A 69,167-nucleotide genomic window follows, 5' to 3' on the forward strand; every position below is an offset into this window, starting at 1 on the left:
AAGAAGGTATCTATGCGTCACCCAAAATAGTAATGAGACCTAACACTTGTATCGTGTGTCATGGTTTTCAAAACAGTTCGGATGAACTTCCCACTTTATAGGTAAGAATACAGAAACAGCATTTAATTCAAAGTCACAGAGCCAGTAAATGGAAAAACTGGGGACTCAAATCCAGAATGTTTGACATTAAGTTCCATTCTAGTACTGCATACTGCATCTCCCATGTATATGGTCACATAGACCAAAGAAGGACCTTGGTTGAGTTTAAGCATGGAGACTCTGTGTACTCGGTGACTTGATGGGTCTTCTGATGTTCATTCACCTCTGGGTATCATTGAAGAGTCCAGCTTCCAAACTGCTTAGCATGATCACCAAGTAATACATGATTACTAAATGGCTGAATCAATGTACACTTGGAACTTGGAGTTGCATAAAGCCTATGATTGCCATCTTTTGTTGTGTACCTAGAGTTAGACAGACCCAGGGACAGAGGAACTTCTCTGAAGGCCTTCATTCTCTGGGTTTTCATGTAGAAAAATCATGGAGTTGATAGTTATAAAGACCTGGTTACAGGAAGGAAAATTCTCCTCTTCTCAGTGACTGGCTACTGTGGAGTCCTGGTGTGGTATGGGAAGGGAACAGTCAAGATATTTTGCAAACTGACAACTTTTTTTTTCTTTATTCTCTTCTTTTTTTTAAATTTCAAAGTCTTTATTGAATTTGTTGTGGTATTGCTTCTGTTGTTTACGTTCTGGCTTTTTGGCCATGAGGCATGTGGTATCTCAGCTCCTCAAGAGGGGATCAAACCCTCACCCCCTGCATTAGAAGGTGAAATCTCAACCACTGGACCACCAGGGAAGCCCTAAAACTGACAACTTTTTTGAAGCATCCTTGGTCAACTCCTTTCTGTGACAGGTTGCATGTTTCCCCACATGGCATTCATGCTCTGAAAAATCCCTTGTTGAGACTCTTCCTGGCACAGAAGAAAAAGCAAGGGGGAACACTGAGGCTAGTATTGAGGAGCCTCCGAAGTTTCTAAGCCCGTCATCTCTTCCATCAGCAGAACTGGGTGGCGAGCCTCCAGAGGCCCTAGGGGCAGCTGGCCTCCCTTGGATTGGTCCAGAGCAGGGAGCAGCATTCTGCAGAATGCCCTTTTTTTTTTTTTCCCAGACTGAGAAACTCATCCTGACCTCCTCTTTTGATGATTTTACAAAAATTAAATGGTGTCACAGATGCTCAGATAAACAGAAGTTTGCAATGAAAACAAGTTCTGGGAGGGAGCTGATTAATAGATTTTTAAATGGCTATTAGCTTGATAATCACTCACCAGGAGTAGCTTCCAGGCAGACCAAACTCTTGCATACATGGGCCCACACCCATGCACACCACCACCTAGTTGGCAGGTATAAAAGGGGACCATGACAGTCTTCCAACAGCAGCGCTGACTCTCCCATCGGAACTCCTCTCGGGAACCTGCAACTTCCCTCTCCGGGCAAAGGCATCATGAGCTGTCAGATCTCCTACCAGTCTCGAGGAAGAGGAGGAGGTGGAGGAGGATTCCGGGGCTTCAGTAGCGGCTCGGCCGTGGTCCCCGGTCGAAGCCGGCTATCAGGAACCAGCTTCTCCTGCTTGAGCCGCCATGGCGGTGGCGGCGGGGGCTTTGGCGGAGGCGGATTCGGCGGAGGTGGCTTCAGCAGTCGGAGTCTCGTTAACCTTGGAGGGTCCAGGAGCACCTCCATTAGCGTGGCTGGAGGAGGTGGAAGCTTTGGCTCCTATGGAGGATTTGGTGGCAGAGGAGGTGGCTTTGGAGGCGGCCTCGGCGTTGGAGGAGGCAGTTTTGGTGGAGGCCGCTTTGGAGGTGGTGGTGGCTTTGGAGGTTTGGGGGGTCCTGGTGGCTTTGGGGGTCCTGGTGGCTTCGGCCCTGGAGGATTCCCTGGTGGAGGTATCCACGAAGTGTCTATCAACCAGAGCCTCCTGCAGCCTCTCAATGTGAAAGTTGACCCGGAGATACAGAACGTGAAGTCTCAGGAGCGGGAGCAGATCAAAGCTCTCAACAACAAATTTGCCACTTTCATCGACAAGGTGAGTCATGAGAAGCTGGCTTCATCTAAGGCTCAGGATGCCCTGCTTCTTTCAGTGCTAACTGAAAAGCAAATGATAAAGATTCATTTTTTAATAAGCCATAGGTGCAGTCTGGAGAAGGCAATGGCACTCCACTCCAGTACTCTTGCCTGGAAAATCCCATGGACTGAGGAGCCTGGTGGGCTGTAGTCCATGGGGTTGCTAAGAGTCGGGCATGACTGAGCAACTTCACTTTCACTTTTCACTTTCATGCATTGGAGAAGGAAACGGCAACCCACTCCAGTGTTCTTGCTTATAAGAACACTGGAGAATCCCAGGGACAGGGGAGCCTGATGGGCTGCTGTCTATGGGGTCGCACAGAGTCGGACACGACTGAAGCGACTTAGCAGCAGCAGCAGCAGCAAGTGCAGTCACACTGTCCTGGGTAATTGGCAGTATCCACAGGGGAAAGATGCAAGCTTCATGGGTGCCATTTCCATAATAGTCTGCGGTTGGGAATTAATTGTGACATTGGCTTTACTGTCTCAGCCTAAACAAACAATACTAATGGAAAATTCTGAAAATCAGTAAAAACCTGACACAGACAAGAAATGGACTATTTCAAGCCAAGTGTTTTAGAGGGGGTTGGTAAAACATCTTCTGAGACTGTTCTTCCTTCCCTAGAAGTTATTGCTCTATTAAATTCTAGGAAGCTAAGCCTGAAATATCTATTTAGGAATGAATGAACTTCTGCCTTCAGGAGAAGCTTTCTTAGTTTTATAAACCACAAAGTTTTTAATTGATGTCACTTTGGAGTGTGATAGGGTTCTCTCCCATTTCAAGGCAGAGAAACCTGTCTAAAAAATTTACAAGGCTCTTAAAAATCAGATGGAGGAGCCCTGCCCTTATACTCATAGCCCTTAGGAACAGTGCCAGTGAAAGCTTGCTTTTGGTTTTCCCCAGAATTTATGGGACCTTTATTGGAAATTCAAGTAGATCAGGGAGGGAGATGGCCTGGAGTTTTGAAAGCACCTGCAAACAAAATAGTGGATGGGAAAGTAGGAAAAAGAGTGCTCTGCGTGGAGAGTGCCGGATGTAACATTTAGGAGCCTACAGAACTTTCCAAGTGTGGAGGCAGAGAGCTCAGAAGCTCTGCCCAGCATGATCCGGCATGCAGCTGGGGAGGATGAAGCCACGTGGTTTTCCCTATCTCCTGAAGGAGAATCAGAGCTGACCCTGGCCTGTCGGTCGGAAGGACAACCCAGAGCTCATGTGCTTTCCTTCTGGTCCCCGCAGGTGCGGTTCCTGGAGCAGCAGAATCAGGTGCTGCAGACCAAATGGGAACTGCTACAACAAATCAATGTGGGCACCCGTACCACCAACCTGGAACCCCTCTTCCAGGGGTACATCAGCCAACTGCAGAGTCATTTGGACAAGCTTTATTCAGAAAGAATGTTACAAGAGTCAGAGCTGAACAACATGCAGGATCTTGTTGAAGATTTTAAGAAGAAGTAAGTGGCAGAGTGAAAACTGGGTGGAGATAAACCTTGATTTGAGCCCATCCAGTCATTGCCCCAGAAAACCACTCATCTCCCAGTTGCATTTGTGGGGATAAAGGGGAGAGCCTTCTGTATCGTTGCTGATTGTTTGGGAGGAAGACATTTAGGGCTTTAGAGATCATGTTTTTGACAAGTTTGATGGTTAATTTATAGAAAAGCATCCTCATCTGGGTTCATCATTTCAATTTAGACAAAAGTATTTTTTAATAGTCCCAGGAAATGGAGTATTTTGGGTGAATCCAGTAGGAAAAGGAAAAAAAAAAAAAACGGGAAACAAACTAGTACTAATCTAACTGCAGTGTCCTTGGGTACCAACAGGTATGAGGATGAAGTCAACAAGCGCACAGCTGCTGAGAACGAGTTTGTGACACTTAAAAAGGTGAGTGAGAGAATGTCATGGTTGGGGTGGGAGTGAGGATGCATCAGAGCCCATTGTGCCCAGATGGACAAGCTGGAGCACACCTCTGAGTGAAAAAAGCACCAGCCAGGAAAGGGTGAAGCATGTCCATGGCTGGTTCTCATGGAAATAAAGGTGTCTCTGTAGTTCAAGCTTCAGGCAATTTCTGCGCTTTTGCTAGGGCATTTCCCATAATTACGTACTCAAAGACTGTATTGAGTCTTGAAAGCTATGACCATAGAAAGCACTTGATTTTTTTTCTAAAGGGCCGAGGAAGGCATGGGACTTCCTTAGATTGCCTACTTAAAGGTGTAGTCAGTTGGGCTGACAAAGGTTTGAGCCTGAAGGCAGAAGCGTGTGTTCTCAGCCTGGTTTCTGCAGAGGCTTTGGTGTGAAATCCAGAAGAGGTGGGATGGATAGATAGGATGGGAGAGTTGGGGACTGACTGTTAAAAGCCACAGAGGCTGTTATGCTTTTTGGTGGAAACACAGAGCATACCAAGCAGGAAGGAGAGAATGGTTGACAAAGCTCGGTCCCATCAGAGCTCTGATGGTCCTGGGGGAGTGTGAGCAGTGACGTGGGCATGTAGCCCCCTGCAGAGATGCACTGTGGACTTCATGCCAGATGAGGTCCTGTGGGGTTGTGGATTGTCTGCGGTGCCTGGGATTTTGGAGAGCAGCTGACAGGGACTGGGTGGAGGAGTGGCAGAGAGACCGCAGGGCAGGGCCCATACACAAAGCACTGCAAGGTGGGAATGGGGGGGCTGTGAGCTTCACCAGAGACCCTGACCTTCCCTGAAGGATGTGGACCATGCCTACACGAACAAGGTGGAGCTGCAGGCCAAGGTGGACTTGCTGAGACAGGACGTGGAGTTCACAAAAATGCTCTTTGATGCAGTAAGTAGGCTGCTCTTAAATGGACCCTTGCTACCTACCCTTCCCCTCAAAGGAAGTCCTCTCCCACTGGGAAAGGGGGCTGTGGGTGGGGTTCATGGGTGGCTGACTTCAACTGATCAATGTCTAGGCCACTGGGAGCTTCTTTGGTATAGGTCTTGGAGGAGAAGAACTTTCTCCTCTGATGTCACAGGAAGTAATGCTCTATTAGGACAAATTCCCTCACTCCAGCTCCCCTTAGGAAAAGACTCACCCTGCTTCTCTTCTTATATCCAATATATTTCAGAGGTCAAAATATAATGTACTCCCCGCTTCCCTGCCCAAGTGCACACACATGACTTCTGCAACAGGAAGTACAATTTAAGGCATTTGCCATCAACTGGCTTCTTTCTGGGGGCACTTATTAAGCTGCATAAACTAGGAGGCTCAGAAATGCAGACCCCCCCACCCCGGCCGTAATTCTCAGTACTACCTGACTGGGAATGGTGGCTATATCACTTTACACCCCACCCAGTACATAGTTAGTCTGAGATTCTGCATTTCCCTGACACCGGGGGAGGGGAATCCCTCCTCACTGCCTGTGGCTGTGGGCAGGGACGTCGTGGCCAGACCTTCCCTGTGTTGCAGGAGCTGTCCCAGATGCAACAGAGTGTCACCGACACCACCGTCATCCTGTCCATGGACAACAACCGCAGCCTGGACTTGGACAGCATTATCACTGAGGTCCGGGCCCAGTATGAGGAGATTGCCCAGAGGAGCAAGGCCGAGGCCGAGGCAGTGTACCACAGCAAGGCAAGTTCTGGGTGGGCAGGGAGAGCCGCAGCTCTTTCTAATGAGCTGTGTTCCAGCCCAGCCAGTAAGTGTACAGTAAAGTTACTGGTGGTTTTGTCTAGTGAAAATTGGGCATCATTCCCAAGAAAGAGTGTTTATAGTACCCCAAATGCCCTCAGTCAAGTATGGCACTGGTCCCCCATCTCCCACAAATGCAGACATGACATTCAGCTTGGTTGACCCTCCCTGATTAGATAACTCTCCTCCTCTTTCCGTGCAGTATGAGGAGCTCAGGATAACTGCTGGAAAGCATGGAGACAGCCTGAAGGAGGTCAAGATGGAGATCAGCGAGCTGAACCGCATGATCCAGAGGCTGCAAGGCGAGATCGCGCAAGTGAAGAAGCAGGTGGGGTGTACGCCCTAGGATGGCTGCAGTTCTCCTGGCTGAGTGCAGCTCAGGGTGGGGTGGGAGGTGGTGTGCAGGTGTGCAGGTGTGTGTGTGTGTGTGTGTGTATGTGAGAGAGAGAAAGAGAGAAATTCTAATATAGTGTATGTTGATCACAAAAACCTTGGGCTTGACATAATTAAGACTTAGAACAATTTTAGAGTGATCAAGAGACATTCTTGGGGCTTTCCTGATAGCTCAGTAGGTAAAGAATCCACCTGCAATGCAGGAGACCCCAGTTCGATTCCTGGGTTGGGAAGATCTGTTGGAGAAGGGATAGGCTACCCACTCCAGTATTCTTGGTCTTCCCTTGTGGCTCAGCAGGTAAAGAATCTGCCTGCAATGTGGAAGACCTGGGTTCAATCCCTGGGTTGGGAAGATCTGCTGGAGAATTCTATGGACTGTATAGTCCATGGGGTCACAAAGAGTAGGACAGGACTGAGCAGCTTTTGCTTTCACTTTTAAGGCTCATTCTCAAGTAGGGATTAAGTGCAGGGAAAGAATTGTGTTAACTTTTTGATTGCTTTCATGGGAGAAATGGAACAGTGGCTTACGAAGCTAGAGGTCATGGTTTACCAAAGATCACAGGCGTCACCTCCCATTTGTACCTCTTTGCACAGCTGGCTGTGTGATACAGGGGCAGGGAGTGCTGCAGGGGGTTGGCCAGGTTTGGACATTAGCTCTGGAAGAGGTAATGTGGGGCAGAGAACTGACTCCACAAGCAACAGAAGTTCTATGAAGCCATTCACATCAGTGTTTGCAGCTGCAACTGTAAAATAGGGTAATGACTCTGGTCCTAGATTGTGAGCATCAAAGGTCATGATGGGGAAAGGGTTAAGGGTCCAGTTAAAAGGGACTTGGGAAGACAGAGGCTCAGAGACAGCAGCAAGTCTTAGCAAGTTGCTTGTAACTTGCATTAACTCTCTGGTGACACACTTCCAGGGCCAGTGATTCTGGCTTCTCACACCCTGCACATCCTTGCTCCCTCCCTCTCCTCCTCTGCCAAGACAGATTGCACTTCCTGTCCCAACAGAAACCTTTTCTCCTTCTCTCCTAGTGTAAGAATGTACAAGACTCCATTGCAGATGCTGAGCAGCGGGGAGAGAATGCCCTCAAAGACGCCCAGAGCAAGCTGAATGATCTGGAAGAGGCTCTTCAAAAAGCCCGCGAGGACCTGGCCCGGCTGCTGCGTGACTACCAGGACCTGATGAACACCAAGCTGTCCCTGGATGTGGAGATTGCCACCTACCGCAAGCTGCTGGAGGGCGAGGAGTGCAGGTGAGGGGCCCCAGGAGGCCAGAGGGTACCCTGGTCTACCTTCTCCTCTCCTGGAGCCAGGGCTGGAGGTGGAGGCAGAGAAAGCAGGGGCAGGGGCAAGGCCTTCTGACAGCTGAGAGCTGACCTCCCTGGAGAGATTCAGGACATAGAGCAGCAGTGTGCAGCTGTAGGCTTATCAGTGTGGAACGACTAACAAGGCAGGTTAAATTTTAAATTAAATGAAGCAGTAAATTAATCTTTCTCTTTTCTGAAAGGGAAAACTGATGGTGTGAACAAAGATTAGTTCTCAACGATCTGAAACATCATCTCTGGGTCTGCAGGGTGTGTGGCGTCTTCTCCTTCCACCTTGTGAAGCAGCGTGGGATGTCGTGGGTTGGAAGGTGCCGCCTGGCTGGGGCATGCCCAAGGAGCAGGCACCAGATCTAGCTCTTTGCAGGTTTCTTGAGTGAACTACAGAGCCATGTGTTAACCTCCGGAAGGGAGCCTTTCCTTCCTCTGTGGTCTAAGACCCTTGTCAGTGTCCTCAGTACCCCTGGTGATTCAGTCTGGCTGAAGCAATTAGACGGCAAAAGCTCCTCGGTCCACCAGAGAGCCAGTATTACAGAGAAGGAGTGGCTTTGGCTTTGCTCGGGCTGCTGCTGGGTACCTGTCTGGAGGCCGGGCCTCCTCTCCCCAGCTTGCAAGATGATGTGGGAATGAATTCAGATGAAGCAGGGGAGGGCGGTGTGGGTGCAGGGCAGGGAGGCTGTACAGAGTCGCAGTTCTCTCTGATTTGAATGTTGACAGAACAGTCTTCATTTGAGAATTTCTGGTGTGGCTTGGATTCTGCATATCAGACTCCCTAAGATGGATTTAAATAAAACAATGGGTTCCCAGTTCAGAAGTGAATTTGCTTTCGATCAGTTTTATCAGAGCAAGAAATTGAGATGACTTGGGATGCCAGACTGTGGAAACATGGGGCCCATCCCCATCTCCATGATCCGCAGCACCAAAGAAAGTGGGCTGTGTGAGGCCGTGGTGGCTGAGTTTTGAGGCTGACATGGGTGGTTATAGGTGGAAGTTGTAAAACCACGTATGCAGAGTACCTAAGTGCTCTGCCTAGAGTTATCTTTTCTCTCTCTCTGGCAGGATGTCTGGAGACCTCAGCAGCAACGTGACTGTGTGTAAGTGCAGGGGGCGGGGGAGTGGTCCTGTCCTGGGGGTGGAGTGGGGCAGAGGCGCCGAGGCAGTTGGCACTGAGGTATAATGCTGTCTGTCTCTCTGCAGCTGTGACGAGCAGCAGCATTTCTTCAAGCGTGGCCTCCAGGGCTGGCTTTGGAGGTTATGGTTCTGGAGGTAGAGGGTCCAGTTATGGAGGAGGATTCAGCTCTGGAAGCAGCAGTTACAGCTCTGGAGGCAGACGATCTGGTTCCAGAAGTGGCGGTGGAGGGAGCTATGGCTCGGGAGGTGGCTCTCGAGGAGGCTCTAGTTCAGGAGGAGGATACAGTTCTGGAGGGAAACACAGCTCTGGAGGCGGTGCCAGAGGAGGGTCCAGCTCTGGAGGGGGTGGTTATGGCTCTGAGAGGGGTGGTTCTGGCTCTTGTGAAGGTGGCAGTTCCAGTGTGACCTTCTCATTCAGATAAGGATAGAGTCCGTCCTTGACCCTCCCCCTCCAGAATGCCTGTCTCTGTACATCTAACTGACAGCAAGTCAGATCTTGTGATCCACCTCTCACGGCATTGTGGGGCAAAGAGATGCCCATAACCAATCAACTGGAGCCAGTAACACCCTCTGTCCCAAGGGGAAGAGTCTGCATTGTTTAGGTTTGAGCTTCCAGCCCCGCCCCATTCCCTGCCCCTTCTTGCAGTTGCCCTTTCAGTGGTCCTTCTCCCAAAGGGTATTCTGTTGATCACCCCATCTGTGCCTGTGCCTTTTCCCTGGTGGTGCCCCCAGGGAAACATGCTTCTGTGTATATAACTCTCTTGTTGGCTTTGCAGCTAAAGTGTTGTGGTCTTGGTGTCTGCACAATAAACTTCATTTGCAACTCATAGCATGTGATGTGTGTTTAATGTCAAGCCTTGGCAGAAGTGAGTAGCCAGGAGCTATTAGTCATTGCTATCTGGTCAGGAAGATCCCCTGGAGAAGGAAATGGCAACCTACTCCAGTATTCTTGCTTGGAGAATCCTCTGGACAGAGGAGCCTGGTGGGCTCTATGGGGTTGCAAAGGGTCAGACAAAACTTAGCAATTGGACACACACACACACACACACACACACACACACACACTGAGTAGGATGAGCCTCGACTGGAAAAAGAATGAGAATTAAGGCAAGGATTAGATGTTCTTTTCCTTAACTAGGAAAAGCCAATGGTGGAAGGAATTTGTACTTTGGAGAGTTCTTTTCTGAAAGTAAAATAATGAAACAGGACACAGGCGAGTTTTAGGAATTTTCAGTTCTGGAGGTATTGTGAGGTTTATTGAGTACAGTTGAATCATGACTGTGGTTCACTGGTGTGTATCCATGCTCAGTCACTCTGTCCTGTTGTAATCTTTGTGATCCCATGGACTGTAGCCCACCAGGCTCCTCAGTCCATGGGCTACAGTCCATGAAGTTGCAAAGAGCCCAACACGACTTAGCTACTAAACCACCACCAAACATCTTTTGCCATACTTCCTTTTTTCCCAAAAATGAATAATAAATTTCTCAAAGTAGGAAAAGAATATTTGCTCAAACACAACGTCTTTCTAAAATTCCTAATTTATAATGCTCAACTGTCCTCCAAAAAGTAGTGACATTCTACAAGAAAGTCCTTGTCACTTTATCCTGGCCAGTACCAAATAATCAATATTTTTTAATTTGGTGGTGAAGCAATATCCCCTTGTTTGAATTAGCAATTATGTCTTATTGAAGAAACCTTTTCATATGCATATTTTTCCTTTTGCATTGCTATTCTCTTCTTAAAAGTCTTTAAAAAGGTTTTTTTTTAAGTTGGAATATTGTTGATTTACAATTTTGTGTTAACTTTAGGTGTACAACAAAGTGAATCAGTTATACATATACATATATCCACTTTTTTCAAGATTCTTTTCTCATACAGGTCATCACAGAGTATTGAGCAGAGTTTCCTGTGCTATACAATAGGTCCTTGCTAGTGATCTATTTTGTATATAGTAGTCTGTATATGTCAATCCCAGTCTCCCAATTTATCCCTCCCCACTACTCCCCCAGGTAACTGTAAGTTTGTTTTCTACATCTGTGACTATTTCTGTTTTGTAGATAAGCTCATTTGTATCACTTTTTAAGATTCCACATGTAGTGATATCATATATATATGTCTGTCTTTGTCTGACTTACTTTGCTCAGCATGACAATCTTTAGGTCCATCATGTTGCTGCAAATGGCATTATTTCATTCCTTTTTGTGGCTGAGTAATATTCCACTGCATATCTTCTGTTGATGGACATTGAGGTTGCTTCCATGTCTTGGCTATTGTAAATAGTGCTACAGTGAACACTGGGGTGCATGTATCTTTTCAAATTATAGTTTTCTCCAGATATCCATAGTCCTGCATACTGAAGATTTTCTCCAAAAGGTTTTTAGGTTTACGTTTTAAGTCTATTGTCTTATGAGTCAATTTTTGTCTAAAGTGTGAAACTTAACTTGAGGGTTTTGTTTGATAGATTGTGCTTTTGATCTCTGTTATGGGTTGAATTGTTTCCTCAAAAAAGTTATATTGAAGTCTTAACACTCAGTACTTCTGAATATGACCTCATTTGGAAATAAGTTTTTAAAAAATTTCCCTTGAGACTTCTTTTTTGACCCATGAGTTATTTAGATGTAAATTGTTTAGTTTCTAAGTGTTTGGAAAAAATTTTGTTTTTTTACAATTTTTTTTTTTTGGCCACAGTGTGCAGCTTGTAGGATCCTAGTTCCCCAACCAGGTATTGAACCTGGGCTCTCGGTTGTGAGAGCACACAGTCTTAACCACTGGACCGCCAGGGAATTCCTGAAATCTTGTTTTTTAAAAATTAAAAAAATGTTTTATTTCCGGTTTTATTCCTTGTGATCAGAGAATACACTCCATATGACTTGAATTTCTTCTTTTAGTTCTCTGAGTTTGTTTTCTTTTTTAAACTGAAGTATAGCTGATTTGCATGTTGTGTTAGTTTCAGGTGTACAGCACACAGATGCAGTTATACATGCACACATACATTCTCTTCAGATTCTTTGATCCTATAGGTTATTACAAAATATTGGGTATAGTTCCCTGTGCTACACAATAGGAATAGGTCCTTGTAGGTTATCTATTTTATATATGGTAGTGTTTACTCATTGGAAAAGACTCTGATGCTGGGAGGGATTGGGGGCAGGAGGAAAAGGGGATGACAGAGGATGAGATGGCTGGATGGCATCACCGACTTGATGGAGGTGAGTCTGAGTGAACTCCGGGAGTTGGTGATGGACAGGGAGGCCTGGTGTGCTGCGATTCATGGGGTTGCAAAGAGTTAGACATGACTGAGTGACTGAACTGATACATTAATCCCATCGTCCTTAGCTCCTGAAGCCCCTAGTTGCTGTACTTTCTTCTCTCCACCTTTAAGATCTTCCTATATTTATTATATCTGTCATGTCCAGGTTTCTAGTTGTGGTAAGTGGAGTGAGTTCACACCATTTCTCCTGCTAGAGCAGTGTCAGAAGAAAGTCTGTCTGCTCCATCTTTCTGGATAAGAAATACTTAAATATTCTTTTACAACATGATTTTAATGCTCATGAGGGTGATGAGGATTGGCTTTGTGCTTTCTTTGGGCTGATTCCTCAGAGATACATGCCCCAGAGGCTTGAGCAAAGGCTCGTGGTAGCACTGCCCCTCTGTGGGAAATGGGACTGACTTAGTAACTGCATGAAAATTAGATAAGGGTTCAGTGGACATTGATTCCCCAGGTGAGGGCAGGGCCAGGATATGAAATGCAAGGGACCCACTATTTGAAAAGCCACTTAGGAGAGATTTAAAGGTAGGTACTGAGGATCCTGTCCTTAGGAGAAATGCTTTCAAGGGTCACTGAAGCATCTCTTTGTCTCCTCCATGGCTTCCTGGGAACCCTTCCTCCACCCCAGTTCTGCGAGGTAACTAAAGAGGAGTAGAGGGAAGATGGGATTTGGATCTTGTCCTCAGGAAACTTTCTGGCTGTTTGGGAGGATTGGCACACACCTGGAACACAGGTAGAGACAGGGAGTTAGCATAGATAATCGGTACAGTTTGGGGAAGCTGGCCAGAGAGGAGTGGCTAGACTGGGATGTGATCAGAGAAGGTTTTCCAGGGTATCTCTGTGGCAGGTTCCCAAGGAGAGAAGGCCAGTGGGGGAGAGGGGAAGTCAAGGCCATGTAGGGGGACACTGCACTGCCTTCTGAGTGCGAATACTTGCTTTTAGCCCTTAGGGAATGAGCTCAAGGCCCACGACAGCAGTCTGTATTGAACAGTTTTGCTGAGACACTACGGGTCTGAATCACTGACATATGGAAAGGAATCAATTAGGGAGTGCTCCTGGCTAGGACACTCTATGTCCTCATCACAGCACAGCCTTGTTTCACGGCTGTGAAGTGCAGAGGAAAAAACCTTAGTGTCTAGGGAAAGAAGACTGAAAAGATTGCTAAGGACTATGGCTGATAGTGAAATTGAGACTGTCCAAGAAAATGATTATTCTTAAATAGAAAATAGCTTTTTTTTGTATAAAAAAGAAGAGGAGGTTGAATTTGGCAATTGCTTGGTACAATAGTTGTAGAAGCATCATACTGTTATATTATAATGCAGAGTAAGGCCAAAATCTCTGCACAGAAATGGAAAAGAGGGATTGGCAAACTGTTCATTTGAGCACTTGCCTAGTGAAACAATTGCATTTTTACAGAGGAAAGTATGTACTGTGAATGTATTTGGAATTGGGAATTGTGAAACTCTTGGGTCATATAATTTGGTAATATCAAGGATCTAATACAATTCAAATGTCTACTCTCTCCCTTAGAATTGTGAACCAGGTTTCTGTCTTATTAATTTATGACCCCAGAACCTAGTTTAAGACCTGGGACAGAGTCAACTCTCAACAGAAGTGTGTTAAATGAACAGACAGATGGATGAACAAACACATGAACGGCTGGCTGGCTGGACAAACAAATAAGGCCTGCAGAGCTTCGAACGTGGGGTCAGAAGATCAGCCAAAAGAGTTCTCAAGGCCAGGGCCTGGTGTTTGTTTCCTCTGGGACTCATACAAAGAAAGGCTCATGAAATGTGATCCTCAACTATAACAGCAAACGTATGAGTTCCTGTTTCTCCATTTGTGGAAGGTGGACCCTCACAGCTCCTCTCCAGGTCTAGTGAATTAAATGAGCTTCTGTATATGAGGAGCTATTTTAATGCTGGAAAGCGCTGCACCAGTGTGAGCCACTGTGAATGGTGACAATACCACCAGACTTCAAGGTTAAGGGTGGCAGTGATGGGATAGTCCAGAACAAAGTCAGTGTGTGTAGCGAAAGGTGTGCAGGGCAGCCTGGTTGGCACAGAGGAGCAGGAGACTAGCCTGGGAGGGCACAGAGGGCCCTGCAACCAGAGGACTGGGCCTGGATTCCTGGTGGGCTCATCTTCCATGGCCCAGGCCAGCCATGAGACTGCCTCCGGGAACCCTGGGAAGCCAGGCCGCGGAGCCTCTTTCTAACCACATAAAAGCAGCTTAGCCAGGGTCCTGGGTGCAGCCCATCTGATTCTGGTACAGTCGTGAAATCTCTCACAGATGCTGCTGTCAGTTAAAGGTCTCCCCTCTGCGCCCCCGCAGTCTGGTCCCCTCAGTCCCACGCCCTGGGGAAGGACAATTTTGAGGCTGTGACAAACTTCCCAAGATCTTTCTAGGGATAATTCAGTCAGCCTAATTATCCCATGTTAATTAGATAAGACTCAAATTACAGGAGCAAGGCTTGCAAGCCTAGCACTCTGGGAGGTTTAAGTTATTTGCCCAGTGTCTCTGATTTTGCTGGGAAAAAATGATTTGCTCCGGGCAAACTAAGCCCACAAATTAGGGCAGTGGCTCCCTCCTGAGCCCTATAAAGGAGGCATCTGAGACCGTAGGCTGGTAAGCTACATCTCACCCAAGTGTTGGCATCTCTTTCCAGCTCGCTGGCCTCCCCAGCATGAGCCGCCAATTCACCTACAAGTCGGGAGCTGCTGCCAAGGGGGCCTTCAGTGGATGCTCAGTTGTCCTCTCTGGGAGCAGCTCACCCTCCTACAGGGGAGGGAGCAAAGGGCTCAGCGGGGGCTTTGGAAGCCGGAGCCTGTACAGCCTTGGGTGTGCCCGGAGCGTCTCTTTCAACATGGCCAGCGGCAGTGGGCGGGCAGGGGCCTATGGGTTTAGCCGAGGCCGAGCCAGCGGCTTTGCCGGCAGCATGTTTGGTAGTGTGGCCCTGGGGCCCATGTGCCCATCCTTGTGCCCACCTGGGGGCATCCACCAGGTCATCGTCAACAAGAGCCTCTTGGCTCCCCTCAATGTGGAGCTGGACCCCGAGATCCAGAAAGTGTGTGCCCAGGAGCGGGAGCAGATCAAGGCTCTGAACAACAAGTTCGCCTCCTTCATCGACAAGGTGGGAATTCCTGGAGAAAGACAAGGTCTGTGGCAGCTTAGGATATCTAGAAATTCTAAGGCCCAGTTCCTCCTCTCATGGGACCCAGACCAGCTCAGACTCTGGTTGAAAGACAGACTCATAACCTATAATACACCCTAAACTATAAGGCAAGGCAGATGGGGATCAGTGGTACGCGAGAACAGCGGTTCTCAAAAGGGGTCCATGAGCCGCTATCGGTCAGCATCACCTTGGCACTTGTTGGAAATGCACATTCTCAGGCTCCACCTCATACCTACTGAACTACAAATTCTGGGAGTGGGGCCCAGAAATCTGTGTTTTAACAAGCCCCCTGGTGATGTCAAGACACTCTTACGTTTGAGGACCACTGAAGAGCAAAGGGGTAGGAGGGTTTGGGGAAATAAACATTTCCCAAGCTTAGGGGAGCAGGGGAAGCTCACCACGGGTGACGGTGAGGGAGGGCAGTGATGCATAAGTAGGAGTTTGCCGGACAGAGGTGGAGAAAGGCAACCTAAGGAGAGGGAAGAGTCACATGCAGCCTGATGGGACTTGTCTGAAGAGTGGGGAGAACTGGGGTTTGTGTGTTGGATGAATGGTGGGAGAGGCACTGGCACATTGGAAAAGCACAAGAAGGGAATTTGGGCTTGACCCTGTAGGTGATGTGGAACCACTGGAGGGTTTTGTGCAAGGGAATGGTGGAATGTTCGTAGATTGCAAATTGAAAAGGCTGGTTCTCCCCCTGGGGAAATCCTCTGAGGTCATAGGCAGCCAGAAATGAAGGCAACATGGGAGGGCTCGAGACCCCAGATCAATTGGATATCGGCCTCTGGCTGGGCTGGGAGAGGCGGTGATGGAGGAGACAGAGTAGGCAGAGCACAGGCCAGGCCACCAGAAACCCAGAGAAGGGGTCCCTAAGAGCGTGAAGGCCAGTATGGCCAGGTTACATGCCTAAGGACTCACCCAAGAAAGGTGGATCAGGCTAACCATCGACACTGGTCTGGGCAGGTAAGGACAGGTGCATAGGAGATAGATCTTGATGAGGGGCAAGCGAGGATAATGAGGCCCCTCCTGATGTCAGTGGCTGATCCCCAAAAGATAACTGCATTCAGACAAAGGACCTGGGTGGGAAGGGGTAAGAGAGTCATTTTCTGAGGGATGAGGCTACGTAACGTGAGGGAACACAGCTACTGTCCAGGAAAGAAAATTCCCTGGCTTCTTGCCATTGACTATTGGTTGGCTGGATTCCAGGTGAGGTTCCTGGAGCAGCAGAACCAGGTGCTGGGGACCAAGTGGGAGCTGCTGCAGCAGCAGGATCTGGACAACTGTAAGAACAACCTGGAGCCCATCCTCGAGGGCTACATCAGCAACCTGCGGAAGCAGCTGGAGATGCTGTCGGGGGACCGGGTGAGGCTGGACTCAGAGCTGAGGAGCATGCGTGATGTGGTGGAGGACTACAAGAAGAGGTGAGTGGAACCCTGCGCCCAGGCTGACCACCTCCTGGGCCCGGGCTCTCCCCACAGTCACTGAGATGTATGCCTCTGGCCTCAGGGGCACTGAGCTCAGGTGAGAGTGACCCATCCTGAGATCCTCTGCCCAGACAGGATCAGGGCCTTCTCTGGGTCGGCAGTGGGTTAGAGAGGGGACAGCCAGCATTTCGGGCAGTGGGGAGGCTGTCCTAGTTTGTGGCTCTCTTGCTCCCCATTCACAAGAGCCCAGGTGTACATACCATAGCCTCTCAGGTCCTAAACTTGTTCAAGTTGTCCCCAAGTTCCGAGGAACCTACCAGCTGGGCAGGGGGCTGGACTTTCCATCGGGCTTCCTTTCACTTCCCTCAGATCCTGGACATTTAGGCCATGTTCCTTCCTCCTGTCCCAGGGGACAGTCTGACTGCCTTGGGACTCACACTTGGCAATGGGGTGAAGTTATTGATAGGGGTGTCAGGCAGCTGGGGTGACACAAGAATCATGACTGAGAGAGGGGCAGTGGTGTGTTCCTGTGAATTGGACAGAGAGGGAGGAGGAAGAACCTTTTCACTCTCCAGGCTTCAGAGGAAATCTAGACCCAAGCCATCCAGTCCCCAGGTCCAAGAGGAGGTTGCTTCAAACCCTGCCCACGACACTGGCCACATAGTCCTAATGAGTTGGGCAGATTTGCAAAAATGTAAAATAATATCTATTAAAAGGTACATAACATGGGCATCGCATCTCTTCTTTCATGATGAGAACACACCCACCCACACCCACACCCACACACACCCTTCTCATCGTAATGCTTCTCCTGCAGGTATGAGGAGGAAATAAACAAGCGCACAACTGCTGAGAATGAATTTGTGGTGCTTAAGAAGGTGAGGACACGATGCATGTCCCTCGGTCCAGCAGGGTGAGGAGTGTAGGAGGTGAGGAGTGTAGGGGGTGAGGGAGGTGAATCAGAGGAAAGACTGGAGTCTCTACCCACTGCAGAAGGGCCCGGAGCTGAAGGGCACAGGAGAAGGTGGAGGGATTTGCAGCTTGGGGACACCTTGATGTTTACCCAGTGCACTTCACTTTGTTCAGGCCTATGTCTTGTGTAAATGGGCAGGAGTGCAGACGTGGACAGTCACTCCCAGGCCACGCCCATGGTGGCTTGGGGAAACATCATATGCTTTGGGAAGGGCTGCAGGTTCACCTTCCAACTCTGTCTCTGGCCACCTTCAGCTCTGACCACCGTGTGACTGACCATAGGGAGGTAGGGCTCTCTCCCATACTCTCTTTGAGACAAAGTAGGCAATAAAAAGATTCCATTCTTGGATGGGGCAAGAGGAGTTCCGGAGGCATAAGGAACCTGCTCAGGGTCTTGCAGTGAGTTCAGGTGGGGATCACTTCTTGACCCCTGTGTCTTGACTCCATTTTCTGGGGCAGCTAGTCACTGAACTGGGTGTGGGGGGCCAGCGCCTTGGAGACCCCTGTCTGGGCTTGAAGAAGGGCGATGTCAGGGGCTCTCTGGATTCCCCTAGGACGTGGATGCAGCGTACATGAGCAAGGTGGAGCTGCAGGCCAAGGTGGATGCCCTGGAGAGAGAAATCAAGTTCTTTACGTGCCTGTACGAGGGGGTAAGTCTCCCCCAGTTCCTGTACCCATCCTGGCTCCGTCGTCTGGAAGGACAGATGTGTGAATGAGTGGTTACTAACTCATCAGGAATTTTAAGAGCCCAGGGAATCTTCAGTGTTGGGATGCTGGGAGTTTTGTAGAGCAAAGCAAGTGACACCAATCTGGGTACATCCAATGATGTGTGCCATCCACTCCAGCCTGGCCACCAGCTGTCCCCTCTCACATCCTTCAGGAAGCCATGGGGCCCTAAGGGGTCCCCACTGACCCTCAGCCAAGCATATTCTCACTTCTGCTTGTCTTCTCTTTGCGGCTTGGAAATTTCCTCGGGTCTAAGCACGACTCCCCAGGGATGGAGGTGAAAGTCTCACACCCTTTCTACCGCCTCTGTGACCATCTGGTTTCAAGCCTCAGCCTGTTGGCCCATTCACGGGCTCTCAAATGTCCTTACTGTCCCTTGTGTGGTGGCCAGGCTGTCTCGCCTCCACCTTCTGCACTCCTGACCGATCTCAGGTGACAGTCATGGGGGCTGGTTTCTTCTTGGGCTACTTCAAAACCATGCGGCAGTTTTAGGTGTGGTGTTGGAACCTCTGGACCAGTGAACTCCATTCTTGGAGGTTTTGGGGACCACAACTTGCGTCTATTTGGGAGGGTCTGGGGATGGGTCTGGGGCAGGCCCATCACCTTGGCACATTCTTCTGCTCACAAAGGGCATTTCAAGCTTCCTTGTTGCCCCTGCAGGAGATTGCTCAGATGCAGTCCCACATCAGTGACACATCTGTCATCCTGTCCATGGACAACAACCGGAACCTGGACCTGAACAGCATCATTGCTGAGGTCAGGGCCCAGTATGAGGACATTGCTCTCAAGAGCAAGGCGGAGGCCGAGGCGCTGTACCAGACCAAGGTGAGCTGCACAACTCTCCAAGGTCATGTGTTCTGGGGCCTCTGGTCCATCCCATGACCCACCATGGCCTACATGCTCGCTAGGAGCACAGCATTGTCCAGGGTGCTGGGGAAGCCCCAGAGAAGGAAGAGATGGCAGCTCTGTCCTTAGGAACCATGAAGCCATCAGAGAAAACACACAGCTGAGTGCAAATGAGTGTGTCACAGAAACACGAACCTTGGGGAGACACAGGTTAGGGAACTAGGTCTGGGTGGGGCAAGTAGGGAGCCATGTCCTTAGAGGCAGAGAGTTTTGAACTAATTCTGGGAAGAAGGAAAACGTGAGTAGTTAGCATCTCAACTCCTTTGTTAATGACAATAAATTATGGAGTCTCATCTGAGATCAGGTCATTCCTATCTTTTCATTCAAGTCCAACTCCGAGGAGAAAGGGGGAGGTTTGAGTCCCTTACATCTTGACTCCTCTCCTGGGTTGTAGGCGGGGAAATGAGTCTTCAGATAATTTAGTTTCTCAGATCAAAGTGGTGACTTCCTAATTGTCCTTGAGGTTTATCAGGTTCCTTCTCAAGGGAAACCCACACTCTTGAGACCTTATCTTGCCCCTCCCCCTGCCCCCTTGCTACCTCAGGGGCAGAAAGATTTGACCTGCAAGGGTGTGAGGAAGGGAGGCTTTCATGGCCTAGAAGACAACTCAGGCCAAGGCTTCTTGATAAAGGTGCGAACTCAAGTCCCCAGTCCCCATATCCTTCTACATTCCAGCTTCCAGCCAGGATCAGGGATGGCTATGTGGCCCAATCATTCTGGATTGTCAGTGACCAGTGCTTAATCCCAGATTCCTTCTAGAAGAATTAGGCATAAACATAATGTGGGTTCATTTTTTTCTTGAGGTTACCCACACCAGGATTTCTCCAGCTCAGGGCAAGCACTCACTGAGAGGAATGGCATCAGTGTCATCCCAGAAACAGTACTGTGAATGCTTACTATTACTCCCCTCTTGAAGGTGAAGAAGTGGGGTTCAAGGAGTTTAAATAACTTTCCAAGGTCATTTAGCTGATAAGTGATGGAGCTGGGTCTGAATCTACATGTCTGATGTTCCATAGCACTTAGACAGAAAGTCAGGAGGTGACTCTGGTTGAGGAGGATTTATGAGAAGGGCTTGGGATCCCTTGGGAGCTGAATGGCAGGAGTTTAATCTCCTGTCTCAGGAGGAGATGACTTGGTGTCAGAATCAGGGACTTAGTGCCCTGGTGAGGAGAGCTACTGTGCAGAGATGCAGAAGGCCACCTGACCTGGCACCAAAGATAAAACACAGGAGCGCAGTGAGAAGTGCCCCGTACCTTCCAGGGAACTTGGCATCTTTAAGAAGAATCCTGACTCTAGGACCATGCTGGAGCCAGATATTAGACAACTGGCAAGCCCAACCCCTCGGAGACAGACAGGCAGTGCAGAGTCACTGGAGTTCTGAATGTCACATGTTCTTTGTGTTCCCCTTATGTCACTTGTCAAGGTCATTTAGCTGGTAAGTGATGGAGATTACCATATTCTGGGGTAAAAATGGAGTACTCTCTGTTGATTATTCAATGGATGACATCAAATGCAGGAATAATCCCAAACTAATAGAGGACTCCAAATTCATGACCCATGGTGATAGGATATAACCAAATCTACCCCCGCACTCCCATACACACAAAATGTGCCTCCATGTCCAGCAAGACTGCCAGTAGCCTGGAACTCAGTTGAGCTATGAAGGGGAGGAAGTCCCAGAAAAAATAGATTGGTGGCTCATCAGCTCCCTCTTTGGTTCACTTATTAACTCATTCATTCACCAACCAGACCCCTTTTCTAGCCAGACTCTGTGCTAGATACTGGGAATTCAGAAATAAAACTAAAGGTCCCTGCCACCCAGTCATTCTGAGTCTGATGGGAAAGACATTGAAATGTGTGGTCACAGTACAGAGTGGTAAGATCTACAGACTGGCATGCCAGGGACTATGGGCACAGATGGGCACCCAAGCAGGGACCAGTGAAGGCCTCCTGGAGAAAGTGAGTCTGCCCTGGCTGAGCTGGACCTGATTCGGGGAAAAGAGAGGATGAATGGGGAAGGGTTTTTTAGCAGGAGGGAGGGGCTCGTGCACAGACTCAGAGATTTAAGAGCACATGGGCTCCTTATGGAACCTGAAACTGTTTGGCAGAGGTGCGGAATCAGGTAGGTGATAGATGAGGGCAGTAAGAACTGAGCCTGAAGAGCCTAATAGAGTCAGATCTCAAGGCACCTTGATGCCAGGCTAGGAGTTGTTTGAATCTTACCTTTACTTTGAGGCGCTATCAGCAGAAGAGTATCATAATCAAAGTTGTGTGTTGCAAAGCTGCAGCGTAGAGGATGTGAGACTTTCGACTGTCCTTATGGCCAAAACCTTCAGTGAGATCATCTCTGCTGAAGGCAGATAAATCAAGTCAAAGAACAGAAGTCTGAGCGGGAGGCTGTTGATAGGCCTGTGAAGCTGGGGACCCCTACCCATTTCTACCACACTCCCCAGGCAAAGGCACGGCCCGCTAGGCTGAGCTTAGGTTCCTGTGTTGGCCCCTCTCACCCTAGTTCCAGGAGCTGCAGCTGGTGGCCGGTCGGCATGGGGATGACCTCAAACACACCAAGAATGAGATTGCAGAGCTGACCCGGCTCATCCAAAGGCTGCGCTCAGAGACTGAGAGTGTGAAGAAGCAGGTGAAGGGGCTTTGGGGTTTCCTGGCTCACTCCCAAGGGAGGGGTAAACTGTCAGTCACACATGCTTCCCCCATGTCCCTTCTTCTCAGGGTCTTCCATCTCAGAACTCCTTTCCTCAGATGGAGCCTCTGTTCTCATCCTTCCACACTTAGCTCTCACCTGAATCCTGGAATAATTGGAAAGGCCTTTTCAGAAAGCCAAGGGGCTGAGAATAACAAGCCTCTCAGTTCCAGGTTGACAGGACACTAACTCCATGGATGTGGCTTTGCTCTAGGAAGTGGGCAGGATAGAGCATGGTCCAACCACAGCAAGCACTTGGAGGGGGGCAGTGAAGGGAAGGGTACCTTAGAACACAGGGGGCAATGCCACCTCCTGGTCCTCAGTGCTCCAACCTGGAGACGGCCATCACTGACGCTGAGCAGCGGGGCCACTGTGCCCTGAAGGATGCTCAGGCCAAGCTGGATGAGCTGGAGGCTGCCCTGCTCCAGGCCAAGGAGGAGCTGGCCAGAATGATGTGTGAGTACCAGGAGCTGATGAGCACCAAGCTGGCTCTGGACATCGAGATCGCCACCTACCGCAAGCTGCTGGAGGGCGAGGAGTGCAGGTAGGTGATGGGAGGGCTCTCAGAATGTTAGGGCTGGAAGGACTTTTGGAATCCTCTGACTTAATTTCCCAGGTATGAGTGGCAGGCTGTTGGAGGGGTTGGAGATACTTTTTAGGTCACTTACAAACATAGCCTTAAACAGCATCCTGTCAGATAATAAGAGGTGATTTCCTTTATGGTTTTCTTTCCAATCTTCAGACTACAACAAGGAGAAAGCTTCAGCGTGGTGCTCTTGTATATATGACACTGACCTGACACTTGTAAATATCTCTATTAGTAAAGAGATGGTAGATCCTAGGTTCAAAGTCTCTGAGCAGACAATAACTAGCCAAAATTTTTTTGTTTTATTTATTTCCACTGCTACTGTTTTTGTCTTTTTTTGGTCCAGTGATGCTCTTTTTCTATGTACCCTGTTGATATAAAACTTCCTTTTAAGAGAAATACATTTTTTGTCATAGAAGACAGTCAATGAAAAATACTAAACATATAACAGTATGAGTTATATGTGATCATAGCAACAGTTGAAAGGGTAGTACATGAAGTGTTGACACTTGAAAATCCCCATTCTAACCTAGCATTATTTTATGAATGAGACCCAGAGAAGAGAACTTATTGGTCCTAAAGTCATAAAGTTAGTTCCTTAGTGGCAACTCCTGATGCCAGTATTTCTACACTTGTATTTATTCAGACAGTAGCCCCACAGGGATGAAGAAGTGGGCTGATGGGAAGCACAGCCGGAGGGCCCCTGGGAGGTGGTGTTACCACAGGGGATCCAGGGTTGCAAGTTCACACATCTCCTAAGGGGAGAGACCAGAGAGAGGTGCTTAGAGTCACCCAGGGCAGTTCATGCCACCTGGCCAGCTGGAGGACTTGTGGAGAACGCACTAGCCTGGCTGATGGTTGCAGGCTGGGCTGAGGGTAACTCAGATTCCATGTGATGGAGATTCACCTGTGCCTTTGTCCCCTTGCAGGATGTCTGGAGAATACACCAATTCTGTGAGCATATGTGAGTATTTCACACCCCTGAAAGAGTATTTTTAGCCTATTAATGAACACAAAGGAAGTGGTCCCCTACCACCAGGACCCCCATGGAACAGCCTGGGTTCTGCCTGCTAGAGCAACATTGTCCTAATCACCTCCTGTGCTGAGACCTGCAGCCTCTTCCTTGATGGGGTCAGCTTCCCATCACATTCTGACATTTCACACTTCCCCATTTCTGGCCCCTTCCCCAGAAACCTCACTCATAAGACTCTCAGCCCCATGCTCTTCTGCCACCCCCCATCCTGGCTTTGCTGCATGCCGGAAGCTGTGAGTAGGAAGAAGGGCACCTCTTCACCTGGAGTGAGACCCAGGTGTGCACAGAAACATCGTGCACAAGCAGTTGAGATGCTGCCCCAAAGGATTCAGCCTGGTCTCCTGAGAGAAGCCAGAAAAAACTCACCTGTATCAAGCACTCAGGAAATTCTTTGGAAAAAATTAAGAATGTCTTAAGTTAAACGCAAGATTTGCTGGTTTACATGATGCTTAGGCGTCATCTGCTCTTTGGGGGGAAGCCCCTGCTACTCCTGTTTGTTCGAAGAATGAGAAGGCATTGGGCTTGGGGGTCCTGTGGGATCTGGGCTGATTCTCCTGGTGCTCAAGCTGCTCAGGAATTGAGCATATGTCACTAAAGCCAAGTCCCCAGTTGATGTGGAGTATTACTTAGGAGGGACACATTTAATCTAGTTAGATCTGGGAGGCTGGAGAGGACTTTGGGTCAGTCCTGTCCTGGGACACACACTTATTAGTCCTCCCTCTGTCTTCCACAGCCGTCATCAGCAGCTCCATGGCCGGGACTGCAGGCACAGGAGCCGGCTTTGGGTACAGCGGCAGTGGGACCTATGGCTATCGGCCCAGCTCTGTTGGCGGGGGCTATGGCTTCCTGCTGGGGGGCTGTGTCACTGGCAGTGGGAACTGCAGCCCCCACGGGGAGGCCAAAACCAGGTTGGGGAGTACAAGTGAAATCAAGGACCTGCTGGGAAAGACCCCAGCTCTGAGCTCACCCACCAAGAAGACCCCAAGATAAAGTGAAAGACAGCTGTCCAGACAGCTTGCTTTGGTTTCTCCTGGACTCCCTTTTTCAGGGATATTCCTCCATCACATTTGTCATCACCTCCTCCTTGCTTTTATTCACCACTGTCATCTCTCTCGCAATTCTCTGCCTTAGTCTTTCTTAATGAAGAGTCAGGATGCTAGCCCATCCTTCTGCCTCCATACTTAGAGGCTTCTTAATGCAGCCTCCCCTTCCTGCAGAATTGCCAGGGATAAAGACTTGACCCTTTCCTGGCTGTAAGCCCCTCACAGATGAAGCTTTTGTCTCAAGGGCAATCCCAGTCCTCCTGCTTCCCCTTCTGTGCCCTGGTTTAGGTAGTTATTTGGCCATGTTCTCCTTGGGTACAGACAATTACAGGTCCCCTGACAGACCTGCAAGGACTGTCTCTTCTTAGATCAGCATCAGCTCTAGGGAAACCCTTGGGCATTAGCTGTATTTACCTTGCATGGTCCCTGCAGACTACAGCCAGGAGAAGCCCTGCTGACTGGCCCGTCGGTGAAGTGATTTGTGCTCTCAGCATGTGCATTCTTGTCCTCGTTCAGGCCTTTCTTCCCTGCTTCCTCATCTTACCAATAAATTTATACAACTCATGCTGTTTCTCTCTCCTAAGGGAATCTACCTCTTAGGAAAAATCTCTTCTGTAAATAGAGGTCAATGTCCTGGAACCCGAGGCCCGGTGTCTTTCAAAGAACCCCAAAGTAACCTTTGAGCTGAGTGAAAGACATCCTTGCATGGATGGCAGGACCCCACGGTCACCTTCACTGGATTTTGTAATACTGAGGATTCATCTCTGTCCCCCATCTCCAGCAGATGAACCTTTGAAGTCACGCTTTTCTCAGGTCAATGCACGGGTGAATGGAAAATCTTTGAGAACGTCTAGATTGTTGGGACAGACAGGGAGCCAAGATTTGTCTTGTGGCAAAATTTAAAACTGACCAAACAGAAAAACAGATATCGTATATTAACACATATATATGGAATCCAGAAAAATGGTACAGATAACCCTATTTGCAAAGCAGAAATAGAGATATAATCATAGAGAACAAATGACCTAGATGGAAAGGCAATCCAAAAAAAGAGAGGATATATGTATATGCATAGTGGATTCACTTTGCTGTACAGCAGAAACGAACACAACATTGTAAAGCAACTATACTCCAATAACACAACATTGTAAAGCAACTATACTCCAATTAAAAAAAATTGGCCAAGAGGCAGCAGAAGGCCAGTTCCAGAAAGCCTGGGGCTCAAGTTTTGGCTGCTCTTTGTTCTCTGGACAAAGATCAAAGGTAGATTCTGTTTTAATTAATGACCCATGTTCTCTTGATCCTTGGGGAAGTTTTACTGGGTTGAGGTGGACGTGAATGCACATGTATGTATGTATGAGTTGTGTTTAAGCGTGGGGGCCATCTCTGTTCCATGTCACTCAACTTCCAAAACACTCCTGTGCTCAGAGCTTTCTCATAGGCCCCCAGGCCAAAATCATGCTGGCAGCATGCAACAGGAAGCAAAGAGTAAGTGAGAGGCCAGCACACACTGAGACCAGGGCTCACAGGCGCATCTGAACAGGGTCCCTGTGGGTCCAGACAGAGTCCTAGAGTTCAGGTTGATAGCCTTGAATTCAGATTCAATCCCTGCAAATGGTGATCATGGGCAAAGCTTTCAACCTCTTTGAGCCTCATTTCTGTAGCTATAAAATAAGCAGAATTAACCACCAGATTGTAGTTAAGCTAAAATGAGGCAATATGAAGATGTTCTGTGCAATTTCTGGCACAAAGTTCATGCTTAGTAAATGTTAAGTGGAAACAGAATCTTGTTCTTGATCTTTGTGATTCAAACCATAATGAGCTCACTGAAAGGTGTTTCATTTCAGTTCAGTTCAGTTCAGTTCAGTCGCTCAGTCGTGTCCAACTCTCTGCGATCCCATGAATCACAACATGCCAGGCCTCGCTGTCCATTACCATCTCCCAGAGTTCACTCAAACTCACGTCTATCAAGTCAGTGATGCCATTCAGCCATCTCATCCTCTGTCATCCCCTTTTCCTCCTGCCCCCAACCTCTCCCAGCATCAGAGGGAGGGAGTTCCCAGAGTTTTCCAATGAATCAACTCTTCACATGAGGTGGCCAAAGTACTGGAGTTTCAGCTTTAGCATCATTCCTTCCAAAGAATACCCAGGGCTGATCTCCTTTAGAATGGACTGGTTGGATCTCCTTGCAGTCCAAGGGACTCTCAAGAGTCTTCTCCAACACCACAGTTCAAAAGCATCAATTCTTCGGTGCTCAGCCTTCTTCACGGTCCAACTCTCACATCCATACATGACCACTAGAAAAACCATAGCCTTGACTAGACGGACCTTTGTTGGCAAAGTAATGTCTCTGCTTTTGAATATGCTATCTAGGTTGGTCATAACTTTTCTTCCAAGGAGTAAGTGTCTTTTAATTTCATTGCTGCAGTCACCATCTGTAGTGATTTTGGAGCCCCCCAAAATAAAGTCTGACACTGTTTCCACTGTTTCCCCATCTATTTCCCATGCTGCTGGTAAAGCAATTAACAAAATCTAAACTTTAAAGAAACCATCTTATAAACTATATGCAGTTTATTGATTGCCCAAAGGAGAACTGGCTGGCTGAATAACTAGTCACAGGGAAGACACTCTTGGGGCCAGTAAAGAAAGGTGGTCAAGTCAAGGAATCTTTAGGAAGTAGCTATCACATGCCTGGCATGAGTTAGTGTTGGGGATATAGTGATATAGAAAAAGGCCCATGCTCCATTAAATAAGTCCTGGTTGCCCATTATATATAAAGTACTTTGTTATAAATGGGGGCTGTTCTCGGCAATTAAATAGGTTTTCCCTCTCCTCATGTCAAGAGAAACAAAATGAATATACATATACAGCAAAAAGGTCTATGTCAAGAACAGATAATGTCAGCAAAACAGATATATATAAATATATATATCCATTTCCATCTGTCTATCATCCTCAGTTCAGTTCAGTTGCTCAGTTGTGTCCGACTCTTTGAGACCCCATGGACTGCAGCACACCAGGCTTCCCTGTCCATCACCAACTCCTGGAGCTTGCTCAAATTCATGACCATTGAGTCGGTGATGCCATCCAACCATCTCATCCTCTCCTCTTGCCTTCAATCTTTCCCAGAATCAGGGTATTTCCCAATGAGTCAGTTCTTTGCATCTATCATTCTAGTTGTTGATTAATCTGACAAAACGAAAGGGTTGGAGAATTATAACTAGATCTCAAACAAAATGATTATGTCTTCTTTCAAAAAGCTTGGAGTGCATATGTAAATGTATCCTCTTGTACTGTCAAAGAAGCAAGGCAATGGCATTTCCAGGCTATGACTTGATCTCTAGGTATATATCTAAATATTATCACTACATATTCTCAAATAGGAAAAAAAAAGTTTTCATTTAAATGAAATATATACAACTTTTTTCATTTCTAATGTGAAAAAGAAAATCACTTTATCATAAAAGATGGGAATAAAGTCAACAAAAAATTATTTGGGGAAAAGAAAAAGAAAAGGGTCCAAACTCTTAATGAGGGTCTTCCTAGTGGTGTTAGTGGTAAAGAAACCATCTGCCAATGCAGGAGACATAAGAGACGCAGGTTCAATCCCTGGGTTGGGAAGATCCCCTGGAGGAGGAAATGGCAAACCACTCTAGTATTCTTGCCTGGAGAAACCCCATGGACAGAGGAACCTGGCAGGCTACAGTCCATAGGGTCGCAAATAGCTGGGCACGACTGAAGCGATTTAGCATGAACTTTTAATGAAGATGTAACCACAAAAAAAAATGTAACCCAGGAGGGATATGGGCAACATAAGAAATCAGAGGCAGCACAGAGGAGAGTGGGAACTTCAGGGAGGTCAGGAGAGGCTGGCAGAGGCGGCATCACCTATGGAGTTTTGAGAGGATGGAGCTTACTAGGCAGACAAGAAGAAGTGGGCATTGTACCCAGGGGCACTAGATGGTATAAGCAGGTCACGGTTGCCCGAGTGTGAAGAGGAAGGCTGAAGAGGTTCTGAAGGTGGAGAGGGAGGGGGCAGTGGCACCTGAAGCTGAGGAGGCGGGCAGCAGCCACATCAGAGAGGCCCTATGTCTGCTAAGGAGCTGGGATTTCATTCTGTAGAGCTCGTGGGAGAAGCCTAGATCTTGGGTGCCAGATAGACCCAACTGAGGGCCTCCTCCACCACTCACTCTGTGACTTCTGTCCCATGAGTCTCCATTTCCTCAGGTGTAAAAAGGGGTTAATAATAGTAGTTCCCTCGTAAAGTTGTCATGAGAATTACAGTTAATGAGAGAATGTAGGAGAATTCTTTAATTTAGTGACTACCACATAGTATGTGTTCCATAAATGGTTGTTAATAAATCACTGTTACTATTATAGCTCTTACTATTACTAGGATACACTCTGCTTTCAAGAAGCTTAAGTGAGAGGAAAAGTAGAGAAGGTCTAATAACGATAAGACATTTCACTAACAGGAACTAAGGATAAAGAGTATTGTCTATTAAGAGAGATTTCTATCACTTAACTTCTATGCTTGGATTCAGGTAATTAACACTGACTGCCCCCGTGGGAAAACCTTGAAGTCTCAGTGGTTTAACTTAACATGAAAAGGGCTCATTTCTCATTCCCAGTCTAAGGCATCTCATCTATATGGTTGTGACAGTGGATGTCTCAGGAGCCAAGCCTCTTGTGTTTTGTAGCCCTGTCACTTGGAACACCCGGTTTCCAGAGTTACTAGGGTAGGATAAAAGAGAGATTCAAGAAGTATGCAGGCTGCTGACTGCCTCACTCTAGGAATGACACACTTTAATGCCACTCGCACTCAACTGGCCACCATGGCCCCAATCTCCAGCCAAATCCCAAAGGAGGCTGGGAAATGGGGAGGAGCCAAGGGCACTTGGTAGGCACTGGCAGTCCTCGGTACAACCTTCCTCAATGTAGGGACAGCCATCAGTTCCCACCAGAAGGTAACTCCATTGAGTGGTGTTGGGGTGATGCTGGCATCTGCCCTCCAGTCCACATAAACAACTTCCCTTTGGTTTTGACAGTGTAACTGGAGACATGTTGCTATCAACCAGATCAGTCTGCACATTATATTTATTACACTTAGATCTCCTTCAGGTTTTTAAGGAGATACTGTAAATTTGTTTGGACTTGGAAATTTGTCTACTTAATAGTGGACTAGAGAAGACTTGTTCAGTATTTCTTAAAGTATATTCCTTAAAACCCTGATTCCTATATTTGGTCAAGGAGAGGGGCTCTGTGACCTAAAAAAAGGTTTGGAAAGCCTTGAGTTTTTTATTATAACAGTACTTTATTTCTGATACTGGAATCAGCATTCTACTTTCTTCTCCAAATTTTTTTGGGGAAAAAAACAACACTCATACTAATAGTGGGAAGGGGGAGGGGAAATATTGGGGTAGGAGGTACAAACTTTCAGGTGTAGGGTAGACTCAAGGATATATTGTATAATGGGGGAAGATAGCCAGTGTTCTGTAATAATTGAAAATGTTAAGTAAAATTTTTTAAAAACTCACTTACAAAAATTATATATAGCTTTTATTATGCTGAGGTATGTTCATTCTATTCCCGCTTTCTGGAGGGTTGTTTTTTTTTTTAATCATAAATGAATGTTGAATTTTGTCAAAGGCTTTCTCTGCATCTATTGAGATAATCATATGGTTTTTATTTTTCAATTTGTTAATGTGGTATATTACATCGATTGATTTGCATATATTGAAGAATCCTTGCATCCCTGGGATAAAGCCCATTTGGTCATGATGTATGATCTTTTTAATATGTTGTTGGATTCTGTTTGCTAGAATTTTAAAGGAATTTGCATCTATGTTCATCAGTGATATTGGCCTGTAGTTTTCTTTTTTTGTGGCATCTTTGTCAGGTTTTGGTATTAGGGTGATGGTGGCCTCATAGAATGAGTTTGGAAGTTTACCTTATGCAATTTTCTGGAAGAGTTTGAGTAGGATAGGTGTTAGCTCTTCTCTAAATTTTTGGTAGAATTCAGCTGTGAAGACATCTGGACCTGGGCTTTTATTTGCTGGAAGATTTCTGATTACAGTTTCAATTTCCGTGCTTGTGATGGGTCTGTTAAGATTTTCTAGTTCTTCCTGGTTCAGTTTTGGAAAGTTGCACTTTTCTAAGAATTTGTCCATTTCTTCCAAGTTGTCCATTTTATTGTCATATAGTTGCTGATAGTAGTCTCTTATGATCCTTTGTATTTCTGTGTTGTCTGTTGTGATCTGGTCAATGGAACAAAATACAAAGCCCAGAGATAAATCCACACACCTATGGACACCTTCTCTTTGACAAAGGAGGCAAGAATATACAATGGGGAAAAGACAATCTCTTTAACAAGTGGTACAGGGAAAATTGGTTAACCACTTGTAAAAGAATGAAACTAGAACACTTTCTAACACCATACACAAAAATAAACTCAAAATGGATTAAAGATCTAAACGTAAGACTAGAAACTATAAAACTCCTAGAGGAGAACATAGGCAAAACACTCTCCGACATAAATCACAACAGGATCCTCTATGACCCACCTCCAAGAATATTGGAAATAAAAGCAAAAATAAACAAATGGGACCTAGTTAAACTTAAAAGCTTCTGCACAACAAAGGAAACTATAAGCAAGGTGAAAAGACAGACTTCAGAATGGGAGAAAATAATAGCAAACGAAGCAACTGACACACAACTAATCTCAAAAATATATAAGCAACTCCTGCAGCTCAATTCCAAAAAAATAAATGACCCAATCAAAAAATGGGCCAAAGAACTAAATAGACATTTCTCCAAAGAAGACATACAGATGGCTAACAAACACATGAAAAGATGCTCAACATCACTCATTATCAGAGAAATACAAATCAAAACCACTATGAGGTACCATTTCACGCCAGTCAGAATGGCTGCAATCCAAAAATCTACAAGCAATAAATGCTGGAGAGGGTGTGGAGAAAAAGTAACCCTCTTATAATGTTGGTGGGAATGCAAACTAGTACAGCCACTATGGAGAACAGTGTGGAGAGTCCTTAAAAAACTGGAAATAGAACTGCCTTATGACCCAGCAATCCCACTGCTGGGCATACACACTGAGGAAACCAGAAGGGAAAGAGGTACGTGTACCCCAATGTTCATCGCAGCACTGTTTATAATAGCCAGGACATGGAAGCAACCTAGATGTCCATCAGCAGATGAATGGATAAGAAAGCTGTGGTACATATACACAATGGAGTAACTCAGCCATTAAAAAGAATACATTTGAATCAGTTCTAATGAGGTGGATGAAACTGGAGCCTATTATACAGAGTGAAATAAGCCAGAAAGAAAAACACCAATACAGTATACTAACGCATGTATATGGAATTTAGAAAGATGGTAACGATAACCCTGTATGCGAAACAGCAAAAGAGACACAGATGTATAGAACAGTCTTTTGGACTCTGTGGGAGAGGGAGAGGGTGGGATGATTTGGGAGAATGGCATTGAAACATGTATATATCATATGTGAAACGAATCGCCAGTCCAGGTCAATGCAGGATACAGGGTGCTCGGGGCTGGTGCACTGGGATGACCCAGAGGGACGGTACGGGGAGGGAGGTGGGAGGGGACTTCAGAATGGGGGACATGTGTACACCTATCGCAGATTCATGTCAATATACGGCAAAACCAATACAATATTGTAAAGTAATTAGTCTCCAATTAAAAAAATTTTATATTAAAAATTATATGCTTATATTAGAAAATTCAAAAATATTAAAAAGTATAAGAAAAAGAATTAGAATTTCACTTCCCAGTCACCATGCGAGAAAGCACTGAGTGTTGCTCACTCTGGTGTAGCAGGAGCACTAAGTGTTTTAAGTGATCCTGCAATAAGATGCTTCCTTAACTCTTTTTTTTTCAACCCAGCAATGAATCCACCCCTACAGTTTTTTTCTACATGATATCTATTAATTTCCTTAGAACTAGTGTTCTGGGGCAAAAGAGACCCACTGGCAAATCCTTGCTTAAACAGTTTCGTCCACGTTAGACTGCTGACCTCTAGTTTCAGAGGGTGCTATTTCTGGCCCCATCCAGCAATCCAGGGGTTGCTGTCTCTCAGAACTAGTGGCAGAGTTGGTCACAGGGCCTGAGGTGACACAGCAAGCTGCCGTCAGGGGCAATGAGAACCCTGCTTATCAGGCTTCAGCCACATTTCGACCTGCCCACGTCCTCACATATCTGATGTCTCTGAAGCCTGGATGTGTCACTTTTGCCTTTTCATAATCTCTAAGGTGAGCCTGAGGGTTGAGGAGTTCTTGATTCATCCAGCCAGTTGACCCTTCACTGGAGGATAAGAAAAGGTCATTTACCTGTTCCCTTACCTGTTCCTGCCTAGGGGTGGCCAACACCTACCTCTGGGCAGAAATGGCTTGGTCTCAGATGGCTAAGTGTCTCAGCTTCTTAGAAGGTGTCCAAGAAAAGGGAGACTTCAAAGGTTCCTTTTGAAAGCCAGGGGCGCAGACACACTGGCATTCTGGTAGCAGGTACCCCATGTGAGCTGTTCACACTCTTGGAGTGTGTTCACTCGGTCCATTCTCTGCACCAGGCTCTATGTAAGTTACAATTCTATGTAAGTTTTTCCTGCTTCAATTTAAAACCTTTTTTTAAACTCAGTGACCAGAACTTATAAACTAATTTTTGTGTTCATAGGGGGAAAAAAAAAACAAAAACAACCACTGGCTAAAATCATGGGGCAGAGGGAGAAATCTCATTTTCATGAGATTGTGGAAAGCACAATCCTGAGTTTCTTGAATGGCCTAATGATCACCCAGTCACACTGATGTCCTCCCCTTTCTGGAGAGAATGGACTATAGCATCTCCTCTTAGGTAGCAAAGAGAGCCCACCTCTTGCCCTCCAGAACACCACAGACTCCTCTATCTGTTTATCTGTGGCTGGCGCCACCTTCCAGCACTCACCACTGTCCCCAGAGCCTTGTTCCCTGTGGGGTAAACACCTTGGCTGTTATTATGTTCTGTGATTGGTTCAGTGGAGGCTGTGTCAGTCATCTACCCCCAGGCACTATCTGGCTGGCCCATTAGGGTCCCAAGGGAAGCTGAGGCTCCACCGAAGAGTAGAAGACACAACACGAGCTTTGTCCTGACCTCCAGTCTATTTCACATTTGTCCTGAGTATCTCTGATACCAAGGCCTTGGCTGAACTCAGGGGAGCAGGGAGGGAAGGACCTTAATCCAGAGGGACCTGTCAATCTGATGGAGGAATGGGATAGAGTTCTAGGACTCAGACAGACTGAGCTATAAGAGTGATGAGACAGAACCCCCTGGATGCCAGAGGAGCAGGAAGGAACTGTTTCTCACGGAAGAGAAGAATTGAAGGCAACTCCAGTTGGAAAAAAGGAAGTTGAGTTAGATTGAAGAAAGATGCTCCTGAGCTTACATGGAATCAGGTTCTAGAACTGAATTCTTAATTTCAGACTCGGGGAGTCGTCCTTGGGCTCTCCTGACCTGTTCCTGAGAGTCCATCACGTGTTGATCCAGAATCAGAGATGTCAGGGCAGCAAATGTCCTGACCAAAGTTTCCTTGATTGGAGGAATGGTCCTCTTCTACTATTAAAAACAAAACATAAAACTCAAACAAACAAACCAAAGACAAAACAAATCAAAAACCTCCAAACCAAACCAAACAACAATGAAACAACCCCTAAACCTAAGGAAAGGCCGTCTTCCTAAAGTTCTCCCGTGCCATCTCCCCAGGCCGCCTTCTTCCCTCCATCCTAGATAACATCTCCCCAACTCGTGTTCCAGAAATGCTTTTCTGGAGAAAGCTTTTAGCTCTGGCCCCAAAACCATCTGTCAGCACTTGTGACCAGAGCTCTCACTAGCCTTGTTTGTCACCGTGTCTGGTCTCCCAGATTGAGAAGTCCCTTCAGACAGATCAGAAGTTTCTACCCTTGGAACTTCCTTCTGGGCAGAGAGCAGGGGACAGACTAAGGAGGACTCTCTGGAATATTCTTGACCTTGTTCATGTCCTTCTGAAGCAGAACCAGCCTGGACATCTGTTACCCTATTACCCTGGTCCCTCCTCTACTCAAAGAGGCCAGACCCACTGAGAACTTCCACTGGAGATCTGGGCAGGGATAACCCCAGTGATTGCAGGGCAGTGAGGGGAGATAAGGCAGCCAAATTACTATAATGCAGGAGATAAGCAGAGCAAATGCAGGGTTCCGGACCATTTTATAGGGAATTCATGGGGAGTTCAGGGTGGAAGAGACAAAAATCTCAGAAGGGAGATGGCAATTTCATAAATGGAGAACCAAGAGGCCCTAGGTGGCCTGAAAGATATTCATGAACTACATATTAGGCTGACTCCAGCCGGCCCAGCCCTCTGACTATTTAAGGACTGAGCAGGGACAGAAAGCCCAGCTGCTCTGCGCCTGTCCACCCAGCAACCCCTGACCTCCACCTCTCAGCCATGAGCCGCCAGTTAAACCTCTACCCCGGTGGGGAGCGCCTGGCCTTCAGCGGCTGCTCTGCCATCATCTCCAGTCGGGTCAGCAGCAGCACCGCCTCATTCCGGGCCAGCGGCATCAAGGGCACGGCCACCTTCGGTAGCAGAAGCCTCTTCAACTGTGGGGGCGGCAGGCGCCCGGCCCTGAGCTCCGCGGCCGGGAGGGGTGGCTCCGCGCTGGGTTCCTGCGCGGCCACGGGTGGTGGCCGCCGGGGAGGCTTCGTGGGCACTGTCTTCGGCAGCGCGGGGCTGGGGCCCGCGTGTCCATCCGTGTGCCCTCCGGGCGGCATCCCTCAGGTCACTGTCAACAAAAGCCTCCTGTCCCCCCTCAACGTGGAGCTGGACCCAGAGATCCAGAAAGTGCGCACCCAGGAGCGGGAGCAGATCAAGGCTCTGAACAACAAGTTCGCCTCCTTCATTGACAAGGTTGGTGCTGGAGCGTCTACCGGTCCATGCCTTGATGACCAATGTACATGCGGGTCTCACTCTGCCCCTGCCACTGGCGTGGGAACTTGGGCAAGTTAGTTATGCTCTCCAAACTTCCCTTGCCTCTTGTGTAAAATGGGCACAAGAGTAGCTCTAACCCCATAAGGTTATAATGAGGATGAACTGGATGTTTCTGAGGTGCTTAAAACAGTGTCTGGCATACCTTCACCCCACCTCCCCCTTAAAGAGGAGCTTCATTCCTTCCTTGCAGGAAAAGACTCAGGAAAGGGAGGATGGTGTCAGGGGCAGGAGATGCATAATGGGCCCCCTGAGGGCTCTCACTACCAAACAGAGAGATGGGTTTGCAGTTCCAGGACAGGGGGTGTCCCAGGACAGGATGGCTGGTGGGTGAGAAAGACCTGGAAGGTGGGAAGTGGGATAAGGATGTAAACTAGGAAGATTTTTGGAGGAGGTGAGAGGAAAGGGCTAGAACAGTGAAGGTGCTGAGGGGAGAAGGTTTGGAAGGAGGGCATGTCAAATTATGTGTGTGTATGTTGTGTAGGTGTGTGTATGTCCAGAAATTGGGGCAACAGAGAAGATGGCTCTGGAGTCATAGGCAGTGATCCTGCTGAATGGGAGGAGACAAAGAATGGGCTTCTCTCGTCTCCACCTGGAAAGATCTAGACCATGAGGGATATGATACTAATAATAGCTGACACTCCTCAGTGCCTGGTGCTGACCCAAGTGGTTCTCATTTATCAACCCGTGATTCAGTGATCACTCTATCTTGCAGAAGCTCAAATTAAGATAGAGGGAAGCTAAGAAATGTGCCAGGGTAATAGAAGAGGCAGCGACAGTAGCCTATGTCCCTCCCAACTGTACTTGGGAAGAGGAAGTGAAGTATTGGAGGACAGAGGGCAGTGGAAGAAATAACTAAAAAGATTGGTAAGAAGAGGAATGTTGGCATAGCAGAGGCCTGACGTTATTCAGTACAAAAATGAGAAACCTTCCGTCAAGTATGAATAGATTTGTAAAGATGTGATTGTTGTTCAGTTGCTCAGTTGTGTCGGACTCTTTGCGACCCCATGGACTGCAGCACACCAGGCTTCCCTGTCCTTCACTATCTCCCAGAGTTTGCTCAAACTCATGTCCATTGAGTCAGTGATGCTATCTAACCATCTCATCTTCTGTCATCCCCTTCTCCTGTCCTCAATCTTTCCCAGCATCAGGATCTTTTCCAATAAGTTGGTTCTTTGCAACAGGTGGCCAAAATATTTGAACTTCAGCATCAGTTCTTTCAATGAATCTTCAGGGTTGATTTCCTTTAGGATTGACTGATTTGATTTCCTTGCTGTCCAAGGGACTGTCAAGAGTCTTTTCCAAAAAAAAAAAAAAGTCTTTTCCAACACCACAATTTGAAAGCATCAATTCTTTGGCATTCAGTCTTCTTTATGGTCCAGCTCTCACATCTGTACATGGCTATTGGAAGAAGCATAGCTTTGACTATACATACCTTTGTTGGCAAAGTGATGTCTCTGCTTTTTAATATGCTGTCTAGGTTTGTCATAGCTTTTCTTCCAAAGAGCAAGCGTCTTAATTTTGTGGCTGCAGTCACTGTCTGCAGTGGTTTTGGAGTCCAAGAAAATAAAATCTGTCACTGCTTCCATTCCCCTCCACCCCATCTATTTGCCATGAAGTGATGGAACCGGATGCTATGATCTTACTTTTTTGAATGTTGAGTTTAAAGATGCGACAATCTGCTTCCAAAACCAATGAAAGAAACAAACCAGGAGCAATTTAGACTGCATATAAGAAAGAACATGCAAATTACCAGAGTGACTTTCCAGTGCCATTCCCCAGTCACTATTTCTTCCTGCTTCTCATTTCCCTTCACTCCAAAAACACCAGCATTTATAGCAAAAGATGCTGCCTTAACCACATGGTAAGTCATGGTGGCAGATGATAGACAGCATTGCTTACACCCACTTCCTGATTTCATTTAAAACTGAATCCTGTTTCTTGTCTTAGAGACAAGATGGGCGTGTCCCTCTGGCTGAATCCACTCTCTGAGGAACCTTGCTCTTTCCTGACTCCCACTGCAGGATGACACCTTCTGATTTCTGGGGCCCTGTCCTCACTCTTGAGAGGCAAGAACACTTGGGGGGGATTTGGGGGCTATGACCACCTTTGGTTTCCAGGTGAGGTTCCTGGAGCAGCAGAACCAGGTGCTGGGGACCAAGTGGGAGTTGCTGCAGCAGCTGGACCTGAACAACTGTAAGAACAACCTGGAGCCCATCCTCGAGGGCTACACCAGCAACCTGCGGAAGCAGCTGGAGACGCTGTCGGGGGACCGGGTGAGGCTGGACTCGGAGCTGAGGAGCATGCGTGATGTGGTAGAGGAATACAAGAAGAGGTGAGTGGAGAGGTGGATTAACACCGCTCGAAGGTCTTGATTGTAGATGAGGTTGTGATTTGGAGCCAGCAATTTTGTCTTCTTGAATCCTGTGCTGATATCATTACTACTCTTTCTTGTAAGGGAGGGAGAGAGATCTAGACAGGATGAAATGGAGGAAGAGAAAAGATCTACCCAAAATGGTGCTCCAAATTGCCCAGGAGATGATGTGCTCATTTTAAACATTGGAAATGGAAGAATGTGGGGTGGAGGGGGAGAGAATTGTCTCAAAACCAGATGAACAACCCAAATGGCTTTGTAGCTCCTCCTGAGTGAGGTTTTCTATAGGAGTTGCCAGGACTCCTATAGAAGGAGACATCCTTCCAATCTCAGAACACATCTTAAAGCTAAGCAAAAATGAGTTTTTAAGAGTTTGTTTTTTTTTTTATGGTGAGGCATCTCCATGCTGCTGAATCCCACTATTAAAGAGAACAGTTGAGAGTGTGCTTGGATGGGAGATGGTTTCTCCTTCTAAGTTCAACCTATGAGGAGAGAGAGTGATGCCCCATGCCTGGTGTGATCTGATATTTTGGTGTTTTGCTTCCAGGTGTTAGGATTTTTGGGGATAAGTGATTTCTTCCACAAGGTGGTGAAGATGGTTGGAACTGGGCTTTTTTTCTTGGTTCACTTGTGATCTGCCCATCCATCTCTACTGAAGTCCCCCTGAAGTGGAACTCTGGCCTGAGCTCTGTATGGAGGCCCTGAAGGTGGCGGTGATGTAGTCCTGGCCTTCTGAAAGCACACAGATTGTGGGGACAGGCTTAAAGAACACCTCCAGAGAGCCCCCTCTTTAAATATGTGTACACGCTCAAATACAGTTTCCAAAATTTTGGTTCATTTAATTTATAGAGAGCATCTACCATCTAGCTTAATTGGAAATCTAGCTTTCGTTGTCAAACCAGAGAAATAAGAGTTGCTTTCTATCAGAAGAAGTGTGGCTTCATATCTAAAATCGAATCAAAATATAAACATTCACTGAGGACTATTTTAAAATCCACTCAGCAACAAACTAAGGGTGACATCTTGTACGGTAGGTTATTGAAAACATTAAAGATGAAAAGAATGCAGATTTAACATAATTAATACATCTATATTCTAAAACAAGATAAATCCATGTGTACTTTGTCATGGTTTAACTTTTAATTATACATTTTAATCTGTTTTTAAAAGTTATATGTTATTTATTAAGTCCATAGTAATGTAAAATGCAGTTTTTCTTTATAAACGTTGTATGTGTATATTGAAGTCTGATATTCAATTTTTAGAAGTAAATGATGAGAAGTTATTTATAATACAGGAATGTCATCAATTCTGGTAGCCCATGAGTTTGATCATGAGATCAAACTCTCCCAATGTATTTTATGAAGTAGAAAGATATAAGGTGCTAAAAGCTAATTGGTCTTCAATTAGCATATACTTTTATTTTTGTTAATAGGATGGATATAATGTGATAACATGTAAGATAATATGAGATAAAATTGCGATGGAAACAAGTATTTCATAGTATAACTTGATAGAAAGGAGTTTTTCAATTATCTTTTGAATAAAACACATAGAATCTGAGATAAATCATATAAGCTATTTCCTGTGTTTTACCCAGTGCAACTAGAAAAATCTGGCAGTCTCAGAAAATGCTCCACTGTTTAAATACTTTAAATAGCCCACTTCACTAACCTGTACTACTTCAGCCTTCCAACACAACTTAATTTTCTTGGCAGCCAGTGCCATGGCTTAGGAAGTAAAAAGCTGAAAAGAATTGCTCAAGTTAACGTGTATGAAAAATAGCCCTTTTGGGGGCACAGATCATTTCTTTCCAATGCTCTGTTTTGTTTGCTCTTGCAAATATCCTGTATTATGTTCTTTAAAGAATCTTTTTATTCTTTTTAAACAAAAGGTCGCATGGATAGGAGGCAAGGCAAGAGGGGAAGAGGGAATGTGAGACCCCAGCCCCACACCCCTTCCCCACCTACCCCTTTTCTGCTTATATATTTATACTCTATCTATAAGCCCCTGGGGGAAGATGACATGTTCTTTGATAATAGTAAGGGATGGAATAGTGAGATCTTTAAGTGAAATGATCGGTGCTCTTGACCCTCCAAGCTACAATATGTGTGATGAGAATATCTCACCCCCATCCAAACACCCTATTTCCAAGACCTTGCTTCACCTGTGTAAGAAACAGGCATAACTTACAGAGTGAAGGTGGGAATAGCATTTTTTTTTTTGGTGCCTGGGAGGTTTCTCCCCTGGCTAGGGCTCATACCAAGGTGCCAGCTGGTGGGGAGGGGGTGACTTTCGGCTGTCACGATGAAGGTGGGACAGCAGAACGTGCATGATGTCTCCATCACAGATGCATTCCCAAGTAGATACATTTTAGGGTAGCCTGACCATGAGCGAAGGAGCTGCACATTGTTTCCTTTAAAGCTGTCCTTGTCACACCCGCTTTGAGAAGGCTCTCCGTGCCCTGGGGGAACGTACAGTGCAGGTTGTGGGTCACTGCCTTGCAGCTTTTGGCACAGAGGCGATTGCTCACTGCTCAGTGAGCATTTGCAGAATGGAACTGTCCCACTGGTGACGCTCCTTTCTCTTGCCCCATGCAGGTATGAGGTGGAGATTAACAGACGCACAGCTGCTGAGAATGAGTTTGTGATGCTCAAGAAGGTAAGAGGCAGGTGGGGAGGGCGGGAAGAAGCCGGGGGGCTCCCTAGGCGCCTGGCATGAGGATGTTTGTAGGATGAGGAAAGGCCCTTAGGGGTCACTTAGTCTCTAGCAGAGATGGCTAGGATTCTAATGTCCCACTCATCTCTTCAAGCCCCTTGCCCGGGCAGTGTGCTGCTTCCAGAAGCTTTCAACTTTAGATCCAGGTGCAGCCGTGGCCTTGCACAGGGATCGGGCCCTCCCTGTGAAGCATGGCGGAAGGGGACAGAGCAGGGAATCTGGGGCTCCTTGTGGCAGGAGGGAGGGCAGGGGGAGAGACAGGTCCCTCTCTGTGTTCCCCAGGACGTGGATGCTGCCTACATGAACAAGGTCGAGCTCCAGGCCAAGGTGGACTCCTTGACAGATGAGATCAAGTTCTTGAAGTGCCTCTATGAAGGGGTAAGGACCCTGCTGAGCTCTCTGGTGTGGTCTGTTCCTCTTGCAAGTGGTTTCTGGCCCTTGGCCTGGATAGTCACATGACCAAAGGTTGGCAGAGAGGCCTTTTGACCTCTGTACTGACCCACATTGTCAGTACAGCTGCCATTTGCTGAGGCCCTACTATGTGCTGAGCAGTGGGGGTAGGCTTTGAGGAGACCGTGATGGAGGAGAAATGATTCCTGTCCTCTAGGAATCCATAGTCCGGTAGGGAAAACAGCATGTAAATGAGCTTTGGGAGAGCAGTGGAATGGTGAATTCTGCCTGAGGTGTCAGTGAAAGTTCCAGGAGAAAGGTGAGCAAGATTCCCGTGGGTGCAGGGAAGGGCATGGACTCCAGCCTGAAGGAGCAGAATGAGGGGAGACCTGGAGCTGGAGTTGTGCTAAAGTATGAGGGGCCCAGAGTAGTGGGGGCTCATTGGTGACTCTAGAGGACCGAGTGCCACATAAGGAGGTCAGACTGATCCATGGTGGCTGTTGGGGCAGAGAGGGTGGGTAGGGTGGGAGGAGTCCTGCGTGTGTGATGGAGAGGGCAGTCCCATGCTGGGTGGAAAGCTCCATGTTTTCATCTCACACCCACAGGCCTGAGCACTGCAGGCCTCTGCTGAAGACAGAGCTCATGTGCCGAGGAGGGGCAGGAAGGGGAAGCAGGGGGTTTGCTGGAGAGGATGAAGAAAAGGGACCCCCCCACCTTGGGAAACCTTTAACTGAGTCCCCTCCCCTAACTGTCCTCCAGGAGATCGCTCAGCTCCAGTCCCACATCAGTGACACATCCGTCATCCTATCCATGGACAACAACCGCGACCTAGACCTGGACAGCATCATCGCCCAGGTCCGCGCCCAGTACGAGGAGATCGCCCTGAAGAGCAAGGCCGAGGCCGAGGCGCTGTACCAGACCAAGGTGAGCTGAGGCCCAGAGACCACAGCTACCACCCTGGCATCATGCGTGCACGTGTGTACTTGTGTGTGCGTGCACGTGTGTTGGGGCTGGGCAGAGACTTCCTGCTTCTTGGAGTTGGGCCTTGTGGAAGTGCCTTCCTGTGGTCCAGAGAGATCCACCACAGTCTTGGCAGGTGTTGGGGGCCGTGTGTAGGCTTAGCCCTTCCCCAGCCAAGGCCCTTGCTGACAGCTGAGGCCACCTCAGTCACAGCTTCAATGAGATTCTGACGCCGTTTCTGTGGACAATCCACTATCTCAGCTTTCCTTCTGTTTCCAACTTTGTCAAAACGAGGACAGGAAATTCAGACTCCATCAGGGCTCTCATGTTTGAGAAACCGAGGATCCTGTTGAGCTGGGGCTGGGCCTTCCTATCCAGAAGGAAAGGGTTGTCTTTCTCCCCCTCCCTCTCCCTTCTTCCCTCCTCCTCTTGTGTCTGTGCTGCTTAGATAAAGAGAATGGTGCCCCATCACTCTCCCTCTCCTCCAACACCGTAAGGGCTGAATTCTCAACTGTCCTGTGCTCTTCATCTCTTGTCCCCCAATCTCAGATCCAGGAGCTGCAAGCCACAGCAGGCCAGCATGGGGATGACCTCAAACTCACTAAAGCTGAGATCTCAGATCTCAACCGGATGATCCAGAGGATCCGCTCAGAGATTGGGAACGTGAAGAAGCAGGTGGGTTCTATGAAAGGAGTCAGCTGACAGCACTCATCGGTTTGAGACCAATTATGGTTTGGTACAGTCAGTATGAGAGCAGTTGTACCAGACTATACAAATGAGAAGAGCATCCTGCCCTTCCCAGCACGGTGAGGATCTTGCACCAATCTGTATGAGGCTCACTATTTAAAAGGGTAAAACACGGTCTCTCAGGAGAGAACAGTAGGAATCCATATGGAAAGATGTAGCATCCTTTGTTGGGCATCACACTCCCTAAGTGCTGCAGGGCTTCCAAGGGGCTCTGGATGAATGGGGACCTGAGTGAGGCTTCCTGTAGGAGGGGGATTACCTTGGGATGGAAGGCAGAAAGGAGAGGAAAGGGGGTCTGGTGAAGGAACTCACAGGAGCAGTGGATGTGAGGTGGGCATGTGTGCTAGAAGGAAAGACACCCACCCTGAGCAGAAGGTCCATGATGGGTGGGTGGCAGGGACCAGGACACCCTAGGTAGGAATGGGTGGATTATGGGCAGTCTTCAAAGAGGGCAGTGGACCTTAGACCCAGTGCAATTGGTGAAAGGGTTTGGAAATTTCCCAGGATGAGTCCGTGCCAGAGGAAGGAGAGCCAGCAGTGCATTTTAGAAGTGGAGAAGGAAGACCGCCAACCCCCCCTGACCCCCGCCACACACACCCCCAACACTAGTCTTGGCACAGGGCTCTGCTCAGGTTTGCCCTTTCCTGTGGCTGTCTGTGGGGGGCACTACACTGAACGCAGCCCATAGGAACACAATACAGGGCCACGCTTGTGATTCCAAAGCAAGCAAACTCATGAATCTCCCAAAGTTTGTGGAGTTTGGCGCAAGGATTTAAGGTCTCAGCTTCCTGGACAAGTCAAGTTCCCTATCTCCTTCCCTCCTCTGTCTTGCTTGTGCACGTACATGTGTGCACACACACACACACCCCTCCTCCAGCAGTGGAAAGAAGAGAGACTAATTAAGAACCTATGATGTTTGTATTTAATCAAATTCTGCATAAATGAAAGAAAAACACAAGGTGTGTGAAGCTACATTTGGTACCCAATTACTCTATTTATCTGATAAAATGCTCTGTGTACCTGTTTAGGCAAACTTATTACCAGAAAGTGACATTTGTGATGAAAAGGCCACCGTGCTTTGGAGGTCAGGGGAGATGTCCTCCTCGGGGAGCCAGTGGAGGTCACTGTTGATGCTTGGTCCCCAAGATGGCTCCTCTTGAGGGCTCTCAGCCAAGGTGCTTTCCTGCCTTTTGACCTCTCCACCAAAGAAGCCCACATTTAAACATGCAGACTCTGCGTCCAGTGGCTCCAGAATGCAGCTGCTAATTGTTTCAAAGGAACCAACATTTCAGGTCCTCCTTTCAACTCATGCCACATTCACAAGACCCAAGCTTCTGGAGTCCCCCAGGTTCACCTGCAGGATCTCGGTCAGTGAGAAAGAACAGAGGACAGTTTGGTGGAATTCGAGTTGTAGAGTTTATTGCATCCTCCCAAATAATCAGGTCTCCACAGTCCTGAGGATAGTGGTGCTTTTCCCTGGTTCAGTAGCTGGGTCCTAGGTTCTCCTGCTGAGGCTGTGAACACTCACCCGAAATACAGTGGATGCTTGTACTGCTGGGGGCCTGCCTGGCTGAGGAGGGTAGCGCCACCTGGACAGCAGTGAAAAATTCCATTTGGCCTCAGGACCAGCTGCTGTCCTTGGGGTGAAGCAACTTTGACTCCAGAAGAAGGGGACAGATCCTTAGATCCCACCAAAGCCTAACCCAGGGACTGGCAAACACTTGTGCTCATGACTGAAAGGCCCAAGACACCCCCTCCATCTGCCCAGCTTCCCCTGGATGCAGCACTGAGGCCCACCTGCAGTTTGCTTCTGCAGGTAACACCTAAAAGTGAAGTTTGTGAACTAGTAACACCTGTTAGTTATGCAAAAGTATTATTGGAAGCTGTTGCCTTGTAGCATGAGTCTCTGCAATTTGGGAGGCCAGATCCTCTGTGGGATAGGTTTATTGGATAGACATTTTATTAATAGGAACTTGATTGGTCCCTATTTTTTTCACTATTTACAGTATCTCCCAAGATACTTTTACACTATGGGGTAGAATTAAGGCCAGTGACCCAGAGACTTTTTAGGGTTGGTAGACTTTTTAAGGTTGGCAGAACAGCCGATGTTATACACTAGGAGGGAGACGATGGAGCCATGTGCCCATCTGGCCACTTTCTCAATCAATACCTTTCCCCTCCTCTCTCCCAAGATAAGGGCACTCCACCTTTACATGCCATGGCATGAGCTGGACTAAACTGTGCCTGGAGTTGGGGGGAAGGACAGATTCTAGACATCACCTCTAGTGATGTTCACAAAATGGGAAAACCAGAACGACCTCAAAGCATTTACCATCAATCAGGATCAAAAGAAGGGAGGTCTTCTGAGCAGGATCTCAGAGCTATGTTCTGACCCAAAGCACTGAATCCATTTGGCCCTCAGTGCTCCAACCTGGAGATGGCCATCGCCGATGCTGAGCAGCGGGGCGACTGTGCCCTGAAGGACGCCCGGGCCAAGCTGGATGAGCTGGACGCCGCCCTTCTCCAGGCCAAGGAGGAACTGGCCAGGATGATGCGTGAGTACCAGGAGCTGATGAGCACCAAGCTAGCCCTGGACATGGAGATCGCCACCTACCGCAAGCTGCTGGAGGGCGAGGAGTGCAGGTGAGGGGGAGGATGTCTTTTGTTTGGAGCATTATCTCTGTGCTTTAGTAGGAAGGTAGAGGGCAAACAGTTTGGTTTTGTTCAGGTCCTACTGAGGTGAAACTCTATTAAAATGGTTTTGACATGGTGCGGTAGGAAAGACCAGAGTTAGACAGCAGGAAGGACAGGACTGTAAACATCCCAAACAGGTGGCACAGGAGGAATCGAAGACATTGAGAAATAGAGCATCCCTGGCCCTTCATGATTCATTCTTGAGGCTAGTGGGAGGGGCGAGACAGTCTCCAAAAGTCACCCAGGTTCAAGGTTGCTCTGGCAAAGCCTGAGGCCCAGTGAGGATGTGAGCTCACTCCTCTTAATTGTCTCAGACCAAAGGCATAACTATTTGGAAGCAGGAGCACAATTATCCCACACATCAGATAATCCCAAAGCCACTTTGATGGGGAGGCTGACTCCCTGCAGCAGACTTTTCATCTTAGTTCTCTGTTTCTTGAGAGGTCCCACTCGGGTGTTTGGGAAGAAAGAAGGCTGGGCTGGAGTGGAAGGCATGTCTGAGAGGAGAGGCTGATTCACAGAGGGATCTTCCTGGATCAAAGAGGTTTAGGGAGGTTTATCTGATTTTTTCTCTCCCTCTGCAGGATGTCTGGTGAATATCCAAATTCCGTGAGCATCTGTGAGTATCTGCAGTACCTAGCTCTGCCCTTGGTCACCTACCAGAAGTCAAAGCCCCTCTATTTTCATGACACCAAAGAAAAGTTAGAATAACAATAACAGAGTGGGTTAAGGGGAGACTTAGGGGCACAAAGAGGGAGCTGGATTTAGTAATGAAGGAGAAAAACAGTATTGTGAAATACTATTTTAATACAGGTTATACAAAAGTATAACTTGTAGAGAGATCAAATGATATCCAACAGTGAATGATGCTTAATGACTACATTCCATTTCTTTGAGGCCAGTCCATAAGAGAGGTACTGGACTGAAGTAAGAAGGAATGAGAGGAGCCTGACTGGCTGAATGATGAAAAAAGCAGAAATAACCTCCAGCAGGTTTAAAAGCTAGAGAGAACGCAGGGTTCTAGTGTAGGGTACTCCCAGCAGCCGCTGTCTTTAGCAGAAGCATCAGAAGGCCTCCTTGAAGTGCCTTTCTTCATCTAGTCCTATCCAGACAGAAATTCACTGATAAAATCTGCTAGTGCTTACAGTCTGACATTGATAGATCAACATAGACTAATTAGGAAAAGATCAAATACATGGGGTCAAGTACATGAAAAATGACCAGTGCTGATGAAAATCTCTTAATAAACTAAAAATAGACAATGGAGAATGTGTCTCCATGTGAAGCCACCCAAGGGGAGAGAACTAAGGGAATGATCAGGATGTCCCAGGAGGCTGAATGAACTGGGCCTTTTCTTGCTGATTGCAGCTGTCATCAGCAACACCAGCACCGGGGCAGGAGGCACTGGCTTCAGCATGGGCTTCGGTGCCTTGAGCAGCTACAGCTATAAATCCTCAGCGGTGGATGTCAAAACCAAAGGCAGCTGTGGAGGCAGCGAGCTTAAGGATGCTCCTGCCAAAACCTCAGGCAGTAGCTGTGCAACCAAAAAGGCCTCGAGATGAAGGGTGGATGAAGGCTGGCTCACGAGCAGAGAGCTGCAAACCTCACCCATCTCACCATGTCCTCATCTCCTCTTCTGGGTCCCCTTCCCAAGTCAGGAAGTGCTTCCTCCATAACCACAGCCTTGGTCCCATCCCTGCTCCTTGTTCCCAGTGGGGTGATGCTCTGATGCAGGGCGTCCAGCCATGGGCTCTCTCAGTGTCCTCCTTGGGCACCTTTCTCTGGGTCACTGCCCTGTATGCAGAGATTACACACATCCCCAGGATGCTTCTCTGTGACCAGAGGCAAGCCCCTCTGTCCTTGTACCTTTCTGGGTCTTCACAGTCAAGGGGTTCTCATTGTCCTCTGATTGGGGTCATGCCCACTTCTCTGCTTCTCTGCAATAAATGGTCAATAGCATCTGATTCTCAGTGTTGAATCTGTTGCCCGGCATACTGACATCTGAGTTGCCCCATCCAACTTCTCTTGGTCCAGCTCCTGCTTCCCTCTGGGTCCCTGGTCTGATATGGATCTTTGCCATCTGGTCCTGGCCAGGCAGGCATTGGTTGAGAGTTGCTCTTTGTACACAGCAGAGATTTGTTACAGATTTGCCTCTGGGCAGGCTTGGGTCTTCCTGGGCACCTGGGCACTTACTCCCGGTAGGCCACACAATGGCCCTGTGAGATGGGAACAGTTGCCCCCCATACAAAGACGCTCAGGCTGCTGTGATCAAGGAGCTGAGTCACCCCAGGACTCTCAGGTGTCTGAGTTTCAGCGCAGCTTCCTGCTCCGCCTCTCAAAAGCTCCCACAGTGTCCCTACAACTGTCTCTTGTTGTCAGAGAGTCATTCCTTCTTCTTTCTTTCCTCCTCAGTCTCTTGCCAACCCACCTCCTATCTTGCTCTCCCACACCAGCCTTGCTTTCCTCTTCTTCCGGCTGATTCTTTTCCATCCTCAAGTTTGAGGCCAGCACGCCCACCTGCCTGTGTATGCCTCTGTGTCTACTGTGTCCATGTAGCAGTGGCTCACGAGCTTTGGTGAGTCTGGCATCGTCAGGCACAGGGAATGCAGGAGTCAGCAAACCAGCACATAGAGCCTGTCCTTGGGTAGTTCACAGTCTGGTGGGGAGAGTAAAAGTCAGCAGCTAACAAACACACGATATGTCAGGCAGTGATGATTTCTGTGAAGAAAAATTAAATGGAGTAAGAAGAGTGTTCTTTGACACATGTGTATGTTTCTGTAAGAATGTTTGCTTTCTCAGAAGCAGTTGACACAGTCTCCTTGAACAAGGTGCTGAAGAGCAGAGTCCTCCAGGGCAAGGCCACCTGCCAACGATGAACCTTGTTTGAGGGTGACCTTCAGGGTGCCTGTGTCCCCTTCTCCCCCTCATCATTCCCCAGCCTCATACTCCAGTCTTTCTTCCTGGCAGCCAGGACTTTTCACACCTCAGGACCTTGGCAAATATAACTTCCAATCTCGAGTACCCATGCCCCATCTGCTGAAAGCCTGCCCATGCTTGGTGGTCCAGCTGAATTGCCACCTCCTATGGGCATGCATTTTCTGGTCCCTCCATGTGGACTCCATCAAGTCATAAAAGCATAAATGAGACAGAACATTGGGGTTTGTGGCCAATAACTCCTTGAATCCCCCCCACTATTATAGGCCAGCAAACAGAGGCCCAGATGGCTAAGCACTCTGCCCTTGTTCACAGCCCTGATGAGCAGCAGAGTGGGGACCGGGGCCCTGCACATCCATAGCACTGTCCCTGAACCCATATGACAGTTGAGGCTCTATTTTCCTGGTGTCACGTTAGCTGCCCTCATGTCTGTCCCCTCCCCCATTCCTCAGAGCCCCGTGTTCTGTTCTGGGGCCCTCAGTCTGGCTCCTGGTCAGCACTCAGCATAACGTTTGTCACAGGTATGCACGGCTCCATCTCACCCACCTTCACTGGGGAGAAAGAGCTCATGTAACACACGTGTGTCCTGATGATTTGGCATGCAAGTGATGAAACACAATTGTGTTAAAGAGATTTGTGTCTTACATTCATCCATGTGTATGCTATTTATAGAATTTATGAACCAAATTGAGGCATTTCTATTCTGGACATATGTGAAACTGGATCTACAGACAGCAGGCATAAGCCAGGACTGTGTCAGGCATATGCTATCTTACGTCTGGCGTCCTGGCGAGCGTCATATGTTTTGGCTCCAAATCCTGGCTCTTCTAATGGCTGATTGTAACTGGGTACAAGATCCTGCCCTTGTAAAATGGGGTTGATACAAGCTGGCTTTTGATGGGTGCTTTCTATACGCCAGGTACTACTCTCAGCACTTTATATCTGGCAACAATGAATTCTCCCAACAACCCAACAGGTATTTTTGCTATAATGTGGATCTCACTCATGATATGCTGAGGCTCAAAGGGTAAAATAATCTACCCAATGTCACACAGAAATGGCAGAGTTGGGGGTCCAGCTCTCAGAGTCCAGTCCATGTTTTCCATGCACAATGCCTCAATACCTGCCAAAGTCCTCACTGGAGAGGAGAGTTGAGCATATGAAAAGGGATAATGCAAGTAATACAGCATCTGGAATACAGTTTGCAGCCAACAGATGTTAGCTGTTACGATAATAATCACTGTTAATGCGTGTTCACAGGGCCTTTGTGTTTACCAGCTGTGCCCTGGTCCATGAGCAGTCAATCCAGAGCAGCACTGTGCCCAGAGACCTGACTCAGGTGGGCTAAGTGCGGGGCCAGGGCAAACACTGGGTCTGTTCATTGACACATGTCCCATTCAGTCACCAACTGCTCATTTCCAAGCAGAAAGAGTAACTCCTTGGTGCTGGTATTTTGTGCCTACACCGCCCTCTGCCATCGGCCCCAGGTACTGCACCTTCCAACGCTGTGACTCTGGAGGAAAGACACTTAAAACCAAGACGGTGTGAGACAACCTTAGTCAGGCTCTGTGCCCACCGCGGAGCTGCCAGCTGGAGGAGATGCTGTTTCGCTCCCTGGCATGCCCAGGCAGGCCCCAGCCTCCGTGTTGCCCAGGCCCTGGCTTCTGTCTCCCCTCCTTCTTTCCCATCCCTCTTTTCACACGACTGGGGGGTGGGTAGGGGCTGTGGTAGTGCTGGCATTGCCACAGCCTGAACCTCTTTACATCTAGTCAGAGGATTCGGGACCTTCCGACAGCTCTTCCTCGATGGGCTGATCCAGGAGTCCTGGGAGGGAGAGCTCCCATCTCTCAGCAGTACTGTGCCCTCGCCTCGCCTGTACTGTGTCAGGCTCCCATCCCGGCTGCAAGGGGAACCCTCTGAGACCTCTCACTCCCTAGTGCAAAGGGGCTTGGAGGACGATCTGGGCTTGGAGGCATGGTGAGGCACAGCCAAGGGGCTAAGAGGAAGGAAGGCATCAGAGCTGAACAAAGTCTGGGAAGGCTTCCTGGAGGAGGTGAAGGGGACATGACTTGTTGGAGACCGGGAGTGTCTTAGACTTTTTAAGCCACCGTTGGCAGCTGCTCTGAGGTTTGAGCTGCGCTTTGCCAGCTGCCTCCTGTTTCCCTTCCAGGGCCGCTACCACTCCTGTTTGTAGGACAAGCCCCCTGCTTAAGGCACCATCCCTCAGCCCTTACACTCACGTTTAGCAAGTGCTGCACAGGCCAGCGGAGATGCGGAGGGTCCCCTCTCCTGCAGACCAATTTCCACCACCCTGCCTCTCCCTCCTCACTTGGCGCACATCCACACCACACCACCATGTAGATTCGGTCCTCTTAGAGGTTCATCACTGGAATCCCTCCGTCTTACTTCCAACCCATCCATCCTCTCTCTCAGGGATTCCAGATCCTTCTGGCTGAGACTCCAGATGCAGCCCCAAGTTCTAGATTAAAGCTACTCCCTACTCATTGGACCCAAAAGAATCACAGCTTGGTGGCTGCCGGCTGGAGAGGGATCACCCAGTCTGAGAGGACACACACTGGCAGCCGGCCAGCCAAGAGTTTGTTTCTTTTGCTGCTCATCATTACGACTTGGGCAGCTCAGTCTCCCTGCTCCTGTTTCCTCATGTGCGAAGTGCTCAGTCGCTCAGTCATGTCCATCTTTTTGTGACCCCATGGACTTGCAGCCCACCAGGCTTCTCCGTCCATGGGATTTTTCAGGTAAGAATACTGGAGCGGGTTGCCATTTCCTCCTCTTAGAGGATTGTCTAGATCCAGGGATCAAAACTGCGTCTCCTGCATGTCCTGCATTGCAAGGCAGATTTTTTACCACAGAGCCATCAGGATGGCCTCTCCTCATGTGTGAAGTGAAAAAAATAAGGGTATTTACTTAGTAGGATTGGTGTGAAGATGAAATGCATTAAAATGTCCTCAGCAAGCGCTCAGCCAGTGATCCCCCCATGCCTACACCCCTGGCATGACCGTCAGAGTAGCTTCCAGCTTGATTCCAGTCTCAGGCTGGCAGCTCTTCCCTTATTCTGCTTTGCTCTCCCAGCCGACGTTCATTTCCAGAAGGTTCTCTCCCACGGCTGACGGTCCCTCTCAGCCCTCTCCTTGGCTCTCTGTTATGATGTGCAGCTCCACTCCTGCTCCCTGCTACCCCTCTGTTCCCTTTCCCTCAAGTGGGAGCCAGTGCGCCCAGTCTTCTGTGTTCCCTGGCCCACGTTGCAGACCACTCACGTCCTGGTACCACCATTATGTCCAGACGTAATATCCCACTTGCTTCAATGTTGGGGGGAAGCATGACACTGGGGAGAGGGGGCTTGGTCTTGAGGCCTCCTTCTCCACGAGGGCAAGTGGATGCAACTCTCTGAAGGGGCTCGGCTGTGGTCTCAGCTCTGGATGGAGGAGCTCACAGGCTGACTCCAGCCTCAGCCCAGCCTGCCTGAGCCTCTAAGTCCGTGGCAGGCTTGTGTCCTGGGGGGTGGAGCTTAGGCCCCTCCTCCCAGCAGTGAGGGGGTTCCCTGTAGCCAGCAGGTAATTCATCCTTTCCACCCAGGCTGATCTCCACTGCGAGGCTAGGGGGTCTCTGCAGCCATAAACATTTTAGGAGTCAGAGTAGGCAGAGAGAGAGAATCAAGAATGAGGAGTCTGTCATGGATCCATAGGGGCTCAGGCCATGCCCGTGCCTCCCTCCGACCCTTCCCCACTCCCTCATTTTCCTCCCTCTCTAGACTTTGGCTCCTCCCCTCCAGACCAACTCTTCCCTCCCCACCACTCAGGGAGCTAGACAAGCTTCATTTTCTGAAAACACACACTTCTTATTTCTTACACTTCTTTCTGGACATCCTGCTTTCAGATTTTTTTCCCCTTTCGGTTCCCGCTTTGCCTGTGGTCATCCAAGCCCCTTGGTGCTCCTGCCCTGCTGGGTGTTCCTCCCCTTCTCCCACCCTCTCCTAACTCCTGCCCCCAGGCTTAGTTACAATATGGATACAGGGAAGGGGGGAAGGCTATTCCCCCACACCTGAGGCAGGTGCCCCCAGCCCACCATTCCAGCTTCCCACTACTGGATGGGGTGAGAGTGGGCTGCTCCGTCCCGTTTGGATCAGGTTGCGCGAGGCTCCAATGGGAGATAGAGGGCTTGTCATTGGGACAACTGGTTTAATTACAGCCCGCCTTGCAGCCTGTTTGTTTGCTTTGGAAATGGGCAAAGGAAGAGGTGGATCAAGCATCAGACTTCACAGCCATGATGAAAAGATTAAGGCCTTGCCCCCAGCCTGACTGTTCTCTTTCAAAAAAAAGAAGTCACCCCATAAAGGGGTTTGGGGGTTAGAAAAGTACCTTACAAACTTCTTCCAGAAGTGGCTGGGAGTCGCGGGGCAGGGCGGGGCAGTGGGGAGAGGTCTGAGGTAAGGAGATGGATGAAATAATGGAGATACGGGGGCTGGTGGTATTTTGAAAAGAGCAAATGAAAGCCAGCATGTCCTTCCCAGAGCAAGACGGCGCTTGTCTCCACATACCTCAGTGCTTTCGCGCTGAGGAAAGCTCCGGTGATGACTGGGCAGGGGCGGGGGCGGAGTTGTAAAGAGTCCAGAGAGCTTTTCTTTCTAAAAAGAGGACAGAAAGAGAACTAAAGCATGCTTGATGTCCACCTCAGGATCAAGAGTCTCTCCAGCCATAAAAGCCTCAGGAGCCAGAGCAGGAGGAGAAAGAGAATCAAGAATGGGGAGCTTAGTGAGGGATATCCAGGAAGTGTTGAATGCAAAGGACACTCAGGCTGGGAACAGTGAAAACAAATCTGCAGTCCCCTAAGTCAGAGGGGAGCAGAGCTGGGCAGGGCTCCCAGTGGACAGAGGCCAGAGTGGGCAGAGGTGGGAGGCGGGGGACCATCACTTTCTTTCAAGAGCTCAAAGAGGAAAGATCCAGGGGACTGGAAGTCAGAGTGGAGATCTGGAGAAGTAGGCTCCAGCTTGAGGGTGGTGGGGGGAGGCCAGGAGACCTTGATGACCAAAGGCTCCAACTCACCTGTATAACACGAGCCTATCCCTTAGATTCGGGCACACACCCACGAATGTCCTGAGGGCTGCGAGGGTTATGTCCAGCAATAGGGCCTGGCGAGAGGGTGAGTGGGGGGCCTGAAATCCAGCTGTGCACCTGGCAAAGGGCTGCATCTGCCCAGAGGAAGGGGCGCCTTTTTCTAACTGGCACAAAAGCATTTAAAGGCACTGCAGCCACTTGGCTAAACTGCTCTGACATTTGTCTCCTGAGCTGGACCACAGAGAGAAAGAAGGAGATGCTGGTGCTGAGAAGAAGACGTGCGGAAAGCCCCAGACTCAGAGATGGGGTGTGTGGAGACATGGGTAGGAAGTTCTATGAAACCAGTTGTGATAAGGAAGCTGCTGCCAGATTTCAGGTCACTGAACAGCCTCTGCTAAGTTTTAATAAACAGAAGCTTACTACACACTGTCCTTTATACTAATGTGGCACCAAGAAGCAGAAATGTTGACCCTGTTGACTGCCTGTCTGGGTTTTCACTCAATACAGTGCCTTATAACAGGACTTGAATATATGACAGTGGAACTGAATTTATATTGGTGCCATCCAGCTGTTTTCTTAATAATCTGGGAAATTCATGTTAACAGGTGTGTGTTGGGGACAGGAGTCAAGGGAACAGTGGGGATGGTGAGAGGCCAGTGAATTGCTTGACTATGTAAGTTTCAGACTTGGAGAGATGTTCTAACTTCAGGGACCCCCCTAAAGTACCAGAGAATTTGATACTCTTTACTCTGTGGTGTGGTGGGTGATGGTCAGGCAACCAACTGTCCAGATTTTCCAGAGCAGTCCAGGTTGTAACATAGAAAGTCCCATGTCCCACTTAGAAAAACCCTCAGTCCTGGGCAAACTGGAGTAGCTGGTCACCCTACCAAATGGTCTTTAGCTGCTTCAGTCGTCTGGCCTGGGGTGCTGGCCCTCATCATATGTGCCCAGAATTCCCCCTATCCCACCTTACAAACACGGGACTTTCAACTTCAGTCTCTGAACATCCTCTTGCACCCACTGTACCCCAGCCAGGTGCCCAGGCCTCTAGACTGCAGCAGTGAACTCGACCCAAGCCTCAGTCCCATCTGCTGTTGGACTTGATACCCTAAGACCTAGGGAATTTCATGTCAGGAAGGTGAAGGGTGTTGGGAGAGGGTATGGGGAGAGAGGGAGAAAAGCAAATGAACTCTCTTGCTTGTTCTAGTTAACTTTGGATGAGGATGGAAAAACAGCCTCCTTTCAAACTGGTTCAGACAGGCTGAGAGTATTTGGTTTCTGCCCTGAGCTCATTTTTGAAAGGAAAGCAGAGAACTCAGCTTCATGTCCTTTCCATTCTGAGGTGCTGTGGTTTGCCCCCAAGTCTTATTACCCATCAAGCTTCCTTCAAGAATCTGTCAAGCTTCTTCTTCTCCCCATTAATTACCTTCTATGAATGCTGGCTTCCTTGACTATGTCTAGGAATAGTCAAATGGACAATGGATTAGAGAAAAAAGACCTTTGGCATCCATTCTCAAACCAATTTGACATGACCTCAGTTATGTCCATTTGGGATTATTTGTGGCACTACTGTCTACTCCCCTCCAGTGTGGTGTGCTCTGCAGACCTCTCCCCTCCAGGAGCAGCTTTCACCAAGATGGCAGGAGATTATGGTGCACATGGGCTCAGCTCCTTCCGGTCTCCCTAGGGTACTTGTCTCCCCCGCATAGTTCTCCTCATGCAACCCAGAGCATGTTCTTTAATCTAAAGCACACGCTGTGAGGTTTCTTCCCTTGAGGACCCTCACATGATTCCACACTATCCTCAGGGAGAAGGGAAATACCTTGGCCTGTTTTGTCATTTTTCTCCTAGCAACCTCTGCTTCCCAAGTCAAACTTTCCCCTACAGTCCACCTGGGTTACTCACTGCCTCTGGGATGCTTGTGCATCTATCCACCTTCCCATTCCCAGCCCCCACCTCAGGAAGACCAATATATTTTATTCTGATTTATTTTTAAAGGCAGAATTTCAGTAACAGCTTATCTGAATTACTCATTTAAACATAAGGAATTAAACTGTAGCAATAACAACAGCAAAACAACTTTCACGTGCTTATATGCTGTCTCCTCCTGTTCAATTTAAATTTCTTGGAAGGAGAAGGTCTTACCTGTTTCTCTTTCGATGTCTAGCTTAGCTTAGAGCAATTCACCGAGTAGCGCTCAATTTTCTACTTATTGAGTGGACCAATCTCTTCAAGCCTTGGGACACTCATTAGTCCTGTGAACTCAAAGACTGGGGTGTGGACTACGATGAGTAATTAGAGGGTAGCCCGCATGGTGAAGATTGGAACTGTCAGAGATCCTACTGTGTAGCAAAGGCAATTCTCTGCAATTAAATTTCCTGGGAGGGGCCTCTGTGTTTGGCCACGATCGCCACACTGTCGTCAGGAAGTTCCTCTCTGCCTCCTCCTCTTCCTTCTGTGTTGCAACCACCACGGCCACGACCATCACCATCATCACTATCTTACTGCTCTTACTGCTCTAGACTCTTACTGCTCAGCCCTCAGCACTGGGCCAGGCCCACGCCAGCACTCACTGATTGCTTGCAGAATGAATACAGAGAGAGCAGGGACCCCTAGCCCTGCTCCTGGCTCTCCCCAGCCTGTCACTTCTGAGCATAGATGGGCCCAGTTCATTCTGTAGCATTTTCCTGGGCACTTGAAACTCTGGTTTTGATCTATTCTAAATCTTCTCCAGCTTTGAAGACCTAGTCTCATCCCTTTCCTGTAAATTCTCTTTTGTTGAGGTCCAGCTCCCCTAACAGATTAGGGCTCATACTCCACTAGGCAGTGGAGGGGCACACTTGGCCCAGGAAGAGTCAGATCCCCAGAGTCATGCTGATTTCCCAGCTGGAGCCTCTCAGTGAAGGCCTAGCTATTGGACATTGTAGAATAAAATAGCCCCCATGAAAGTGAGTCTTTTCCTCCCTCTGCCCACCCCCATTTTGGCTGACTTTCTCTCTCAACCTCAGAGTGATGTCTCATCTAGAGCAACCACCTTACATAAGCCCCCGTTTCAGGGACAACCTCCCCTTCCTCTCACGTCATCTGCTCATCTCAACAATATATAGAAACACGAGTATGCGGAACTCAGAGCCATAGCTGCTGTGCGTGCCTCATGCATCAGAAAGTCTTGCATCCATGGCTTTAACTCTCATCTCCATCACATAACAGGATGGTGATGGTTAGGAATATGGACTTTGAAACCAGACACACTGGAATTCCAGACCCAGTTTCGACTTGCTAGCTGAGTGAATTTGGGCAAGTTCCTTAGCATCTATAATCCTCAGTCTTCAACTGTAGAGTGAATTCAGTAACATGAGGATTAAATTAAAAATCCTTGTAGTGCTCATACAATGTCTGGCACATGTGATGTGACCAATCAACATTGATTCTTTTTGTTACCACAACAGATACTGTTGCTGCTACCACTGCTGCCGTTATTGCGATTACTATCTCAACCCCCCTCTGCCTTGGAGCGCCTAGTCCACCACCCTGCCACAAGTAATCGAAGCCCAGCCTTCCAGAGGTCCTTAACTCCCAGCACACCTCCGATCCTTTGTTCCCAATTTTTCTTATTCCAGAGCTTTATCCAAAGTTAAGTTCTTTGCATAGATTCCTCTCACTGATCTGCACGCTCCTTGGGGGCTGGGACCAGATGATAGCCACCTCTGGTCAAGGGGTTTACATTATTTGTTGACATTCATTCAATAGCACTTGGAATCTGGTTTAGAAAACCACAAGAAACCACTTCAATTACGACTTAGCACACATGCCCTAGGGCTAGGCCCTGCCAAGAAGGACAGGAGACAGGGACCTTGGAGAAACTTCCACTGCTGCCTTTGGGGCTGTTTGGAGAACTTCGTGAGAGGAAACCCTCAGAGGAAGCCGTTCTGGGCTATGCACATCCTGCTGTCCCACTCATGCACTCCCCCTTCCCAGCTGCGGAGAAGCTGTCTGCTATCACTGGCTTCAAATGAGTCAAGGCTCCCGAATTTCATTACTCCTAGCAGAGTCAGAGCTAGGAGATGCCTGCTTTTGGAGTAATGTTTAAACATTTACCTCTACCAGGGCTCCCTGAGATACAAAAAGCTGGTCTCACCTGACCCAAAATTGAATGGCTTCCTAAAGTGATCAAGAAAGGAGCAGAACAGTTACCTTGACTCCAGGAGCGAGACCCATGGGCTTCAGTACCTTGGTCACTGGGCTTGGAACATGTCCCCAGGGAGCGCTAGGGGAGACATTCTCCCCAGGGGAGGCAATGGCCCACCTCCAAGCCTGCTTCATGGCTCATTTCCTAAGATGCAGCAGATAACCTTGTCCAGGAAAAAAAATTCAGCTGCAGGAACTACCAGCTACCTGAAAAGATTCTGTCTGTTGAGATGGCAATGTTGAGGTAATCACCACCCAGTCTCTGCCTCGTACAGAAATGTCCAGACGGTCCCCTGCTGGGTGGCATGCAGACTCTGTATGGTCATTTCCACTACCTTCCTGAGGTCGGTTCCATTACTAGACAGCTGTGGTCCTTACAGTGACCCAGAGAATGAGCCCTGGAACTTCTTTCTTGGACTTAGATCTTTGAAGACATGCATCACATCTTTTCTGAATTTCGTCTTCTCTGGTGCAAACACCACAGCTCCTCAACAGGACCAACAGAGGGGTAGGTTCTTTAGGGCGGAAAGCTGGGGTTTTCTGATGAGCTTTCTCTGGACAAAGCTGGGCATTTCCCCTGCTTCTTACTGACAGATAAGCAAGAAAGAGGCAGCCCTGGAAAAAATTAAGCTCGGAGATCTCTGAAGGGGATAACTCTCCAGGTCCCTAATTAGGATCACAGATAAACGCCTGATTCGACCACTCTAGTCTGCAAGGGCAGCGTATTCTGCTCACTATCAGAAGAGCTTTGTTGCTGCAAAGGGCTTGGAGATGTCTGTTCCACAAATTGCCCATGGCCTCAGGACCTTCAGCAGGGAGAAAGCAGATAGAGGAGCAACACCCTTTTCTGGTGTTCAGGGATGGACAGAATAAAAGGGAGCGGTGCTCTGGGTGCCCCATCAAAGGTTCTCTCTCCATTGGTGACTGCTTTACTCCAGCATTGTCACCCCCAGCTCTGGCACCATGAGCCGGCAACTGAATATCAAGTCTGGTGGTGACAAGGGGGGCTTCAGTGGGCACTCGGCAGTGGTGCTGAGGAAGGTTGGGGGCAGTGCGGCTTATTACCGCACACCCAGCAAAGGAGCTGGTGCTGCCTTTGGAAGCCGAAGCCTCTACAGTCTCTGTAGAGGGGATCTCTGTGTTCCCCTCAAGGTGGCTGGCAGCAGTGTTCGGACTGGAGGTTACAACTTCAGGCTTGGCTCTGGGTATGGAGGGGTCCGGGCCAGCAGCTTTGCCGGCAGCGTGTTTGGCAGTGTGGTCCTGGGGCCTGTGTGCCCATCCATGTGCCCACCTGGGGGCATCCACCAGGTCACTGTCAACAAGAGCCTCCTGGCTCCCCTCAACGTGGAGCTGGACCCGGAGATCCAGAAGGTGCGCGCCCAGGAGCGGGAGCAGATCATGGCTCTGAACAACAAGTTCGCCTCCTTCATCGACAAGGTGGGTCTCCCAGGTGGATAAGACAGTCCAGCGAGCTGTGCGTGATCCCCTTCTCCTGGCAGTGCACAGGGCACTGTGGATGGAAAGGTTGCTGCTGGATCTCATGAAGGGCTCTGTGATCATAGCACAACCTGTGAGCTAGGTAGCATGGAGGAATAAATGAATGTGTTGCTTTCTTTTACAGAGAAGGGTGGAAATTTTGGTAAAAGGTAGCCCTACCTTGAGGAAGAATTGATGGGAATCTGGAGGTCAACTGGACTCTAGCCCTTCAAGGCAGATGCAGGGCTGATAGAACCATCACTATTCAGAGGGAAGGGCTCATGGTACAGAAGAAACACTTAGCTGAGACAGAGGAAGAGCATCTCCTGGGGCTGGGTCAGGCAACAGAAGCAGGTATGGAATCTTCTTCTTCAATGAGTTTTCAGTGACTGGTTTTGCCTGAAAGGCTACAGAATGAATTGTAAAGGGTCTTGTTTGCATGGAATTCCATGAGTGGGGAGTCAGGACTGGAGCCAAATGTCTTTAGAAAAATCTGTATAACCTGGTAGGGTCCATGGTGTTTTTCCACGGGACTTGTAGCATCCATCTGATTCCAGGTGAGGTTCCTGGAGCAGCAGAACCAGGTGCTGGGGACCAAGTGGGAGCTGTTGCAGCAACTGGACCTGAACAACTGTAGGAAAAACCTGGAGCCCATCCTCGAGGGCTACATTGGCAACCTGCGGAAGCAGCTGGAGACGCTATCTGGGGACCGGTTGAGGCTGGACTCGGAGCTGAAGGGCATGCGGGACCTGGTGGAGGACTACAAGAAGAGGTGAGTGGGTCCAGCCAAGGTCGTGGGTCATGTTCCCAGAGGCTTCTGGGATCATCCAGTCTCTGTGCCAGTTTTTAGGAGGGGAGGGAGCAAGCACCAGGGTCAAGGGCTCACATGCCTCCTCTGACTGTGAAGGAAGGACCACCCCTATTTGATGAGAACTTCCTACCTGGTTAATGGGAAGGAGTTCCTTTGCTCATTGATCCACCAATGGGTTCAGTGACTGGTTTGGGGCACCTGGATATTTTCCCAGGGTCCAGAGAATAGAATGTTAATGAGGCAATTCAGGGACACAGGACTGCCACCACCAGCCCCTGCAGTGCTCCAGCAGATTCTGTGGGGACTCTGCATCTGCAGCACTTGCCTGGTCAGTGTGAAGAGGGGGTCACCTGGCCAAGGGAACTGAGACCTCTGTATCTTCTCTCCTTGCCCACAGGTATGAGGTGGAAATTAATCAGCGCACAGCAGCTGAGAATGATTTTGTGGTGCTCAAGAAGGTAAGAGTGAGAAGAGCCTATGGACTCTGTTTTCCCTCGAATCCCCATCCTAACCAACCCTGCTTGGGACTCCAGCCCTGGTCTTCTTCTGGGAAGGGGCTGGTACCTGAGTAGAGATGGAGTCATATTCTGGCCTCTAGCAAGGTAGAGAGGACACACGCCTAGGATATGGGTGGAGACAGATAGGAGAGAATCATGGTCTGGGAATTGGAAACCTCTGGCTCAGCTTGGCCTTCCTGTTGTGACTTGAGGAAATTCACTCTACTTCTCTGAGCTTCCTTTCCTCCAGATGTAACAGAAAAAGAGCAGCCCCCACTTCTTTATTTATCCCCAAAGATGCATAAGAGAGAAAGCCAGTATTGAGGGTTTTTATTCACCAACCTGCTTCCCTTGGTGGGCAAAAGATAGGAAGTTAATTGACTTTTAGGGCAAGGACAGGGCACCTGGTGGGATGTGGGTGATATTGACCAATGGCTCTGGGTGCCTCTCGGCAGGATGCAGATGCAGCCTACACAGTCAAGGTGGAGCTCCAGGCCAAAGTGGACTCTCTGGACAAAGATATCAAGTTCCTTAAGTGTCTGTATGATGCGGTGAGGACACCCCCCCCCTCCCCTTCCCCACCTCTTTTCAGCTGAGAGATTCCCTGGCTCTTCCAGGGAGATGCTAATAAGAATGACTGAGGATAAACAGAATTAAGGGTGTTTTGATGGGAAGGTGCAAAACCCTGCACTGGGAGGCCATGGAAGTATAGGATCCTGGTCCCTGGAAGCCATATTCACAGGAAAAAAATCTCACTGGGGCTGTGATAATGACCTTGGCAGTAGGCAGGTAAAAATGGCCCCATGAGGTCCTAGATGCCTGATACTGTGAATTGCAAGAAATGCCTCCCATGGCCTGCTACCCACATGGGGTGTATCCTGATGTGTGAGCCTTTTCCTCAGCTCCAGCAGGCATTTCTTCCTCCACTTTGGCCCATTCTGCCAGGCACCACAGGCCCAGAAGTCTGATGGGCAGAGGAGGGAGGTGGGGGAAGGACCCTGACTCTGTCCTCACCTCTCAACTCAGGAGGTGGCCCAGATCCAGACTCACACCAGTGAGACCTCTGTCATCCTGTCCATGGACAACAACCGTTACCTGGACTTGGACAGCATCATTGCCGAGGTCCGAGCCCAGTATGAGGACATCGCCCTGAAGAGCAAGGCTGAGGCTGAGGCGCTGTACCAGAGCAAGGTGAGGACTGATTGGGTCTCTCTCCTCCACCAGCCTTCCTTTCCTGGGAAGGGACACCTCCACCAATGGATGTGAGACATCCCTTAGGAGATGTGTTGAATGAAAGAAGGGTTATAATCAATGCCATAGCGACATTCTACTCAAAAAGAATTCTTGGCAAAAATCGTTATCAAAGATAAGCCATAAAACTGGGTAGGCATTTCCAACAGAGAGGGACAGGCCATCCTCTGATGGAGGAATGAAGTGAGGTGCTCTTGCTGTAAAATAGGGATTAGGTCATGTCACCATGGGGAAGAAGGAGAGTAACAAATATGGAGGAGAGTAGCTATGGGTGACCTGTAGTGGGACAGGGAGTAAAGAAGAGGGTGCCATGAGCTTCCCTCTGATCAGTGTGGAAGGACTTCCAAGAAGAAGAGGTGGGATTCTAGGAGCATTCTGGGGGATGCTTTGAAGTATGCTTTGAAGTAAAACCCTTCTAGGCTGTCACTGAGAAGACCGTTTACCTGGGGGCCCTATGGGGCTTCGCACCTCCCAGCTTTCTTGGCCATTAAATCCCACCAACAGCAAGGACCACAGGTTCTTTGTTCCCTGTCCAGGGCTGTGTCATCCTCTCTTTTCTGAAGGACTGGCCAAGGGTGAGGGGAGGATCTGAGCTACAAGTCCTGAGCCAACAATCCCACCACCTCCAGGGTACATGCATGCGGTCCTTAGCCTTGGCCCTTCACCCGTCACTAAGGAAGGATTGTAGGGGAATGTAAATTTCATGGGACCAGGGACCTCACCCACACTGCTCACCTCTGTATCCCCAGTACCTAGAACAGAACCTGGCCTTTAAAAGATCCCTCTATAAAGAGGTGCTAAATCAATGGAGAGGTTCAGAATTCTTCTATTTTGGAAAGTGAAAGTGTTAGTCACTCGGTCATGTCCGACTCTTTGATACCCCATGGACTGTATGTGGCCCTCCAGGCTCCTCTGTCCATGGAATGTTTCAGGCAAGAATATGAGATTGGGTAGTCATTCCCTTCTCCAAGGGATTTTCCTTACCCAGGGATCAAACCCAGTCTCCTGCATTGCAGGTGGATTCTTTACCAACTGAGCCACCAGGGAAGCCCTATTTACTTTGGAAGTGCTTAATACATGCAAACTGCATTTTCCCTTTATCCTCCCCCAGAAAAGATTAGTCAGGGAGATGAGAAAGGAGGATAGGCCCAGCAAATAGATTTCTGCTTAGAGAAACAGGTGGACTTCTTGGTCAGAATCAGCTCCAAACAGCTGGAAGGATAACCCAGGTCATGGCTCTATCACCTCCTGCCGCAGAGCTATCTCCCCTGGGTTGCTCCGGTGGTGGAAGGGTTTGCTCAGGACACTTTCTTTGCCTGGGGTGGTGAGGGATATAGGGGGAGTCCTGTCTCATCACCAACTTCCTGTCTCTGGAAACCAGATCCAGGAGCTGCAGCTGGCAGCTGGCCGGCACGGGGACGACCTGAAACACACCAAGAATGAGATGTCGGAACTGAACCGGCTCATCCAGAGGATCCGCTGTGAGATTGCAAATGTGAAGAAGCAGGTGGGCAGCAAGCCCACAGAGAGCCCTGAGGTCGGGCTTCACCCTCTGTGAGGGAGAGACTGGAGCCCATCCTTGAGTGAAAAGCAGATGTCCCCTTCCCGACTTGGGACTCTCTGGACCATTGATGGTCCCTCTTCCTCGCCATACCTTGGGACCCGTACACTCAGAGCTGGCTCCCTGCTCAGAACTGGAGGGGCCTTGTACTTATTTCACCGGACTCTCACAGATCAGATAAGGAAACTGGGCTGGAGAGAGGAAGGGGCTCTCCCAGGGTGTCCAGCTGGTTATTAGGATTAGAATTTAGGTTTCCTTTCTTTTTTCCGTCTTTCGCAGGCCTTTTCTGTGTGCAGTAAACCTGCCCCATGTCCCCTTCAGGGATGCCGCTCCAAGGGCAGGCCCCACACCTCTTCCTCCCACTGGACACTCAGCGCATGTAGGGCTGGGGGGGCCTCTCCTTGGGACCCTCAGTGGCCAGTTAAGGTCCTCCTCTCACTGCTGTCTCTGGGTGACCAGTGAGGATGATGGCAGATGAAGATGCTCTGGGTTGTCTGCTGGGGGACCCTGTCTTGTCTGAAAGCAGAAAAACATCATATCTCTGGGGAGATGATTTTAAGGGGGTAGGGAATCCTTCCCCAATTGACCCTGGCAGGTCAACTCTGCCCAGTGATAGAATTGCCAAACCCGGAAGAGCTGAGCCGGCTCTCCTTCCTGCACCCACACAGCCTTCCAAGCCAGGTAATGTGGGGAATACGGGGCCTGCTTTCCAACTCGACACGTGGCTGATTCACAAACTCTATGAGGACCGTTTCTCCGCCTGGTAGTATTTGCCATCACAGTGCCACTGGATGTTTTTCAGGGCCCAAATGCTCTGTCTGAGGCCATGGATATAACCTCAGGCCCTTAACCTCTTGTTGTATGGGAATGTTCCCCTAATCCATTCAGGCCAGACTTGGGGAGCATTTAGATAGACCCTCCCTGCAGAGTGCTAGAATAGTCCAGAGATGTACACTGTTGGGTGCTAATGGGTAGGAAGGGCCCCTGCTGGGAGACACCCTGCGGGTAGGGGTCTGATCACAGAGGTGCCTTGGCACGCTGTCGGATTCTTGGAGGCTCCAGGTTGGGGTCTCAGTGTGATTCTCCAGGACAAGGTGGACTTGAAACCAACAGCCACTGGTTTCAACCTCAGGCACTAGACAACTTGAGAACATCCAAGTCTCTTCTTGCGGTCCTGAAATCCAACTGCTCTGACAGCTTTTCATGGGCCTTTAAATATCCATCTACAAAAGAAAATAGAAGTGACTCAGATACTGTGTTGGCTCTGCAGCAATTACTTGCTACCACCTTGGACCTCATCTGTAAAGTGAGGGGGGTTGGGACCTAACCGTTAAGATCTAAACATTGCTCTGGGTTCTGATGGTCTTCCCGCCCGTCCTTTGCTTTTCAGTGTGCCAATCTGGAGACGGCCATTGCCGATGCCGAGCAGCGGGGAGACAGTGCCCTGAAGGATGCCAGGGCCAAGCTGGATGAGTTGGAGGCTGCCATGCACCAGGCCAAGGAGGAGTTGGCCCGGATGCTGCGTGAATACCAGGAGCTCATGAGCCTGAAGCTGGCCTTGGACATGGAGATCGCCACCTACAGCAAGCTGCTGGAGGGCGAGGAGTGCTGGTGAGCGGGGCAAGGGAGATGCCACAGTGGGGGCGGGGGACTGTGGGTGGCTCCCTGCTGGGCAAGGGACCATTTAAGAGGTAAAATAGGAAAGACAGCAGTGCTCATGACATGAGCACAGAAGGGGGCTGTTTGTTGATTGAGCTTAGCTTCCTGCAAGAGGAGGTCAGATGTGAAGCACAGGTGGTTGGGTGGTGGCATGAAAAGAGCCAGTGGGGTCAGACAGACCTGGATTTAATCACTCGCTTTGCCGTATGTCAGCTATGTGGTCTTGGAGTCTGTAAATTTTATTATTTATTTGCTCATCTGTAAATGAGCAAATAAATAATCCTCCATTTTATGGAGGATTGTAATCTCCGTAAAATGAGGTTGTTTTAAGGATGAATTCAAACGATAGGCATATAAAGGCAGGAACCCATCAAAAGGCTCAGCCGAACTAGACACTTTCCTGAGGTTTTTATCCTTCTCTAACTTTCTGTCTTGCAGGATGTCTGGGGAGAATCCCTCCTCTGTGAGCATTTGTGAGTATCCCCCAGAGATGGGTTGAGTTGGGGATTCTGACTGGACTGGAAAGCTGGGGACCACAAGATAATGTGGTATCACCTCCAATCATTGTCTCCCCTCATCTGGGGGCTCCTAGTACTGTCTCAGGAAGGTTTCTCTGGCTTCAGAGAAAGTCTATTTGCCTTCTGTCCCAGGGAATCAGTGACTGAGGTCATGCCAACCCCATTTCCTTCCTGTGTCTCTCTTCTGGGCATCGTCATCCCAAGAAGGGGTTGAGAATACGGACCTGTGAGACAAATGGTCCTAGACTCTCTAGGAGGGCAGGGACCATTCTATCCCAGGTTGTCCTCGCCTCGCACAAAGCTTGCAGTGTAACTGGATCTTGACCCATCCTTGCAGTGTTTTTTGACCGCCAAGGGTCGCTGTGGGATGAAGGGGGTGGCTCGCTGAGTGATGCTGTCATCCTTCTTCCCCTGTTCTGGGTCCTTCCACCACAGCCGTCATCAGCAGCAGTGCAAGCAGCTTCGGCTACCACCCTGGATCCTCGGCCAGCACTGACCTTGGGGCCAGCACCATGGCCAGCACAGGGACCAGCAGCTCCAGCAGCACCCAAAGCGGGCAGACCAGGGCCAAAGGGGCACGAGTGGGAGACCCCAAGGACTCCCAAGACAAGAGCACCCCAGTCAGCAGCCGGGCAAGGAAAGCTGCCCGGTAAAGCCCCTCAGCTTTAAGGGTTCTCTCAGCTGCTGGGAGAAGAGATGCTCTTGCCTTGCCACCTCACTTGGAGATGTCTGGCACAGCCCCCACTTCCCGAGTCCTAGGACCACCCGTGGTACGTGCGGCCACCCACATGCACTGTGGCCTGTCTCGCTGTCAAGTTCTGGTTGGCCTCATCCTCTCCCGTTTTCAGGTCCCATCTGGACTTAGTGACTTCCTTCTTCCCTGCTGCCCTCGGCTGCTAGGAGACTTATGGACACAAGCTATAATTACCTTCTTGGCCCTGGAACATCCCTAAGAACATCCCTAGAGAGAGAGGAGAGGAGGGAAGAAAAAGAGAGGAAGAGGGCGAGGGAGGGCAGGATAGTTTTCTCTATGCTTTGGTGGAGTCAGCAGTTGTCCGAAGGCTTACTTTGCAACCTGGAGGCGGTAGCAACTCTTATATGTTAAGCACCAACTACATCTATTGCCTTTAATTCTCATCCAATTATGCAAAGTAGATGCAATAAGCATCCTCGGGACAGAAGAGACCCACCCCCCCCCATCCTCTGAGTGACTGTGGAACTCGCCCCCTTCACTCCCTGGGTGCTAGGGTCAGGAGTTGAGCCCAGGCCTGGTTGACTCCAGGGTCCGTGTGCTTTTACACGCCACTGTTTCTTTAATGAAGGGAATGTCAAACTCACTATTATTTTGATGCAGGCAGCAGACTTAAGTTGCCTTTCTGTCAGTGGCTATGTGTTTATCTTTGGGCCTCTCTCTGGGGCTGTGTCCTGCAGTAGCTTCTGATTCTCAATTCCTGCTGCCAGGAGCTGTGTTCAATGAGGGAAGCTTGCTTTGTCTCTGGTGGTACCACCCAGCCCAGAAGTCCTGGTTCTTGTTGTAAATATTTCTAAGGATGGAGGCACCTGGTTCCTCCTTGCCTTGACTGAAGGATTCTGAATTTCTGCCACATGTTCAATAAACTGTCCTTGAGTAATGTCCAAGGTGCATGCCTGTCAACGTTTCAATTTTTCCAAACTGCCCATCTCTGATGATGATACATTCCATCTCGCTCACGGGCACAAGCCTTTCAGGAACCTGGAGGCTGCTCTGGAGGTGAACTCAGACCAATGGGGGAAACAGACACACACACAAAGCCACACACTCATACAAATCAGGGAAGGGCAGCCCAGTGCAGCAATGCTGAGAAGTGATCTGAACAGGGAAGCTAAGCAAGGAAGGCTTCCTGGAGGAGGAGGAGAGTTTAATCAATTAATTAGAAAAGTGAGAACATAGGTTCTTAAAAAGAATTTTTTTTTTTTTTAATCCCATGGGCAGAGGAGCCTGGTAGGCTGCAGTCCATGGGGTCACAGAGTCAGACACAATTGAGTAGAAACATGAGGGTATATATAAATTAGATAACTGGTGGTGGTGGTTTAGTTGCTAAGTCGTGTCCGACTCTTGCAACCCTGTGGACTGTAGCCCGCCAGGCTCCTCTGTCCATGGGATTTTCCAGGCAAGAATACTGGAGTGGGTTGCCATTTCCTTCTCCAGGGGATCTTCCCGACCCAGGAATTGAACCCAGGTCTCCTGCATTGCAGGCAGATTCTTTATCAACTGAGCTATGAGGGAAGCCCTCTTAAAAAGAATTTAAATCACACCATCACAGTAAGTTTCGGCTTAGGTTTTGTGTGCTGGTCTTGTTGGTTGGTGGGTGGGGTGGGTGGGAGGTGAACAGATTTGGCAGTAGATTCTTAGATATGGCATCAAAAGCTCAGGCAACCAAAGAGAACATACAGAAACTGGACTTCCTCAAAATTAAAAATTTCTACACATCAAAAGGCATTACAAAGAAAGTGAGAAGATAATTTACAGAATGAGAGAAACTATTTGCAAATCACGTATCTGATTAGAGTCTAGTACCCAAAACATTGCTTTTGAACTGTGATGTTGGAGAAGGCTCTTGAGAATCCCTTGGACTGCAAGGAGATCCAACCAGTCCATCCTAAAGGAGACCAGTCTGGGGTGTTTATTGGGAGGACTGATGTTGAAGCTGAAACTCTAATACTTTGGCCACCTGATGCGAAGAGCTGACTCATTTGAAAAGACCCTGATGCTGGGAAAGATTGAAGGCAGGAGGGAAAGGGGACAACAGAGGATGAGATGGTCGGATGGCATCACCGACTCAAAGGACATGAGTTTGGGTAAACTCCGGGAGTTGGTGATGGACAGGGAGGCCTGGCGTGCTGCAGTCCATGGAGTCACAAAGAGTCGGACACGACTGAATGACTGAACTGAACTGAACCCAAAACATATAAAGAACTTTGACATCTCAATAACAAGAAGACAACCCAATTAAAAGCGAGCACAGGAATCCAATGGACCTTTCTTCAGAGAAGACACACAAATGGCCAACAAGCACATGAAAAGATTCTCAACATTATTAATCATCAGGAAATTCAAATCCAAACCACAGAGTGGTACCACTTCACATTCACTAGGACAGCTGTAATAAAAAATAATAGAAAACGAAAACCGTTGATGAGCTGTATGTGAAACCGAACACTCTAAAACTCCTAAAGGAAAACATAGGCAGAACACTTTCTGACATAAATTGCATAAATTGCAGCAATATCTTCTTTGATCCATCTCCCAGAATAATGGAAATAGAAACAAACAATGAACAAATGGGATCTACTTGTACTCAAAAGCTGGGAGTCACCACTTCCTCCGTTCTTAAAAAAGAATGTAATAAAAACAAGGCAATCGGCTCTCACATGTGTGCCACTAACTGAGAGGAATGGACACTTGGAGGTCTGACAGTGATAGCTAATCTAAGATGGGGCCTGTTGTCAGGTGGACTGTCATCAGAAACCTGGGTACACAGGTAGACACGTGCTCATCAGCCCACAGACTCAAGCCTATGGAAGAGACTCAAAATATTTAACCACTGGTTTAATTAGGCACTAACCCATCACAGAAGGTGTCAGCCACAGGCAACTGAGACAGCCATGCTGGTCGCTACTGGCTGGACACCATTCTGCTTAAGTTTGTATTCACGACCACCCATATGAAGATGTGGGCCCCCACACGGCCTCTGACACCTATGGGAACAGGTCTATGAGCTGGTGAGCAGTGCTTACAATTCACACCATAAGCCCGGAGACTGGGGCCAAGGAGCAGAGAGCATCGTCCAGCCTCAGGGGGACCTGTTAG

The 69,167-nt window shown here is 48.6% G+C and overlaps 4 protein-coding genes across 4 annotated transcripts; all 4 read left to right on the top strand.

Annotated features, from left to right (window-relative positions):
• Positions 1 to 1,502: 1,502 nt before the first annotated feature.
• KRT2 (keratin 2) lies at positions 1,503 to 9,431 on the top strand. The gene is made up of 9 exons (XM_086403822.1): positions 1,503 to 2,082; positions 3,358 to 3,572; positions 3,939 to 3,999; positions 4,818 to 4,913; positions 5,538 to 5,702; positions 5,962 to 6,087; positions 7,184 to 7,404; positions 8,533 to 8,567; positions 8,671 to 9,431. The coding sequence occupies exons 1-9, from the start codon at positions 1,504 to 1,506 to the stop codon at positions 9,024 to 9,026; spliced, it is 1,854 nt and encodes a 617-aa protein (XP_086259948.1). The 5' UTR covers position 1,503; the 3' UTR covers positions 9,027 to 9,431.
• Positions 9,432 to 14,558: 5,127 nt separating this feature from the next.
• LOC147371540 (keratin, type II cytoskeletal 73) lies at positions 14,559 to 24,993 on the top strand. Its single transcript, XM_086403823.1, has 9 exons — positions 14,559 to 15,005; positions 16,254 to 16,468; positions 17,289 to 17,349; positions 17,998 to 18,093; positions 18,830 to 18,994; positions 21,588 to 21,713; positions 22,097 to 22,317; positions 23,289 to 23,323; positions 24,126 to 24,993. Exons 1-9 carry the CDS (start codon positions 14,559 to 14,561, stop codon positions 24,380 to 24,382), a joined length of 1,623 nt encoding a protein of 540 aa, XP_086259949.1. The 3' UTR covers positions 24,383 to 24,993.
• A 9,934-nt stretch (positions 24,994 to 34,927) lies between these two features.
• On the top strand, positions 34,928 to 47,308 carry KRT72 (keratin 72). Its single transcript, XM_086403824.1, has 9 exons — positions 34,928 to 35,389; positions 37,588 to 37,802; positions 40,442 to 40,502; positions 40,842 to 40,937; positions 41,709 to 41,873; positions 42,459 to 42,584; positions 45,079 to 45,299; positions 45,935 to 45,969; positions 46,719 to 47,308. The coding sequence occupies exons 1-9, from the start codon at positions 34,928 to 34,930 to the stop codon at positions 46,910 to 46,912; spliced, it is 1,575 nt and encodes a 524-aa protein (XP_086259950.1). The 3' UTR covers positions 46,913 to 47,308.
• An 11,199-nt stretch (positions 47,309 to 58,507) lies between these two features.
• On the top strand, positions 58,508 to 66,931 carry KRT74 (keratin 74). Its single transcript, XM_086403825.1, has 9 exons — positions 58,508 to 58,981; positions 59,578 to 59,792; positions 60,229 to 60,289; positions 60,784 to 60,879; positions 61,355 to 61,519; positions 62,961 to 63,086; positions 64,531 to 64,751; positions 65,238 to 65,272; positions 65,753 to 66,931. The coding sequence occupies exons 1-9, from the start codon at positions 58,508 to 58,510 to the stop codon at positions 65,968 to 65,970; spliced, it is 1,611 nt and encodes a 536-aa protein (XP_086259951.1). The 3' UTR covers positions 65,971 to 66,931.
• The last annotated feature ends 2,236 nt before the right edge of the window (positions 66,932 to 69,167 follow it).

The sequence above is a fragment of the Bos grunniens genome, chromosome 5 (genome assembly GCF_055505025.1).
Source record: "Bos grunniens cultivar Pamir isolate PY7600 chromosome 5, Bosgru_T2T1.0, whole genome shotgun sequence".
Lineage (NCBI taxonomy): Eukaryota > Metazoa > Chordata > Mammalia > Artiodactyla > Bovidae > Bos > Bos grunniens.

Excerpts from the sequence above, each read along its gene's own strand:
- KRT2 (XM_086403822.1), top strand. The coding sequence starts at position 1,504 with ATGAGCTGTCAGATCTCCTACCAGTCTCGAGGAAGAGGAGGAGGTGGA. Across the intron at positions 5,703-5,961 it reads AGGCAGTGTACCACAGCAAG|TATGAGGAGCTCAGGATAAC; the intron begins GCAAGTTCTGGG and ends CTTTCCGTGCAG. Across the intron at positions 8,568-8,670 it reads CAGCAGCAACGTGACTGTGT|CTGTGACGAGCAGCAGCATT; the intron begins GTAAGTGCAGGG and ends GTCTCTCTGCAG.
- LOC147371540 (XM_086403823.1), top strand. The coding sequence starts at position 14,559 with ATGAGCCGCCAATTCACCTACAAGTCGGGAGCTGCTGCCAAGGGGGCC. Across the intron at positions 15,006-16,253 it reads TCGCCTCCTTCATCGACAAG|GTGAGGTTCCTGGAGCAGCA; the intron begins GTGGGAATTCCT and ends GCTGGATTCCAG. Across the intron at positions 22,318-23,288 it reads CTGGAGGGCGAGGAGTGCAG|GATGTCTGGAGAATACACCA; the intron begins GTAGGTGATGGG and ends GTCCCCTTGCAG.
- KRT72 (XM_086403824.1), top strand. The coding sequence starts at position 34,928 with ATGAGCCGCCAGTTAAACCTCTACCCCGGTGGGGAGCGCCTGGCCTTC. Across the intron at positions 37,803-40,441 it reads GTAGAGGAATACAAGAAGAG|GTATGAGGTGGAGATTAACA; the intron begins GTGAGTGGAGAG and ends TGCCCCATGCAG. Across the intron at positions 45,970-46,718 it reads TCCAAATTCCGTGAGCATCT|CTGTCATCAGCAACACCAGC; the intron begins GTGAGTATCTGC and ends TGCTGATTGCAG.
- KRT74 (XM_086403825.1), top strand. The coding sequence starts at position 58,508 with ATGAGCCGGCAACTGAATATCAAGTCTGGTGGTGACAAGGGGGGCTTC. Across the intron at positions 60,880-61,354 it reads TTAAGTGTCTGTATGATGCG|GAGGTGGCCCAGATCCAGAC; the intron begins GTGAGGACACCC and ends CTCTCAACTCAG. Across the intron at positions 64,752-65,237 it reads CTGGAGGGCGAGGAGTGCTG|GATGTCTGGGGAGAATCCCT; the intron begins GTGAGCGGGGCA and ends TCTGTCTTGCAG.